The sequence below is a fragment of the Mytilus californianus genome, unplaced genomic scaffold (assembly GCF_021869535.1).
Source record: "Mytilus californianus isolate M0D057914Y unplaced genomic scaffold, xbMytCali1.0.p SCAF_4, whole genome shotgun sequence".
NCBI lineage: Eukaryota > Metazoa > Mollusca > Bivalvia > Mytilida > Mytilidae > Mytilus > Mytilus californianus.
Window position 1 is genome coordinate 65,744,075 of NW_026262690.1, and position 72,089 is coordinate 65,816,163.

Sequence of the window (72,089 nt, forward strand, 5' to 3'; positions counted from 1 at the left end):
AAATATTAACCTTTGAAATAAACATAAAAGAAAGTAGAAATTTAGTACATGAACAAAGGACCTTGAAAATATTAAGGAAACAATCACCAGCAAACATCTGTAAAAACAAACTTCTCTCGGTATATAGATAGAAAATCTTATTAGATTCTAAATGTTAAAATTTATCAAATTCTTGATGTTAAAATTTTTGAAGTTATTTCCCAAGGATTACAAAAATCGTAACACTACACATTTAAACCAAAAAACATGGTGTCTAACTCAAAAATCTTTTGTTGTACTTAGAGACTCAAATACAGATTCAACAGGATTATTATTTTGGACAATATTCCTCATCAAAGAGCCAACTGATCCTCTACCAACCATCTTTGAAATTCTGCTATATCTCTTGAAAGAGCTATTTGATGACCAACCTATATGGTCCATGGCGTCATGCGTGTTTATCCCTGATAGTGCCATTGTTATTGCACATGCCCCCACGAATCCCATGGGGGGTTTCACCCTCATACAAACAAAGCTTTGTAAGATATTTTTTCAACCTATCATTCATTGTACTTGATGAAACAGGCATATCTAACACCATAGTTCTATTTAAATTCAAAGTACGAAAAAGATAACCAGTTTCAATCGTCACCCCAAGATTTTTGGCTCCCTCAATATACCTCTCCAAAGCAAAAACAGGACATATAACCTTATCCTCCATTCTAAAGACTGAAAACTCGTTAACCTTACCATTTCCCAATGTTTTCCCAACAGTATGGGAAAATATAATACCAGAACTACCCTGAAACCTTTTAACTTCCTGAATAAGGACAAGTCCAAGGTCATTAGCACGATCACCTGAAAAATACTGCAATTTAAAGAATGCCTGGTCTCTTAAAACAACATACTTCTCAGCTAAAGATAAACTTGGATTTTGTAATCTAGCATCCAAATATTCACATACCGATTTCAACTTCCCTAGAAATAATGGCTTTGCCTGTTTTTGCTGCACATGAGATTTTGCTTGTTCTAACTGAATGGCTTTCAAATAGTTTTTCACCTCCAAACTACAAGCAGGATTTCCACCTGATGTGGCATCATACCATTTATCCCCCTTCCACTTAATTCAAAGATTGATTTCAATTGTCCTAAATATGACTTAACTGTGCCAGCAGCTAATCTACAACGGCAGTTACAAGTGAAAGTACCAAACTTCCCCAAATTTTTACAATTCAAATCATGAATCTGGGTTTTCCCTTTTCCATCCTTGAGAACAAAAAATCGTGTAACATCCCTAGGAGTGGCTGTCAGAACGCATTTTCCCAAAGATTTTAGAAACAGTTCAAATTGTTTTTCTAAAGCAGACTTTTTTCTCATGTATTCTGAACTGGAAATCATAAGATTTAAGTAATCTAAACGCTTTTCTACAATATAGTCGTCTCCATTATCTAGTCCAGTCTGTTGTCCTAGATTGTCTCGACCACATGATTGACAAAAATTAAAACCATAGTCGTTCACATGATTACATACACTACAGCGTTCAGGTGGCAGCCACATTCTAGGGATGTTTGCCTAAAAGAACAAAAATACAGCTCTTAAAAACTAAGCCTTAACACAAGTAAATCCCAAATTAAACCCTTTTTGTCAAAGGCATATCCCTTAACAGTTGGGTACAGAAGAGCCTTAGAATCCCCTTTCCTTGCTAAAGTATCCCACTTTTCAACATGTAACCAAATGATTGGAAACCAAGTTGGTTTCGGCAGAATTGAAGGCACTATCATGGTACATCTTGAAACCTTACACTGTTGTAGATGTCTAAATACCGCAAATATAAGATGAAATGGCGGAAATACATATGGGTTCATCTCTTTTGATATATCCTGTGAAAAAATATTTACCCCAGAAGAACTCTTACAGGGAAATGGCGTGAAGTGTTTAAGAGGCTGACCATTAGAATCAAGCATAACATTTGAATCAAGAGCCATTAAATCTATGGAGTGGGGACCAAACTTGTCTTCAACCAACCTCCAATATTCATCTGACAATTTTGCATCAGCTTTAGACATCCTTCTAGATTCTTTATCTGCAGGATTATCAGCAGAAGCAATAAAATGCACATGAAGACTTATGTTAAATTCATGTGTGAAATAAAAAATGTCCTTCAATACGGCATTCAGACTGGGATCCCGACCACCTTGATTCTCCCACGCCTTAACTACTGCCATATTGTCACAGAATGCATCGACTCGATGATCCATTAACTGAGATTGAACAGACTTCAATGTATTAAGTAAAGCAAAAGCCTCTTTAACATGTATAGCTTCCTCAGAATTCTGGCCCTGAATCCAGAAATCACCAAACTCTTTAGTCTTTCCTTGGTGAACCAAAAAAGATCCCCATTTATAAGGAGTTGCATCTGACGCCAAAACAACCTGAAGATGTTTCTCATCGCGCCAGGGAGCACAACCCGTCCAATTGTCGAGAAAACGCCACATGGAAATCTCCGCCCTTAATTCTTTATAAATCTTTATCGGCCGGCTGTTTTTAAATGCGATTCCAACCGCCCTATTTACTTCCCTAGAATACAGTCTTGATCCTGGGATTGCAAGTACAAATGATATACACTTCCCAGCAAACCTTTGTAAAGTTTTAAGGGCTACTTCATCATTTGCCAAAATTTTTTCCCTTAGTTCAGAAAAAGATATCTTTTCTCTTGGGGCAAAATGAAAGCCATTTTCCTGGAATCACACAACATTCCTAAAAATTTTAAACACTTTGTAGGTGTTAAAACACATTTGGTCAAATTAAGGAAATAACCAAGTCTCACTAAAACTTGACAGACTATGTATAAACCTTTAAGGGCCAAATAATAAGGGTCAGCCTTATCAGTTCTGTCCCCTTTCCACTCTGGTACCAATCTATCATCAATGTATAGCAACCCAGGAACACCTAAAGATCTACAATAGCTCATAGCTACCAGGCCAGTAGTATGGTATATAAAGGCACTAGCTTTAAACCCAAATGGAATACTATTATAAACCATAAACCAACCACCAAACTGTAAACCAAAATACATCTTACTGTGAGGATGTAGTAAAATGTGATCATAGCCAGACTTGTCATCTAAAGAAGATAAATAAGAATTCTCAGAAATAACTCTAGGCACATCCTTTAAAGTATCAAGAGTGAACGGATGATCTTTAATCCACAGATTTAAAAACCGCTCATCATGACACATTCTTGGCTTGGAAGGCCCTATAGTGATGGGCATCACAAGATAAGGGGGTTGGCACTGCCCAACCTTTCCTACCACAGAAATGGACCCATTAGCTATTCTACTCATTAAAGTTTCAGTTATAAACTCTACAAAATTCTTACAATTTGAAGCATTTGGGAAATAAGAAGTTGGTGGTATATTGGAGTTATAACTTTTCCCCTTGAAATTCCCAGCAAAATGTCTAAACATACTGTGAATGTCTACCCCATCTTTAATCCAACCTAATTGCTCAGATGGGGTATCAATTTCTTCCCATGCTGCTAAATTATTACTTAAACAACCAGCTAAAAAGTTATTTGGATCTCTAAAAACCAGTTGATCAAAATCAAAACTTTCTCCTCTTGCCACTTCTTCTGCAGATGTAATGTGTGAGGAAGGCTGGGTTTTCTCTCCGATAGCATTAACCCACGAAAATTCTGAAAAACCCCGACCCAGAGCTTTTTCAGGGTCAAAACCAGCAGATAATTCCCATTCTGGAATATCAGGATCAAACCTCAACTTTTTGTTTTCTTTTAGAAAAGACACCTCCTAGAAAAATAGAAAATTTAAAAAACTATCAGAGAGACAGATACCCAGCCTCCCTCCCACGTGAAATAAAAAATTCCACTAAGAGATTAGCACTCTTTAGGAGGAAAGTCAGGCATCAAAAATGTACATTATCATTTCTAAAATAATTATAAGTAACCTAATTTAGAAATATTGAAACGGCATAGTTATTTCCTACTTGTCATAACTCAAAATACTTGTAAGAAAATAATCGATAGTTTTCTCCCCTGAATACCCACAAAATTCTACACATCAGTACATGTATATACACACAAGTCTTCAAGAAAATCAGGTATATAAAAAATTGTTGTTTCACTTCTATGTGACAACCTCAAGTATGTTTAAAAAACCATAATAAAGTAAACAAAACAAAGTCTACACATGCTAAATCAACAAATGAACAGTTAATACTTTTTCCAGATTGTTCAGTCACTCTTTTTTTATCTTGGGACAGTTAGATACAAAATGTCCCGGCTCTTTGCAATAAAAACACACTATTCTGTCTCCTACCCCTGCCACCACGAAAAAATTGCTGCCTAGGAGAAAAATCCTGAGAAGCAGCTATAGGTGGCATATGAAATGCCGGCGGGCATGGCATCTGCATGCCAAAATTTCCATAAGGATGCATAATTCCAAAACCAGGATAGCTTGGCATCGGATATGGATTTACCGGGTTATCATTCTGCACCTTGCCCCTTGTATTTTCCTTTTCTTTATCACCACTTTCATACTTTCTAGATTTTGCCCAATCAGCAACCAAAGAAGCAATTCTTTTATCCTCCTGCGACCCAAAAAGTTTTAAAACTAAACTGCAAAACTCTTCATTATCTTCATATTTCTTACAGGTTGAGAAAGCCTTAGAAAACATAGCTGCTTCTTTGTGATTTGTCGTATGTGCAATATCCACTAAAGTCTCAATTGCGGCCAAAAGAACATGTGGTGCAGTTAATTTTGGACGACTGGCTAAAGTTCTTATATTTGCCAAAGCCTCGTCCACTTGCATATCTAATCTCTTTGTCTTAAGAGCATCTACTTCCTGCTTTAAACTACTTAAAGTTACCTGTAGATTCTGAGTATCTTTACTTCTACTGGATATATCAACATTAGCCCCAGACATGCCAGAAGCACCAGAACTCTGTGTCACTAAAATAAAAATATAACATACAAGTATAACATACAAGTACACGAAGGTTAAAGTACCTCAAATGTGGACTTTTTTACACATAAAAAAGCAAAACACCAAAGGAGACAAATTCAAAATACCAATATTATAGCTTGATCCGATATCCAAAAATCGCAGTACAACAATTACATGTTCTTGTAATAAAAAGTACATTTGAGATAAAATATATTCAAGTCACAAAGTTTACTCTTCAATTAAGACCTGCACAAAGAAAAATACTAGAATATATACATGATATATGCAAAACTGTCAATTGCAAAATAAATAATATCATTTAACACTGACCCTTGAAAACTGAAATATTTAAAAAAAAAACTTGACGGGTACATCCTCAATTTACAAAAAACATGCACGTTCAAAAAACTAAAGTAATGTTTAAAAATAAAATAAAAGGTTAAATGACCAAATTGGAAGAAAAACTGTGGTATTTACATGAACACCACCTGACAAATGAAAGTACCTGTAGTTCTGGGTGCTTGTTGATTATCAGCTCCCACCTGCAAATCGTTTTGCAATGCCTGGCCCTTCGGCATGCCAACCAAGTTGGCCTGAAGGATGGTGAGGTGCACCAACTGTCTAACTGATTTCAAATTTTCATCAATTCCCACAATGGCAAATATATCCTTCACCGACTCCCCCGCCAATCTCTCAAACTATGTGCGTAGCTGCACCAGGCTATACTCCTCCAATGGGTGCCCCTTCTTGAGTCTACACAGCTCCCCAGAATTAGCATCAGGGTCCCAGGCCTTCAATTTGGCAATAACTGGTAGCAAACTCTCCCCCAACATGGAATGTTTGTGCTTTAACACCTGCACTGACGTCTGTGGTGGATCAGCCATAATTAAATGCTAAAATAGAAAATTACCGAACATAAATAAATCAGCATTAAAATATAATTTCCAAAGAAAATACACCTGTTTTTAAAAAACTAAACGAACCTACAGTAGAACTGTAAAACAAAGTCTTATGTGTGGAGTCAAATAGCCTCTCAACTAAAATATATGAGGTGTTATAACTTACAATTTTCCCAATCATCGACAAATATTGTAGGTTACAATACACCATTAGATTTTATGGGCGTAGCCATTTTATGAGCATAACATGGTATTCAGAATTAAGAGTATAGCTAATCCTGATTGGTTGATATGTGCGCCCGTTATTTTTTGTTATTAGAGACTTCGTGCATTCTGCATTATACCAAAGGCCAAATAAATTATTTTCCTTAGCCCTAACGGAACTGAGATGTCTTTTAAACGCTAGGATGAGACACGTATTTTTATGTGCAAAATTGATAGGCATGGGAGATAAGTACAAATTACGCTAAGAAAAGCAACGCGAACCTATATTTTTTGGACCAAAAAATACTGTCCTAATAACTTTTCTTTAATTCTAGCAAGGTTTCGTTTAAAAAATCAACTTTCTAAAGTCTGTATCTCGAAAAAGGCTATCATTGTCGCCTATGGGGAAATTAATTGTTTATTTCAACCTATACAGCGTCGACATTTCTTTATCATAGTGCTCAAAAAGTGTCAAAAACAGTAATTTTACTTGATATTTGATGTGAAACCGTATTTTTTGGTGACAAATGAATTATTGATTAACTAGTTTTTAAGCTATAGTCTGTTTCATATTTGTATTGCGTTTTACCTTAGAAACAAGGGTGGGTTCGACTTTTGACTTACTGTGGAGAGAATATGTCGTTTTCTGAACTTCTGCTGATTTGTTTGAAAAAAGCACGTACACGTCTAGAGTTTGGATATACAAATCGATTTTTAAACATGACAATCTCGATCCAAATGCTGTTATCGAAATTACCAAATTCAGTGAAAATGTACAGAAATGACCCCCATTGAACATTGAAATGTTCACTCGAATGGCAGACTATAAAAATTAGAATAGGCATGACATTTTGTAGTTAACGAATAGTTTTCGATGTTTAAACACAAATATTTACACATTTTTCATATTTTGAAATGCTATAGTCTGTTTCAAAAATGTACTTTTATACGAAAATGGTTTCATTTAAAACTGTTGTTCAAAATTCACCGTAGTAGTTACATATTGGATCGGTTTTGGTATCAATATAATCAGTACTTGATGACATATAAAGAATCATTGGAGAAAGTGGACATTATCTTCAGGCCCTTTTTAGCAGTACCGCATTTACTCAAAAAATCAGAAATTTTTTTTTTCACATTTTTTGACTGGGGTCACCTCTGATAAAAAATTGTGAAAATTCAGAGAGTAATGCCAGAACGTTTTGAAGATGATTTTTGTGTGGCATATATATTTGTGCATCTAACGAACTATGAATTGCATGATTCTAGAAAGTATTAAATACCGTATAGGTTACAATACACCATTAGATTTTATGGGCGCAGCCATTTTATGAGCATAACATGGTATTCAGAATTAAGAGTATAGCTAATCCTGATTGGTTGATATGTGCGCCCGTTATTTTTTGTTATTAGAGACTTCGTGCATTCTGCATTATACCAAAGGCCAAATAAATTATTTTCCTTAGCCCTAACGGAACTGAGATGTCTTTTAAACGCTAGGATGAGACACGTATTTTTATGTGCAAAATTGATAGGCATGGGAGATAAGTACAAATTACGCTAAGAAAAGCAACGCGAACCTATATTTTTTGGACCAAAAAATACTGTCCTAATAACTTTTCTTTAATTCTAGCAAGGTTTCGTTTAAAAAATCAACTTTCTAAAGTCTGTATCTCGAAAAAGGCTATCATTGTCGCCTATGGGGAAATTAATTGTTTATTTCAACCTATACAGCGTCGACATTTCTTTATCATAGTGCTCAAAAAGTGTCAAAAACAGTAATTTTACTTGATATTTGATGTGAAACCGTATTTTTTGGTGACAAATGAATTATTGATTAACTAGTTTTTAAGCTATAGTCTGTTTCATATTTGTATTGCGTTTTACCTTAGAAACAAGGGTGGGTTCGACTTTTGACTTACTGTGGAGAGAATATGTCGTTTTCTGAACTTCTGCTGATTTGTTTGAAAAAAGCACGTACACGTCTAGAGTTTGGATATACAAATCGATTTTTAAACATGACAATCTCGATCCAAATGCTGTTATCGAAATTACCAAATTCAGTGAAAATGTACAGAAATGACCCCCATTGAACATTGAAATGTTCACTCGAATGGCAGACTATAAAAATTAGAATAGGCATGACATTTTGTAGTTAACGAATAGTTTTCGATGTTTAAACACAAATATTTACACATTTTTCATATTTTGAAATGCTATAGTCTGTTTCAAACATGTACTTTTATACGAAAATGGTTTCATTTAAAACTGTTGTTCAAAATTCACCGTAGTAGTTACATATTGGATCGGTTTTGGTATCAATATAATCAGTACTTGATGACATATAAAGAATCATTGGAGAAAGTGGACATTATCTTCAGGCCCTTTTTAGCAGTACCGCATTTACTCAAAAAATCAGAAATTTTTTTTTCACATTTTTTGACTGGGGTCACCTCTGATAAAAAATTGTGAAAATTCAGAGAGTAATGCCAGAACGTTTTGAAGATGATTTTTGTGTGGCATATATATTTGTGCATCTAACGAACTATGAATTGCATGATTCTAGAAAGTATTAAATACCGTATAGGTTACAATACACCATTAGATTTTATGGGCGCAGCCATTTTATGAGCATAACATGGTATTCAGAATTAAGAGTATAGCTAATCCTGATTGGTTGATATGTGCGCCCGTTATTTTTTGTTATTAGAGACTTCGTGCATTCTGCATTATACCAAAGGCCAAATAAATTATTTTCCTTAGCCCTAACGGAACTGAGATGTCTTTTAAACGCTAGGATGAGACACGTATTTTTATGTGCAAAATTGATAGGCATGGGAGATAAGTACAAATTACGCTAAGAAAAGCAACGCGAACCTATATTTTTTGGACCAAAAAATACTGTCCTAATAACTTTTCTTTAATTCTAGCAAGGTTTCGTTTAAAAAATCAACTTTCTAAAGTCTGTATCTCGAAAAAGGCTATCATTGTCGCCTATGGGGAAATTAATTGTTTATTTCAACCTATACAGCGTCGACATTTCTTTATCATAGTGCTCAAAAAGTGTCAAAAACAGTAATTTTACTTGATATTTGATGTGAAACCGTATTTTTTGGTGACAAATGAATTATTGATTAACTAGTTTTTAAGCTATAGTCTGTTTCATATTTGTATTGCGTTTTACCTTAGAAACAAGGGTGGGTTCGACTTTTGACTTACTGTGGAGAGAATATGTCGTTTTCTGAACTTCTGCTGATTTGTTTGAAAAAAGCACGTACACGTCTAGAGTTTGGATATACAAATCGATTTTTAAACATGACAATCTCGATCCAAATGCTGTTATCGAAATTACCAAATTCAGTGAAAATGTACAGAAATGACCCCCATTGAACATTGAAATGTTCACTCGAATGGCAGACTATAAAAATTAGAATAGGCATGACATTTTGTAGTTAACGAATAGTTTTCGATGTTTAAACACAAATATTTACACATTTTTCATATTTTGAAATGCTATAGTCTGTTTCAAACATGTACTTTTATACGAAAATGGTTTCATTTAAAACTGTTGTTCAAAATTCACCGTAGTAGTTACATATTGGATCGGTTTTGGTATCAATATAATCAGTACTTGATGACATATAAAGAATCATTGGAGAAAGTGGACATTATCTTCAGGCCCTTTTTAGCAGTACCGCATTTACTCAAAAAATCAGAAATTTTTTTTTCACATTTTTTGACTGGGGTCACCTCTGATAAAAAATTGTGAAAATTCAGAGAGTAATGCCAGAACGTTTTGAAGATGATTTTTGTGTGGCATATATATTTGTGCATCTAACGAACTATGAATTGCATGATTCTAGAAAGTATTAAATACCGTATAGGTTACAATACACCATTAGATTTTATGGGCGCAGCCATTTTATGAGCATAACATGGTATTCAGAATTAAGAGTATAGCTAATCCTGATTGGTTGATATGTGCGCCCGTTATTTTTTGTTATTAGAGACTTCGTGCATTCTGCATTATACCAAAGGCCAAATAAATTATTTTCCTTAGCCCTAACGGAACTGAGATGTCTTTTAAACGCTAGGATGAGACACGTATTTTTATGTGCAAAATTGATAGGCATGGGAGATAAGTACAAATTACGCTAAGAAAAGCAACGCGAACCTATATTTTTTGGACCAAAAAATACTGTCCTAATAACTTTTCTTTAATTCTAGCAAGGTTTCGTTTAAAAAATCAACTTTCTAAAGTCTGTATCTCGAAAAAGGCTATCATTGTCGCCTATGGGGAAATTAATTGTTTATTTCAACCTATACAGCGTCGACATTTCTTTATCATAGTGCTCAAAAAGTGTCAAAAACAGTAATTTTACTTGATATTTGATGTGAAACCGTATTTTTTGGTGACAAATGAATTATTGATTAACTAGTTTTTAAGCTATAGTCTGTTTCATATTTGTATTGCGTTTTACCTTAGAAACAAGGGTGGGTTCGACTTTTGACTTACTGTGGAGAGAATATGTCGTTTTCTGAACTTCTGCTGATTTGTTTGAAAAAAGCACGTACACGTCTAGAGTTTGGATATACAAATCGATTTTTAAACATGACAATCTCGATCCAAATGCTGTTATCGAAATTACCAAATTCAGTGAAAATGTACAGAAATGACCCCCATTGAACATTGAAATGTTCACTCGAATGGCAGACTATAAAAATTAGAATAGGCATGACATTTTGTAGTTAACGAATAGTTTTCGATGTTTAAACACAAATATTTACACATTTTTCATATTTTGAAATGCTATAGTCTGTTTCAAAAATGTACTTTTATACGAAAATGGTTTCATTTAAAACTGTTGTTCAAAATTCACCGTAGTAGTTACATATTGGATCGGTTTTGGTATCAATATAATCAGTACTTGATGACATATAAAGAATCATTGGAGAAAGTGGACATTATCTTCAGGCCCTTTTTAGCAGTACCGCATTTACTCAAAAAATCAGAAATTTTTTTTTCACATTTTTTGACTGGGGTCACCTCTGATAAAAAATTGTGAAAATTCAGAGAGTAATGCCAGAACGTTTTGAAGATGATTTTTGTGTGGCATATATATTTGTGCATCTAACGAACTATGAATTGCATGATTCTAGAAAGTATTAAATACCGTATAGGTTACAATACACCATTAGATTTTATGGGCGCAGCCATTTTATGAGCATAACATGGTATTCAGAATTAAGAGTATAGCTAATCCTGATTGGTTGATATGTGCGCCCGTTATTTTTTGTTATTAGAGACTTCGTGCATTCTGCATTATACCAAAGGCCAAATAAATTATTTTCCTTAGCCCTAACGGAACTGAGATGTCTTTTAAACGCTAGGATGAGACACGTATTTTTATGTGCAAAATTGATAGGCATGGGAGATAAGTACAAATTACGCTAAGAAAAGCAACGCGAACCTATATTTTTTGGACCAAAAAATACTGTCCTAATAACTTTTCTTTAATTCTAGCAAGGTTTCGTTTAAAAAATCAACTTTCTAAAGTCTGTATCTCGAAAAAGGCTATCATTGTCGCCTATGGGGAAATTAATTGTTTATTTCAACCTATACAGCGTCGACATTTCTTTATCATAGTGCTCAAAAAGTGTCAAAAACAGTAATTTTACTTGATATTTGATGTGAAACCGTATTTTTTGGTGACAAATGAATTATTGATTAACTAGTTTTTAAGCTATAGTCTGTTTCATATTTGTATTGCGTTTTACCTTAGAAACAAGGGTGGGTTCGACTTTTGACTTACTGTGGAGAGAATATGTCGTTTTCTGAACTTCTGCTGATTTGTTTGAAAAAAGCACGTACACGTCTAGAGTTTGGATATACAAATCGATTTTTAAACATGACAATCTCGATCCAAATGCTGTTATCGAAATTACCAAATTCAGTGAAAATGTACAGAAATGACCCCCATTGAACATTGAAATGTTCACTCGAATGGCAGACTATAAAAATTAGAATAGGCATGACATTTTGTAGTTAACGAATAGTTTTCGATGTTTAAACACAAATATTTACACATTTTTCATATTTTGAAATGCTATAGTCTGTTTCAAAAATGTACTTTTATACGAAAATGGTTTCATTTAAAACTGTTGTTCAAAATTCACCGTAGTAGTTACATATTGGATCGGTTTTGGTATCAATATAATCAGTACTTGATGACATATAAAGAATCATTGGAGAAAGTGGACATTATCTTCAGGCCCTTTTTAGCAGTACCGCATTTACTCAAAAAATCAGAAATTTTTTTTTCACATTTTTTGACTGGGGTCACCTCTGATAAAAAATTGTGAAAATTCAGAGAGTAATGCCAGAACGTTTTGAAGATGATTTTTGTGTGGCATATATATTTGTGCATCTAACGAACTATGAATTGCATGATTCTAGAAAGTATTAAATACCGTATAGGTTACAATACACCATTAGATTTTATGGGCGCAGCCATTTTATGAGCATAACATGGTATTCAGAATTAAGAGTATAGCTAATCCTGATTGGTTGATATGTGCGCCCGTTATTTTTTGTTATTAGAGACTTCGTGCATTCTGCATTATACCAAAGGCCAAATAAATTATTTTCCTTAGCCCTAACGGAACTGAGATGTCTTTTAAACGCTAGGATGAGACACGTATTTTTATGTGCAAAATTGATAGGCATGGGAGATAAGTACAAATTACGCTAAGAAAAGCAACGCGAACCTATATTTTTTGGACCAAAAAATACTGTCCTAATAACTTTTCTTTAATTCTAGCAAGGTTTCGTTTAAAAAATCAACTTTCTAAAGTCTGTATCTCGAAAAAGGCTATCATTGTCGCCTATGGGGAAATTAATTGTTTATTTCAACCTATACAGCGTCGACATTTCTTTATCATAGTGCTCAAAAAGTGTCAAAAACAGTAATTTTACTTGATATTTGATGTGAAACCGTATTTTTTGGTGACAAATGAATTATTGATTAACTAGTTTTTAAGCTATAGTCTGTTTCATATTTGTATTGCGTTTTACCTTAGAAACAAGGGTGGGTTCGACTTTTGACTTACTGTGGAGAGAATATGTCGTTTTCTGAACTTCTGCTGATTTGTTTGAAAAAAGCACGTACACGTCTAGAGTTTGGATATACAAATCGATTTTTAAACATGACAATCTCGATCCAAATGCTGTTATCGAAATTACCAAATTCAGTGAAAATGTACAGAAATGACCCCCATTGAACATTGAAATGTTCACTCGAATGGCAGACTATAAAAATTAGAATAGGCATGACATTTTGTAGTTAACGAATAGTTTTCGATGTTTAAACACAAATATTTACACATTTTTCATATTTTGAAATGCTATAGTCTGTTTCAAAAATGTACTTTTATACGAAAATGGTTTCATTTAAAACTGTTGTTCAAAATTCACCGTAGTAGTTACATATTGGATCGGTTTTGGTATCAATATAATCAGTACTTGATGACATATAAAGAATCATTGGAGAAAGTGGACATTATCTTCAGGCCCTTTTTAGCAGTACCGCATTTACTCAAAAAATCAGAAATTTTTTTTTTCACATTTTTTGACTGGGGTCACCTCTGATAAAAAATTGTGAAAATTCAGAGAGTAATGCCAGAACGTTTTGAAGATGATTTTTGTGTGGCATATATATTTGTGCATCTAACGAACTATGAATTGCATGATTCTAGAAAGTATTAAATACCGTATAGGTTACAATACACCATTAGATTTTATGGGCGCAGCCATTTTATGAGCATAACATGGTATTCAGAATTAAGAGTATAGCTAATCCTGATTGGTTGATATGTGCGCCCGTTATTTTTTGTTATTAGAGACTTCGTGCATTCTGCATTATACCAAAGGCCAAATAAATTATTTTCCTTAGCCCTAACGGAACTGAGATGTCTTTTAAACGCTAGGATGAGACACGTATTTTTATGTGCAAAATTGATAGGCATGGGAGATAAGTACAAATTACGCTAAGAAAAGCAACGCGAACCTATATTTTTTGGACCAAAAAATACTGTCCTAATAACTTTTCTTTAATTCTAGCAAGGTTTCGTTTAAAAAATCAACTTTCTAAAGTCTGTATCTCGAAAAAGGCTATCATTGTCGCCTATGGGGAAATTAATTGTTTATTTCAACCTATACAGCGTCGACATTTCTTTATCATAGTGCTCAAAAAGTGTCAAAAACAGTAATTTTACTTGATATTTGATGTGAAACCGTATTTTTTGGTGACAAATGAATTATTGATTAACTAGTTTTTAAGCTATAGTCTGTTTCATATTTGTATTGCGTTTTACCTTAGAAACAAGGGTGGGTTCGACTTTTGACTTACTGTGGAGAGAATATGTCGTTTTCTGAACTTCTGCTGATTTGTTTGAAAAAAGCACGTACACGTCTAGAGTTTGGATATACAAATCGATTTTTAAACATGACAATCTCGATCCAAATGCTGTTATCGAAATTACCAAATTCAGTGAAAATGTACAGAAATGACCCCCATTGAACATTGAAATGTTCACTCGAATGGCAGACTATAAAAATTAGAATAGGCATGACATTTTGTAGTTAACGAATAGTTTTCGATGTTTAAACACAAATATTTACACATTTTTCATATTTTGAAATGCTATAGTCTGTTTCAAAAATGTACTTTTATACGAAAATGGTTTCATTTAAAACTGTTGTTCAAAATTCACCGTAGTAGTTACATATTGGATCGGTTTTGGTATCAATATAATCAGTACTTGATGACATATAAAGAATCATTGGAGAAAGTGGACATTATCTTCAGGCCCTTTTTAGCAGTACCGCATTTACTCAAAAAATCAGAAATTTTTTTTTCACATTTTTTGACTGGGGTCACCTCTGATAAAAAATTGTGAAAATTCAGAGAGTAATGCCAGAACGTTTTGAAGATGATTTTTGTGTGGCATATATATTTGTGCATCTAACGAACTATGAATTGCATGATTCTAGAAAGTATTAAATACCGTATAGGTTACAATACACCATTAGATTTTATGGGCGCAGCCATTTTATGAGCATAACATGGTATTCAGAATTAAGAGTATAGCTAATCCTGATTGGTTGATATGTGCGCCCGTTATTTTTTGTTATTAGAGACTTCGTGCATTCTGCATTATACCAAAGGCCAAATAAATTATTTTCCTTAGCCCTAACGGAACTGAGATGTCTTTTAAACGCTAGGATGAGACACGTATTTTTATGTGCAAAATTGATAGGCATGGGAGATAAGTACAAATTACGCTAAGAAAAGCAACGCGAACCTATATTTTTTGGACCAAAAAATACTGTCCTAATAACTTTTCTTTAATTCTAGCAAGGTTTCGTTTAAAAAATCAACTTTCTAAAGTCTGTATCTCGAAAAAGGCTATCATTGTCGCCTATGGGGAAATTAATTGTTTATTTCAACCTATACAGCGTCGACATTTCTTTATCATAGTGCTCAAAAAGTGTCAAAAACAGTAATTTTACTTGATATTTGATGTGAAACCGTATTTTTTGGTGACAAATGAATTATTGATTAACTAGTTTTTAAGCTATAGTCTGTTTCATATTTGTATTGCGTTTTACCTTAGAAACAAGGGTGGGTTCGACTTTTGACTTACTGTGGAGAGAATATGTCGTTTTCTGAACTTCTGCTGATTTGTTTGAAAAAAGCACGTACACGTCTAGAGTTTGGATATACAAATCGATTTTTAAACATGACAATCTCGATCCAAATGCTGTTATCGAAATTACCAAATTCAGTGAAAATGTACAGAAATGACCCCCATTGAACATTGAAATGTTCACTCGAATGGCAGACTATAAAAATTAGAATAGGCATGACATTTTGTAGTTAACGAATAGTTTTCGATGTTTAAACACAAATATTTACACATTTTTCATATTTTGAAATGCTATAGTCTGTTTCAAAAATGTACTTTTATACGAAAATGGTTTCATTTAAAACTGTTGTTCAAAATTCACCGTAGTAGTTACATATTGGATCGGTTTTGGTATCAATATAATCAGTACTTGATGACATATAAAGAATCATTGGAGAAAGTGGACATTATCTTCAGGCCCTTTTTAGCAGTACCGCATTTACTCAAAAAATCAGAAATTTTTTTTTCACATTTTTTGACTGGGGTCACCTCTGATAAAAAATTGTGAAAATTCAGAGAGTAATGCCAGAACGTTTTGAAGATGATTTTTGTGTGGCATATATATTTGTGCATCTAACGAACTATGAATTGCATGATTCTAGAAAGTATTAAATACCGTATAGGTTACAATACACCATTAGATTTTATGGGCGCAGCCATTTTATGAGCATAACATGGTATTCAGAATTAAGAGTATAGCTAATCCTGATTGGTTGATATGTGCGCCCGTTATTTTTTGTTATTAGAGACTTCGTGCATTCTGCATTATACCAAAGGCCAAATAAATTATTTTCCTTAGCCCTAACGGAACTGAGATGTCTTTTAAACGCTAGGATGAGACACGTATTTTTATGTGCAAAATTGATAGGCATGGGAGATAAGTACAAATTACGCTAAGAAAAGCAACGCGAACCTATATTTTTTGGACCAAAAAATACTGTCCTAATAACTTTTCTTTAATTCTAGCAAGGTTTCGTTTAAAAAATCAACTTTCTAAAGTCTGTATCTCGAAAAAGGCTATCATTGTCGCCTATGGGGAAATTAATTGTTTATTTCAACCTATACAGCGTCGACATTTCTTTATCATAGTGCTCAAAAAGTGTCAAAAACAGTAATTTTACTTGATATTTGATGTGAAACCGTATTTTTTGGTGACAAATGAATTATTGATTAACTAGTTTTTAAGCTATAGTCTGTTTCATATTTGTATTGCGTTTTACCTTAGAAACAAGGGTGGGTTCGACTTTTGACTTACTGTGGAGAGAATATGTCGTTTTCTGAACTTCTGCTGATTTGTTTGAAAAAAGCACGTACACGTCTAGAGTTTGGATATACAAATCGATTTTTAAACATGACAATCTCGATCCAAATGCTGTTATCGAAATTACCAAATTCAGTGAAAATGTACAGAAATGACCCCCATTGAACATTGAAATGTTCACTCGAATGGCAGACTATAAAAATTAGAATAGGCATGACATTTTGTAGTTAACGAATAGTTTTCGATGTTTAAACACAAATATTTACACATTTTTCATATTTTGAAATGCTATAGTCTGTTTCAAAAATGTACTTTTATACGAAAATGGTTTCATTTAAAACTGTTGTTCAAAATTCACCGTAGTAGTTACATATTGGATCGGTTTTGGTATCAATATAATCAGTACTTGATGACATATAAAGAATCATTGGAGAAAGTGGACATTATCTTCAGGCCCTTTTTAGCAGTACCGCATTTACTCAAAAAATCAGAAATTTTTTTTTCACATTTTTTGACTGGGGTCACCTCTGATAAAAAATTGTGAAAATTCAGAGAGTAATGCCAGAACGTTTTGAAGATGATTTTTGTGTGGCATATATATTTGTGCATCTAACGAACTATGAATTGCATGATTCTAGAAAGTATTAAATACCGTATAGGTTACAATACACCATTAGATTTTATGGGCGCAGCCATTTTATGAGCATAACATGGTATTCAGAATTAAGAGTATAGCTAATCCTGATTGGTTGATATGTGCGCCCGTTATTTTTTGTTATTAGAGACTTCGTGCATTCTGCATTATACCAAAGGCCAAATAAATTATTTTCCTTAGCCCTAACGGAACTGAGATGTCTTTTAAACGCTAGGATGAGACACGTATTTTTATGTGCAAAATTGATAGGCATGGGAGATAAGTACAAATTACGCTAAGAAAAGCAACGCGAACCTATATTTTTTGGACCAAAAAATACTGTCCTAATAACTTTTCTTTAATTCTAGCAAGGTTTCGTTTAAAAAATCAACTTTCTAAAGTCTGTATCTCGAAAAAGGCTATCATTGTCGCCTATGGGGAAATTAATTGTTTATTTCAACCTATACAGCGTCGACATTTCTTTATCATAGTGCTCAAAAAGTGTCAAAAACAGTAATTTTACTTGATATTTGATGTGAAACCGTATTTTTTGGTGACAAATGAATTATTGATTAACTAGTTTTTAAGCTATAGTCTGTTTCATATTTGTATTGCGTTTTACCTTAGAAACAAGGGTGGGTTCGACTTTTGACTTACTGTGGAGAGAATATGTCGTTTTCTGAACTTCTGCTGATTTGTTTGAAAAAAGCACGTACACGTCTAGAGTTTGGATATACAAATCGATTTTTAAACATGACAATCTCGATCCAAATGCTGTTATCGAAATTACCAAATTCAGTGAAAATGTACAGAAATGACCCCCATTGAACATTGAAATGTTCACTCGAATGGCAGACTATAAAAATTAGAATAGGCATGACATTTTGTAGTTAACGAATAGTTTTCGATGTTTAAACACAAATATTTACACATTTTTCATATTTTGAAATGCTATAGTCTGTTTCAAAAATGTACTTTTATACGAAAATGGTTTCATTTAAAACTGTTGTTCAAAATTCACCGTAGTAGTTACATATTGGATCGGTTTTGGTATCAATATAATCAGTACTTGATGACATATAAAGAATCATTGGAGAAAGTGGACATTATCTTCAGGCCCTTTTTAGCAGTACCGCATTTACTCAAAAAATCAGAAATTTTTTTTTCACATTTTTTGACTGGGGTCACCTCTGATAAAAAATTGTGAAAATTCAGAGAGTAATGCCAGAACGTTTTGAAGATGATTTTTGTGTGGCATATATATTTGTGCATCTAACGAACTATGAATTGCATGATTCTAGAAAGTATTAAATACCGTATACAGCGTCGACATTTCTTTATCATAGTGCTCAAAAAGTGTCAAAAACAGTAATTTTACTTGATATTTGATGTGAAACCGTATTTTTTGGTGACAAATGAATTATTGATTAACTAGTTTTTAAGCTATAGTCTGTTTCATATTTGTATTGCGTTTTACCTTAGAAACAAGGGTGGGTTCGACTTTTGACTTACTGTGGAGAGAATATGTCGTTTTCTGAACTTCTGCTGATTTGTTTGAAAAAAGCACGTACACGTCTAGAGTTTGGATATACAAATCGATTTTTAAACATGACAATCTCGATCCAAATGCTGTTATCGAAATTACCAAATTCAGTGAAAATGTACAGAAATGACCCCCATTGAACATTGAAATGTTCACTCGAATGGCAGACTATAAAAATTAGAATAGGCATGACATTTTGTAGTTAACGAATAGTTTTCGATGTTTAAACACAAATATTTACACATTTTTCATATTTTGAAATGCTATAGTCTGTTTCAAAAATGTACTTTTATACGAAAATGGTTTCATTTAAAACTGTTGTTCAAAATTCACCGTAGTAGTTACATATTGGATCGGTTTTGGTATCAATATAATCAGTACTTGATGACATATAAAGAATCATTGGAGAAAGTGGACATTATCTTCAGGCCCTTTTTAGCAGTACCGCATTTACTCAAAAAATCAGAAATTTTTTTTTCACATTTTTTGACTGGGGTCACCTCTGATAAAAAATTGTGAAAATTCAGAGAGTAATGCCAGAACGTTTTGAAGATGATTTTTGTGTGGCATATATATTTGTGCATCTAACGAACTATGAATTGCATGATTCTAGAAAGTATTAAATACCGTATAGGTTACAATACACCATTAGATTTTATGGGCGCAGCCATTTTATGAGCATAACATGGTATTCAGAATTAAGAGTATAGCTAATCCTGATTGGTTGATATGTGCGCCCGTTATTTTTTGTTATTAGAGACTTCGTGCATTCTGCATTATACCAAAGGCCAAATAAATTATTTTCCTTAGCCCTAACGGAACTGAGATGTCTTTTAAACGCTAGGATGAGACACGTATTTTTATGTGCAAAATTGATAGGCATGGGAGATAAGTACAAATTACGCTAAGAAAAGCAACGCGAACCTATATTTTTTGGACCAAAAAATACTGTCCTAATAACTTTTCTTTAATTCTAGCAAGGTTTCGTTTAAAAAATCAACTTTCTAAAGTCTGTATCTCGAAAAAGGCTATCATTGTCGCCTATGGGGAAATTAATTGTTTATTTCAACCTATACAGCGTCGACATTTCTTTATCATAGTGCTCAAAAAGTGTCAAAAACAGTAATTTTACTTGATATTTGATGTGAAACCGTATTTTTTGGTGACAAATGAATTATTGATTAACTAGTTTTTAAGCTATAGTCTGTTTCATATTTGTATTGCGTTTTACCTTAGAAACAAGGGTGGGTTCGACTTTTGACTTACTGTGGAGAGAATATGTCGTTTTCTGAACTTCTGCTGATTTGTTTGAAAAAAGCACGTACACGTCTAGAGTTTGGATATACAAATCGATTTTTAAACATGACAATCTCGATCCAAATGCTGTTATCGAAATTACCAAATTCAGTGAAAATGTACAGAAATGACCCCCATTGAACATTGAAATGTTCACTCGAATGGCAGACTATAAAAATTAGAATAGGCATGACATTTTGTAGTTAACGAATAGTTTTCGATGTTTAAACACAAATATTTACACATTTTTCATATTTTGAAATGCTATAGTCTGTTTCAAAAATGTACTTTTATACGAAAATGGTTTCATTTAAAACTGTTGTTCAAAATTCACCGTAGTAGTTACATATTGGATCGGTTTTGGTATCAATATAATCAGTACTTGATGACATATAAAGAATCATTGGAGAAAGTGGACATTATCTTCAGGCCCTTTTTAGCAGTACCGCATTTACTCAAAAAATCAGAAATTTTTTTTTCACATTTTTTGACTGGGGTCACCTCTGATAAAAAATTGTGAAAATTCAGAGAGTAATGCCAGAACGTTTTGAAGATGATTTTTGTGTGGCATATATATTTGTGCATCTAACGAACTATGAATTGCATGATTCTAGAAAGTATTAAATACCGTATAGGTTACAATACACCATTAGATTTTATGGGCGCAGCCATTTTATGAGCATAGAACACTGGACACTTTTAATTTGCAAAACACTCATTTGCAAATCCGCCGCCGCCTCTCCTTAGAGCTACAGTGTCGTGTATATAACCAAAATGTGCGGAATTACATGGGATTCAATAATTTAATTGCTTTTCTGCTGTTATTATTATAGATATTTTGTAATTTGATTTAGAAAAACATGGGATTTTCAATATCCCATGGGATAGGGCAAATCCCATGGGATTGACCATTATCCCATGGGATTTTGGTTAAATCCCATAGGATTTTTTGGGGTCCCATGGGATAATTGTAGTCCCATGGGATATTTGTTGTCCCATGGGACAAAAAAAATCCCATGGGACTATAATTATCCCATGGGATTTTTAATATCCCATGGGACACATGGGATAAAATAAAATCCTATGGGATTCAAATTATAAATATACAGTAAATAAATGTGTATGTTACAATGAATTCTGTTTGGTAGTAAATTGTTTTAAGATGAATCTTTTTAGTTGAATATCTTTTTTTCTTTGGAAATTTTAATGCAATTATATTGTTCTATAACTGTTCAAAACTAAACTTTTAAACAACAAAGCAGATAATGTAAGTATCAATATATGTTTATTTATGAATTCTAGAATACTTTTTTGAAACACAATTTTTCCCATTTGAAATCAATGAAAACTCTATTAATAGGCTTAACATACTAGTAGCTTTTTACATAAATCTATTTTTTTTTCAGGATATCCCTCCACCCAAAAAATTAATAGTTTCTTATCATCCAGCATTGTGTGATCGTAATGTATAGTCCACTTTTTGGCCATTCAGCACAGAACATAGTCATTATTGTGGTTTTAATATCTTTAGATATTTAATAGAACTTCAATTCATTGACTGAGTGATGAAAATAATAACTGATCTGACTTTTGTCTTTGAATTTATTTTGGTCTTGTTTCTGTGTTTTCTCTTTTTATTCTAAGTGATGAATTTCAATCCTTCTGAAAAAGAACCAATAAAATCCGAAGTTATGGATAATAAAAAATTGTGTGCATTCATGTAGCAATAACATATGATTTTCAATAAAAATAGCTATGCGGTATGGATTTTACTGATTGTTGAAGGTTGTCCAGTGTCATCAGTTGCTAACCTCCTACATCCTTTGGTCTCTGATGGAGAGTTGTCAAATTAGCAACATACCACATCTTCCTATTCTAATATTATATAACAATCAATTTATGTATTCTTCTTTATAACATTTGGGTATTTTCCCCAGTTATATATATATATATATATATATATAGATCAATGTTAAAACTTTAGGCAATTACAATAAAATTCCATTTTTCACAAGAATTTGCAATATATTATACAGAAAACCAGCAATAGAAACAGCACTTCTTCAAGCTTCTGAAGTTCTGAAAGAGTTCCACTTGTGTTTTATTTCAATTAGAAAATACATTGAACTCTTTAGACATGTTGGAAATTATAACATTGATACAAAAATTATATTGTTTTTTTTCTTATTTTTGTGTTGTTCGGTTGCTGTCTCATTTTTATATATGGTTATACATATATCCTAAATCTTCTTTTTTTTTAAACTTAATCATTAATAGTAAAAATGGGATATTTTTTATTTTGATAATCTCAAAACATTATTATTCTATCAAATAACTTATTTCCAAGTTCACAAAACACCAATGTGTCAGATATTAAATTTAAGACATGTATAAACATGATCAACAAGCAGTTGACAGGATGTCATGCAAAAATCTCACTAATATTAAACTTTCACAAAAACTCCATCCTCAGCGAGTACTATTAACGTTCTTTATAGTACATGACATATTCCTAATACAGGACACCATGCCTGGTAAACACTAGCATGTGTCAATGTCTAGTCAATCATGTAATCAGGCTCAAAATCTTAGTTTGGCACTGAATTTAAAAATTCAACACATAATGAACATGTGTATGAAATTCAATTTTATGGTAAGCTATATACCTTAACCTAAAACTTTAACCTAAGAATGAACTATAATTTCACATTATGACATCTCTATGTTCAGTGATTCATAAAATCAGGGTAAAAACAGTAAATGTGGTGTATAATGTATAAACAAGAGTGCACACGCTGAAATGTTGCGCCTTCCTTACTGATCATTGATATCATGTTGATAGTCCTAAATATAAAGCTTTACTACAACTATCACATAAACTCAACATGATCCAAGAAAATGAATTCAAGGTCATATGAACCTGACAAGAAATATATGTACACCTTACAATCATTCAATATACTAAATACAGTTGAACTATTGCTTATAGTTTCTAACATTGTCTAAGAAGCAGACTTAACCAAGAAAACTAAACATTGACCAATGAACCATGAAAATGAGGTGAAGGGCAGATGAACCATGCCAGGCAGACATGTACAGCTTACAATGCTTCCATACAACACATATAGCTGATAACACTGAGCAATGAACCGTGAAAATGAGGTCAAGGTCAAATAAAACCTGCGAGACTGACATACATGTACATCATAAAATGTTTCCATACACCAAATATAGTTGAACTATTGCATTTAGTATTAGAAAAAAAGACCAAAACTCAAAAATTTAACTTTGACTACTGAACCATGAAAATGATAACAAGGTCTGATGACACCTGCCAGCTAGACATGTACACCTTAAAATCATTCCATACACCAAATATAGTAGACCTATTGCATACAGTATAAGAAAAACAGACCAAAACACAAAAACTTAACTATAACCACTGAACCATGAAAATGAGGTCAAGGTCAGATGACACCTGCCAGTTGGTCATGTACACCTTACAGTCCTTCCATACACCGAATATACTAGACCTATTGCTTATAGTATCTGAGATATGGACTTGACCACCAAAACTTAACCTTAAATATAAAAAAGAAGATGTGGTATGATTGCAAATGAGACAACAACTCTCCACAAGTGACCAAATGACACAGAAATTAACAACTATAGGTCACCGTACGGCCTTCAACAATGAGCAAAGCCCATACTGCAGTCAGCTATAAAAGGCCCCGAAATGACAATGTAAAACAATTCAAACGAGAAAACTAACGGCCTAATTTATGTACAAAAAATGAACGAAAAACAAATATGTAACACATAAACAAACGACAACCACTGAATTACTGGCTCCTGACTTGGGACAGGCACATACATACAGAATGTGGCGGGGTTAAACATGTTAGCGGGATCCCAACCCTTCCCCTAACCTGGGACAGTGGTGTAACAGTACAACATAAGAACGAACTATAAAAATCAGTTGAAAGAGGCTTAACTCATCAGATGGATAAAAATACAAATACTACAAATACAAGTGGACGTGGCCGGGTACTTGTACATCCAAACAACAAAAAGACATTAAGTATAGATCTGAGAGTACTTGCAGTTACTGACAGCTAGTACAAAGCCACTAACAACTAATAAAAAAAATCATGCATCTAAGACTAAGTTCTTGTTCACTGATCCATGAAATGAGGTCTAGGTCAAGTAAAAACTCTCTGACGAGCATGAGGACCTTGCAAGGTACGCACATACCAAATATAGTTATCATATTACTCATAATATGAGAGAAATTAACATTAAAAAAAATCTGAACTTTTTTTTCAAGTAGTCACTGAACCATGAAAATGAGGTCAAGGACAATGGACATGTTTCAGACAGAATTGGTATCATGACATGCATGAGGCATCTATATACAAAGTATGAAGCATCCAGGTCTTCCACCTTCTAAAATAAAAAGCTTTTAGGAAGTTAGCTAACGCCACCGCCGTAGCCGCCACCGGATCACTATCCCTATGTCGAGCTTTCTGCGACAAAAGTTGCAGGCTCGACAAAAATACATGAACATTTTAAAGTACTAAATTTTAAGTATATACATGTAAAACCACAAGTTACTAACTGAAGTTCAGTCTCATGGTGAACTGTAACCAAAAACTTTAAGTGAATACAATTTAGAGAAAGACAGATGGACGCACAAACACTATCAAAACAGAGCATAAAACTTACCAAACAAGATCTTTCAGAAGCAGGAAAATTGAAGTGTTTCTTTTCTTTCTCTGCCCTCCATGATATAAACTTCAAATTCATTCATGCAAAATATGAAAATCTGCAAAAGTAGGACCTTGTACCGCAGCTTATCCACATTTTGACTTTTGAACTGCATTGTTCTTTTCATCTTGCTGGCAACCTAAACATAAAATAAAAAATGATAAACACATAATTCTGGATTAACTTCGTGTATTTATTTTTGTTGGTACAAACAATTTTTTCCAACTTTAAACTAAATCTGCCTCTGCTTTAAAAAACAACTGGAAACCATTATTAACTGCATGTATTTATCTTAATTGAAAACAATTTCTTGAGTTTTTCTCATTTGTATCACCCTGTTATCATGGTTATTATATATAAATTTTATTTTTGTCCCTTTTTAAAAATAGGAATGCATGGTTTAAATTCCTCAATAATCATGATAATTCTAGGTCAGTCAATTAAAAATGTATGAATAAATTATTTAACCTATATACTATTAATATCAATATATTTATTTTTTGATAAAAACTAGGCTCTGTGTTAAAGACCGTACCTTGACCTATAATGGTTTACTTTTATAAATTGTGAATTGGATGGATAGTTGTCTCATTGGCACTCATACCACATCTTCCTATATCTACAAACAGATTCTATGGACGAGCAGACATTACACCCTGGAGGTGGTTTTATAAAAAGCATACGACTTAGATGTACCATAAGCATGGAAAAACAATTCAGCAGTCAGTTTCACAAAAAAACTTACAAATAATATTGATAGTAATTAAGTCATGTACAATACAGTCATGACAGTATACTTTATACGAATCACTTGTATTTTTTTTTTTTTTTTGTAAAACCGACTCAAGTATACTTATAATCAATCTTAGTTGTAAGTATTAAGTATTATTCAACTTTTGGATAATTTTATGTTGGTTTATTTTATGAATATGCAGTGGCGGATCCAGAACTTTTCATAAGAGAGGGCTGGCTATGAGTGGCCGTTCATGTCAAAATAGCGATGGTTTCATCTAGTTGGTTTTTCCATCTAGATACTTCTTGAAAGCATCTAGATATTTTCAACAAGTATCTAGATGCTTCGTATAAGTTTCTAGATGGTTGTAAGATACATCTAGATACTTTAGCGAACTATCTAGATACCTTTTTCCATCTAGATACTTCGTTCAAGTATCTAGATGCTTCGCATAAGTATCTAGATGTTTCGTAAAAGTATCTAGATGCTTCGCACAAGTAACTAGATGCTTCGCACAAGTATCTAGATGCTTCCTACAAGTATCTAGATGCTTCGCACAAGTATCTAGATGCTTCGTTCAAGTATCTAGATGCTTTGCATACGTATCTAGATGTTTCGTAAAAGTATCTAGATGCTTCGCACAAGTATATAGTTTCACTCTTAACATATGAAAATTTATAGAGAATCCGCTAATGCGTTGAATGGGATGCAATAATTTCTTGACTACTACACATTTGCAATTTACAAAGAACACAAGGACAAACAACACAATTTTACACACATATAGACAGTGATAAGTATTAGTTCTATGCTGAGCCCCGTATTAAGGAATAATTGTTTACATCTTTAGAAAAGAATAACTGAAATACTTAAACCATGCATAGCCATTAATCATATTTATGACGGAATGTTTTAGTGATAGGGGACGACAATTTTATTTTTTTCTGGTGGTGACAGAGGAGTGCTTAATTGTAAATAAAATTGCACATGACAGATTGAAAATGAAAAGGAATGAATATTCTGCAACACAAAATGCAGGAAACAACTCGTGGGGAAAAAATAGCATGAAGGAAATGAATATTCAATTCACAAAAAATCCTTTAAATCCTGAAATGAATGCACAGGTACAGTGCATAAGAATAGACAAAACCTTTTCTTATCTACTTTGACAAGACGAAAGAAAAAGTCGAATGCTAAAGCAAGAGAACAATATTTTTTATATAAAAAGAAGATGTGGTATGATTGCCAAAATGAGACGACTCTTCACAAGAGACCAAATGACACAGAAATTAACTACTGCACGGCCTTCAACAATGAGCAAAGCTCAAACTACCTAGTCAGTCATAAACAGCTGAATAAAGGCCTTGAAATGACAAATGTAAAACAATTCAAAAGAGAAAAATAACGGCGTAATTAATGTACAAATAATAAACGAAAAACAAAATATGTAACACCGGAACAAACGATAACCACTGAATTACAGGCTCCTGCGTACGGACAGGCACATACATACAGAATGTGGCGGTGTTAAACATGTAAGCGAGACTCCAATCCATACCTGCTAACTTTCGAAAATGCCCAGACACAAGAGCTGTACTCAAGCTTAGGTCTGTATGCCCTTTCTTTTATTTGTTTGGATGTAACGTTTTAGAAATTTAGAATTTTGCGATGGAATGGCAATCTTTTCGTTTATAATTTTGTGGAACATTATTAGCCTTGTTCTTAGTCAGCGTTCTTGTAATGTTTGTTTCATGGTGTCTAGCATCTCAGACACACTACTGGTCTTGTGATGTCTGTTACATGCATACCTTGTTGCTCGTCTCTGTACTTTTTATAAAGATCCTTTGTATATGGGTCCCATAAAGTACAGCAGTATTCAATTTGGGTCTTATGAGAGTTTGGTATGCTCTTTCTTTAATTTTATGTCACTGGACTTAAAGATTTCTTCTGATAAGATTTATTTGCTTTAGCAGCTGTTTGTTTGATGTAGGTGTTCCATTTTAGATCTGAAAATATTGTGATACCTAAATATTTTACATGTTTTACTGATTCTTAGATTTGCCCATACATGTTGTAGTAAGGGAGCTACCATTTGATTTTTATGGGGAAAAGAGACAGGATAGGAGTTTTGAGTAAAAAAAAGGCAGTTATCATGGGTTATCATAACTCCATCTTCCCATAAAATCCTATTTTGGACAATATGAGTGCATACAATATATATGTACCTATAAAGTATAAATGTATCATTCAGACTCAAGTCTCCTTTTACAGCTGTTTTATGATTAAACTTAGAGAGTGAAAAAAAAACAGTCTCCATCTCCTGGGACTGTTTAAGGTAGATGTCTTAATCAATGACAAGATTTGTTGAGAGTTTGTCAAAGGGAGTACAGTCTACAGATAGTGAATTTGAATATATTGTTTTTGTTTAAAACTTTTGTTAAAGTTTTGAATTTTACCTGCATTTGTCTGTGAGCTACAGGAATAACCGTGATCACATTCAACATTATAACCAACTTCATTATCACTGTAACGTGATACAGGGACAGTCTATACTAGTATAGTTAGTATAGACTGTCCCTGCTTGATATGGAAAATTCTGTAGCAGATGAATAATAGTAGTCATGGTCAACCAGAGGCAGAGCACCGGATTTTACTACCTCCGGCTACGTTTCTCCCGAAATTTATTGCTTGCAGAGGGTTTTTCTGTGTTCCCATGGCTGGACGGAACTTTTACACTACAAATGTTAGCATAAATTATGATATTGTAACTTTTAAATGAAGTACCTGTGGTTATTTAGGAAATTTGTCACTGATAAGGGAAAGATGAAGCAGACGATGAAACATGGCGTAAGATGTTGTTGTCCAAACTTCGTTTATTTCCGTTGTACAATAAAATTTAAATAAACTACACAAGTTACTAAAATTTCTAAATTCTTGTTTTTGTAAACAAATAAAAATACATGTCGTATTTAACATCGAATTTATTCCGTTTTGTCCCGTTTTTAGCTCACCTGGCCCAAAGGGCAAAGTGAGCTTTTCTCATCACTTGGCGTCCGTCGTCCGTCGTCGTTAACTTTTACAAAAATCTTCTCCTCTGAAACTACTTGGCCAAATTAAACCAAACTTGTCCACAATCATCATTAGGGTATCTAGTTTAAAAAATGTGTCCGGTGACCCGGCCAACCAACCAAGATGGCCGCTATGGCTAAAAATAGAACATTGGCGGTAAAATGTAGATTTTGGCTTATATCTCTGAAACCAAAGCATTTAGAGCAAATCTTACGGGGTAAAATTGTTTATCAGGTCAAGATCTATCTGCCCTGAAAATTTTTAGATGAATCGGACAACCCGTTGTTGGGTTGCTGCCCCTGAATTGGTAATTTTAAGGAAATTTTGCTGTTTTTGATTATTATCTTGAATATTATTATAGATAGAGATAAACTGTAAACAGCAATAATGTTCAGCAAAGTAGGATCTACAAATAAGTCAACTTGACCAAAATGATCAGTTGACCCCTTAAGGAGTTATTGCCTTTTATAGTCAATTTTTAACCATTTTTCGTAAATTTTTGTAATCTTTTACAAAAATCTTCTCCTCTGAAACTACTAAGACAAATTTAACCAAACTTGTCCAGAATCATCATTAGGGTATCTAGTTTAAAAAATGTGTCCGATGACCCGGCCCGTGAACCAAGATGGCCGACATTGCTAAAAAATAGTACATAGGGTAAAATGCAGTTTTTGGCTCATATATCTGAAACCAAAGCATTTAGAGCAAATCTGACGTGGATAACATTGTTCATTAGGTCAAGATCTATCTGCCCTGAAATTTTCAGACCAATCAGGCAACACGTTGTTGGGTTGCTGCCCCTGAATTGGTAATTTTAAGAAAATTAAATATTATTATAGATAGAGATAAACTGTAAACAGCAATAATGTACAGCAAAGTAAGATCTACAAATAAGTCAACATGACCAAAATTGCCAATTGACCCCTTAAGGAGTTATTGCCCTTTATAGTCAATTTTTTACAATTTTCATAAATTTTGTAAATTTTTGTAAATTTTTACAAAATATTTTCCATTGTAACTACTGGGCCAAGTTCATTATAGATAGAGATAATTGTAAGCAGCAAGAATGTTCAGTAAAGTAAGATCTACAAACACATCACCATCACCAAAACACAATTTTGTCATGAATCCATCTGTGTCCTTTGTTTAATATGCACATAGACCAAGGTGAGCGACACAGGCTCTTTAGAGCCTCTAGTTTCAAAAGTAAAATCACAAAAATACTGAACTCTGAGAAAATTCAAAAAGGAAAATCCCTAATCAAATGGCAAAATCAAAAGCTCAAACACATCAAACGAATGGATAACAACTGTCATATTCCTGACTTGGTACAGGCATTTTCTTATGTAGAAAATGGTGGATTGAACCTGGTTTTATAGCTAGCTAAACCTCTCACTTGTATGACAGTCGCATCAAATTCCAGTATATTGACAACGATGTGTGAACAAAACAAACACAATAGGTAAAAATGTCACAAATAGGGGTACAGCAGTCAACATTGTATTATCATCTTAATCACTATAAAAACAAACAAATGTAACGAAGAAGCACAAAAAGGCATGCATCAAATTTAACATCCTCATTTAGCTTTTTTATTATACGATTTTATTTATCTATGTAAAATCCAACCATAAAGGATGGAAGGTTTTAAGTACTGGCGTAAAAACGCGCGTTTGAAATTCGCACAGGTAGACATAAAATAATTTTGTCGTTCAAAAAATGACAGAGTCACGTAAAATGGATATCACAAAAAAACAGACTTAACAGTAAAAGTAATATTAATAAATAAAATAACTCTGTGGCCCAAAGTATGACGGGATACATAAGTACTGAGCCACGTCAAATGTATATCACAAAAAAAACAGACTCAACAGCAAAAGTAACATCAATAAATAAAATAATTTTGTCGTTCAAAGTATGACGGGATACATAAGTACAGAGTCACGTCAAATGGGTATCACAAAAAACAGACTAAATAGTAAAAGTAATATTAATAAAGACAAATAAAAGAATACTATAACACGTTATTAAGATGATAAACAACGTCAGTACGCAGAATCTATACTTCAAGACCATCGTGTATTATTTGTGAAGTTGATACGGAATATTTATCAACAAGGTCTTGGTACCTTCCGATGAACTTTTTTAGAAAAAGGATGAGACGTTCTTTGACATACCCCTGGTTCATCAACTTTCTGCTCAGACACTGGTTACGTTTTACAAAGTCTGAGTAGGAGCTACAAGCTCTTGAATACCGAATAAGTTGGGAAATGTATATCCGATATGCAGGTGAAGTTGGTATATTGCTACTAAGGTGGGGGAAATTGATAATTTCAAAATTAAAATCGTCTCGTTTGTCATAGATTCTGGTACTGAGATGACTGTATATGTCAAATTCGAGGTATAAGTCTAAAAATGAGGCGGAGGAAGCCGTGTCTGTTGTTTCTTTTATTTCTAGTTCTGGTGGATATATTAATGGAACCAAATCAGAAAAGTTCGGATTGTTAATGGAAAGAACATCATCAATATATCTGAAAATGAAATTAAATAACCTGGCTTCTTTGATCTTCTTGTTTTTGACAAGTGTCTGAAGGAACTCAGATTCATATGAAAATAAGAAGAGGTCGGCAAGGAGAGGCGCACAGTTCGTTCCCATAGGAATGCCGGCAATTTGTTGAAAAAGTCTACCTCCAAATTCAAAATTCAAGATCGCGATTAAACGAGAATCTGGCAGCCATTCAAAATATAAGGGTTAAACTAATGTCCTGACAATGTCCTGATGGATATTCCAATGCTAATTTCGTTTTCATTATTTGAAGAATTGACTTTATATTTAGAGCCAAGCAAGAATACAATATTCATTTAATAAATATAAGAAAAAAAAAAGAAAAAAAATATTTTTAAGAGTCAGATAACTTAACTTGATCAACTTCGAAATTTAAAAAAAAAAATCGTACGAGATTTAACGAGAGTGACGAAACTTTTTAGATTGATCATGTAGAGAGAGTTATCGTTCTTTATTCCAATTCGATGCTTCTACCATAAGTGCCAGCCCAGCTAAAGCTGGCATATTACTTCAACAAATAATAAGATTAATTTTAAGAGATCTACATCGAACAGAAAAGGAGAGTCTATAACACCACAACTCTGCAAACCAACACTGGACACCTCAAATATTTTTTCAGTTTTCTTCATTTTTTCCCCTTCCTTTATAAAATAGTTATACCAATATTAAGAAAATGAACAAATATCAAAATCACGAACAAATGTTATATATTTTGGGATAACTAATATCCTTCATCAGTAATAGATGTCAAAAAAAGAAAAAAAAGTAAAATCACAAAAATACTGAACTCCGAGGAAAATTCAAAACGGAAAGTCCCTAATCAAATGGCAAAATTAAAAGCTCAAACACATCAAACGAATGGATAACAACTGTCATATTCCTGACTTGGAACAGGCATTTTCTATGTAGAAAATGGTGGATTAAGGTTTTAAAGCTAGCTAAACCTCTCACTTGTATGCGGGGAATCAAGCTAACGGGTAGAGAAACTGCGTGTTTCCCTCTCTAAAGTACCGCGAAATTTGCTAATCAGTAGAGTAAGAAAACGCAAATTCCATTGGTTAAAATACGACAGAATACTAAAGATTTTAAGACTTTTTGACCATCTAGATACTTTAACGAAGCATCTAGATACTTCAACGAAGCATCTAGATACTTCAACGAAGCATCTAGATACTAACACGAACTATCTAGATACTTGTGCGAAGCATCTAGATACATGTGCGAAGCATCTAGATGGTTATGCGAAGTATCTAGATGGAAAATGCATCTAGATGGAACCATCGCTATTTTGACATGAACGGCCACTCATAGCTGGCTCCAGTCATGCTTCAGTGATCCCTATATAATCAACCAAATTTTTCCCAAGAAAGGGGTCCCGGGCCCCCCCCCCCCTATTTGAACTTTCAAATTCACAACATGCCGGTGCCTGTGACTGTGTTCAAAGTGGTGGGTTTTCACCCTCGTTGTATTGCGGAATAACGATTTAGGCAAATTGAGAAAAACATCATGTCTGTGGTTGATAATAGTGTGTATGCATTAATTTTCTATACCTTCTTATTTAATATTTTTCCAATTTTGAGTACTGACGGCAAGTGTTTTAACGTATAGTGTACCAATGTTTTGAGACCAACGTGTTTACAAGTGCGATCGAGGAATGCAGGGGAAAGAAACTTATCAATTATGTTTATTCTTAAGACAAAACTGAGCCGCCGTAAAAATGAACCGTGTCGAGAATGTTACTGACACGTAATAGGGCAGAGACATATATACACATATGTGTATATATGTCTCTGTAATAGGGTCTTCCCTCGAGAACATTAACTAACTAGTACATTGATAATTTACTATGCAGTCAGTATCCCGAAAAAAAAACAACGTATGGATGCAAAACGCTTAGTGGTTTCGGCTGACTGCTGATACGTGCACTTTGTCTCAAAATATCCCGGATAGTTGTTTCATTACCAATCATACCACATCTCCTTATTTTTATATATACGAAAGCTTTATTCATATTTTTTGGTGTATTGATGAATGTGTAAAGATACATTTTAAAATACAGCACAAGAGATGCAGATTATATAAAACTTATAGGTCGAAGACATACTGACAACGCCATGGCAAAAACTTAAAAACGACCAAATGACGTACAACAGTCTATAAAACTTAACTATAGCATACAAAACGCAAATATTTAAAACACATAAGAAGCACCCAGACAGTCAAATAGAAATTAAAAGAATAAATAATTTGTAAACTAGGCCTACAGCTATATTTTCTTATCATCTAACAGTAAACATAGGTTCTGGTATTATGTGATAAGTCATTTTTTCATGCAGACCCAGTTTCATTGATACTTTGAACTTAAAGTGGTTTTATGCATATCAGCCCAGATTATCATATGTGTGTAATTTTATTAAACAATTCACCAATACACATTCTAAACAGGTTAAATTCAATTTACAAATTCAGATCTACTGGCATTCAACACCCAATTACTTACTTGCTGTATATTGCTAACTTTGATTGTATATTGTCAATCCCTCAACATCGTGAATACGCCATGCGAGGTGTTGGCTATGTTTGATACAGGGTGGCGGCTTCGAAGCGTAGAACAAAATCCAGGTAAATGAAAGTATAAAATTTTGTTGTTGAAAATTTTAAGTACTAAATTCCTAAATTTGTACTTAACTCCGTTCTACGGGTAACATGGTTGTTTGATATGAAAATAGGATAAAAGCTTCCGAAAATTATCACATTATAAGTATTCGTAAATGGATATGAAAAAACCTAACAAGGAATAAGTATTGGTAAACGGACAGAAAGTCGCAGTACAAAAGTTTAAATTAATTATTTTACAATTGTTTAAATATATGAGAGAAAGTTCTTGACGAATTGACTTTATTTATAGATAAATGTATTTAGTTGAGGAAATGATTAATTCGCCTTCAAATAGTTTTTTTTTTTTTTATCAAAAACTTATAAAAAGGAGACATTTTTGACAGCATGAAGCCAGTTAATTACCAAACCAGTTTGGCAGATTGTTTTCTTAACAATCATTGTTCAATATTAATATTCAAAAATAAATTTTGTTTACAAGTCCGTTCCTTTTAAAAATATTTCAGAAAAATGCTGAAACGTTTATAAAATTAAGTTTATTCAAAGAAAAAAATATCCCAAAACTGAATCGTGACTTTTTACTTGTTACTTTATGTTGTACGTTCTAAGTGTCAAGCCTAGCAAACACAAATTTGAAAATAAAATCGATTACAATGTAATTTTATAGAAGAAAAAAGGGGGGTTAACGAACAAAGTATTACTATACACTCATATACTTCTAAAAAGATTTGAATTTGTAAGCTGTCTATAGATAATGTTAAATCATTTCAAGCGTTTCAATTAATTTAGGAGAAAAAAAAGATTATAAACAGTTTAGTTTTCGTCGCCTACTACTATAAAAAATAGTGATTCTTTTTGTAGATTTGGTACTTTAGTTTCGACTCAAAATTTCCTATTGAAATTGTTAGAAATATTTAGGAGAAGATTGTATTTGTAATTTATGTAATTGTGGTGATATTGGCGACGCGATTCATTATATTATAGCAAGGATTTGAACAAATCCTTGATTATAGAATGTTCGACAATAGACGAAAGTAGACAAACTCTATTTAAACGGGGTTTTGATATCCAAGGACGCCACATTTTACATCGAATAAGATCTATATTTTTTAACGTTTTCAAATGAAATAACTTGAATTGAAAATTTCCCGAGTATGTGAAGATTTCTTATATTTCGAAATGGCTTCAATTATTACATACAAAATGAAAAATGTATTAAACTTCTTTTTGTAAAAACAATATTCATGTATTTTTAGAAACATAAGTTATACAGATGTTCTCAATAAAAAACAATCATTAATATACTTTATGGTGATATTTATAATGACTGGCAGACTGCTATTTAAAAGTGCGGTCATATGCCTCAGTGTTATAGGTGACTGCAATTTAATAAAATTGAAATTAAGATTTTTATTAATATTTTGTATATAGGTATCCCTCAATGGCTTATTCTCATTTCGCCTTAGCTGTCAAAATAATTATATAAAATTAATCCCAGTTTGCCTTAGTACAAATTTTCAGGTACACAAGAATTAACTAAGGCGAAATGGGAGCTTCTGTAAACAACGTAATTAAGTTATAAATAAATATTAAAATAATAATCCAAGAGAAAAAAAAATCCCTAATTACATGTTGTTTATATTGTTATAAAACCACAGAGGTTTAATTTGTTTATTTAATTTTTTCATCTAAATTCACATTTCGCCTTAGTACAATTCCCATATCGCCTTAGTATTTATTTTACCTTTTTTACCTGGAATTTCCAGCTAAGGCGAAATGGGAACACACCCCCTCAATGATGTATAGCATGGACAGACTGTGAAGAAATGGTATTCATCCTCAATTTCTTGTCTACTGCAGGATAGGCAAATAACATAAGTTTATTTGCTACTTTTTTTCTTCTTTATTTTATATAAATGATTTTTTTTTCTTCAAATTTTAACTTTTTTCTTCGAAAAATTTGTAGTGTTGCAACAGGGAATGGACACAGATACTTAACTATATTTAACGAAAGAAATTTTGTGTAATGTCATCAATCTGTATTACACATCGACAGGATGTTCTCTAGAAAACTATGGTATTTCTAAAACGTTATACACACCCCAGGGTACACGCACTGTCGTAATGGAAAATTACTGCATGCTTTAATTACCTGTAATCAGCCATGCAACAAATCCGTTGACTGACCATGTCATTACAGTTTAATTTTTTTTTCCTTAGATCGAAACGGAATATTTATTTTAACTTTAAAATTTAAAACTTTAAAAAGTATACTTTGACATAATTATGAAGTAAAAGAATTTAACAATTTAATAATTGGATTTTTCTAAAGATTAAGATACAATTATTATATTTATTATTCTAGGACTGACAGATATATCACAGGCACTTGTCTCAGATTTTTTCCCCTATATACCTTAATTAAAGTATATAGATTATTTTTTTCTGAGACAAGTGCCTGTGAGATATATACATGCATAAGTCCCAGACATATATACTTGTAAATCAAAATGATTTACATAATTACTGGGAAATAATATAATGTTTCAGTTTTGTTGATGTCACAAATACACATGAATTATTTGATGATGCATGCTGGAATTTCTTATCTAAATGCATGACCGTGACTACAGACATATATCCATTTACAGATTCTATAATTTCTTGAGAAAAAAAATCAGGAGGGAAGTCAGAGGGAAGTGAAACAAACATTTTAAGCTTTTATTAAACATTGTTGGGAAAACAATAAAATACGACACTGAGTTTTGAAAAAAAAAGTTTATGATTGGTCTTGATTTTTTTTTAACAAAGATAGAAACAATTTTTTGTCCCAAGAAAAAAAACCAATGCCCCCTTTTTAGCCACACCGACACACGCCGATGAATGGAGAATTCCAAGTAGGGTCACAAGGTCACATTTTAAAACTTTTTCAGTCGCCCAGTCTCAAAAAGCAATTTTGACTGGCTTTGTTTTTAGTCGAATTATATTTTTGCAGGTCAGGTTGCAAAGTGGCAGGTCGGATTTGACCATGTTGACAACGGTCCTAAAAATATCCGAAAAAACGTTGAATCAAACGATATGAACCTACACAGTTTTAATTATAAGACTGACACACACCATGCAGTGTGCTAACTGTGCTGGGTGAGGTGCTGTAACTTGATATACATGTATCATTAAGTTACAGTACTGTTAGGATTTGCCTGCCTTTTTACAGGGACTTTCTATACTAACTGTTAGTATAGACTGACCCTGGCTTGAAAGTATGGTTCTCTGCTCAGCAACGGTCGCGTGATTGTAGCAGTAAAATACATCAGGCGGAGGGTGGGGAGGGGGAGGGGGCACTTCAATACTTAATTGATAGGGTGTCGCTTGGGTTCTGTTACCCCACTCTTTTCATATAATTTAGATCTTAAAAATGTATACCTTTTCATATATTGCGTCGGTAAAATTGTAACCTTTTCCCATATTGGTTGGGTTTCGTGGGGTGTGTTGGAAAAGTGGAATATTTAAGGCTAAGATTCTGTGTGTAATGTTTACTCACGGCGAGACTTTAGGCTGTGAAAAAATGACAGGGCTTTGCATATACAAGTACATTTACAAGTAATTGGAACTTTATCGACCTTATCATATATTTCTGACAGTTTTCCCTACCTATTCCCATATTTTCAAGCTGGAAAAAGTGACCTATTCCAGCGGCACGTCCTATCACCTTGTATATAGGAAGTGCCCCCCCCCCCCCCCCCGCGCGCGAGTAATATACGCAAATGTATATGAGTTAATACATTAATTCAGGAGCACATTCTGTCTTTAACGTAAATAACTTCGAGATTAATATGTAAGTTTACTTTGCTTATCGATGTTCCTGAAATTCAGATTTATATTTATTTGTGAGACCCCCGTCACTATTTATATTCACTCAAGAGTCACTCAAAGAAAGGGGTTCTCCGTTACTGGGAAAATCTTATCTGATTTAGGATCAATTTATTGGTTACACTCCCCTACCACCAGTGATTCTTTGTCGTACATGTAAGCTGACATTTTGAAAAAGGTATACTGTTGACTATCAATTTGCATGATTAGTTACAGATGTCGACTCGGACTACTGCAAAAGACAATAATTCAGTTCACTGATTTAGATTGAATAGTGGTTCGGTTAATTCTCCTTTTCCCCAAACAAGTAAGAATAAGGTTACATCTTTAGGTAGTCAAAATAATTATGACGTCTTGCAAGACTATTTTAATTTTTTTTCTGTCTATCTATCTTCATATTTCCGCACTCAGTCACAACTTTGACTATTATGTGGCCAGAAAAAAGTTAAAATAGCCTTGCAAGACGTCATAAATTTTTGGACTAATCTTTTGGTGTAATACCACCATTGATTTTCCCCTATTAGTCTTTGTTAAATTTGCACTTTTCAAAAAATTGTGCAGAATTTATCTTTGTTTCAAATAAAGAAATACTTGGCATGAGTAAAGTTTGATCCTGTCCAGTACTATAGAAAAAATTTCACATAACATTTCATTGCATATAAGAAAATAACCATCACTGGAAGTTAACCAATCAAATTTTCCCCCTTTTTTAACCTGTGTACAAGCTTTAGTAACCATGTAACCTCAAGTTTCCAAAATATTCTATAGAAACCCCAAATAAAAAAATAATGGTGCTTTGAAATACCCAAGATATATGTTTATGACCCAGAAATGTTTTACTGCAATGAAATGTAGGATCAATTACCTACAACTGTCAAATTCAAGGGAATATTTTTTTTCGACCTATTTTCGTATGCAACCGGATGTGACGTACTATGATTTGGTGGTATTACACCTAAAGAAGACTTTTTTGTTAAATAAATTGAATGGGACTTTTTTCCTTTGTAATACTGGTTATTTCTAGCATTCCTGTCAAGTTTTGTCATAATCAGTTCAATAGTTTGAGAAAAATCTAGTATAATGTAAGACGACATCTACAGCGATTCGAGCTAAATTTCTAATAATCCAAACCAAGCCGCATCATGATAGAATATAGTGTGGACCAATAAATGATCAAATATTTATCTCATCTGCCTACAAACAGTTGAATATGATACAAAAGATGACTTCAGGATGATAAATACTACTAATGGACCTCTTTGTCTTCCTTATAAGGTCTCTTTTGGTCCATTTATACCTCTCATTTCCTCAGAATTTCTACTTTATAGGCCAATAAATAAAAATTTTGGGGTAACTTTCACTCATTTATGATAGAAATGTTATAATAAATGATTAAATGAAGTTTTCAAGCTGAATGAACTATCCGTACAAAAGTTTACTGTCTCCAAGGAGGTTTCAATAAGTCCTTACGTAAAACTTAAATTTACGCCGCGTTCCAGAGAGGGACATACAAAGCTTCTCTTTTGGTGAATAATTTGTTGTTACTGCTTTAAAAATAATTTCATTTACTTAAAACTATATATTTATTAAAGTATTTCTTAGGAAAAATTTTCTAGTATAGCAGAATATAAGAAAAAAGGAGAAAAAGCTCCCCAAAACTCTAAGTATGGCTTATTCTGTCAACTAATATTCATGGTAAAGTCCTATTTCAAGGAAATTTTCTCATAAAATGTGTTTTGGAGACTCAATCCACTCAGAATATTTCATTATTAGTAATATTTCACTTAAATAGCAAGAAATTTTAACACATGAGAGTACTCACAAGGTCAAAGGTGCATGTACAGCTTCCCATATTAGGTGTAATACCACCATTGATTTTCCCCTATTAGTCTTTGTTAAATTTGCACTTTTCAAAAAATTGTGCAGAATTTATCTTTGTTTCAAATAAAGAAATACTTGGCATGAGTAAAGTTTGATCCTGTCCAGTACTATAGAAAAAATTTCACATAACATTTCATTGCATATAAGAAAATAACCATCACTGGAAGTTAACCAATCAAATTTTCCCCCTTTTTTAACCTGTGTACAAGCTTTAGTAACCATGTAACCTCAAGTTTCCAAAATATTCTATAGAAACCCCAAATAAAAAAATAATGGTGCTTTGAAATACCCAAGATATATGTTTATGACCCAGAAATGTTTTACTGCAATGAAATGTAGGATCAATTACCTACAACTGTCAAATTCAAGGGAATATTTTTTTTCGACCTATTTTCGTATGCAACCGGATGTGACGTACTATGATTTGGTGGTATTACACCTTTTGGCAAATATGGTCGTACAACAGGGGTTTAATTGTTACAATTTGCCGGATTTTCTATCCTTACGAACCCTGAAAAACTAACCAGGCCCGGTGATGAAAAATCTGTCTCCACTTTTTATCCCACCAGAAAATCAAAAGGTTGTCTCCTTATGGAGCTTCCATTTGATTTTTAGGGGGGGGGGGGGGGGGGAAGCTAGGATGAAATTTGTAAAAAAAGCAGGACAGGAGTTTTGAGTAGAAAAAACAGGCAGGATGAGCAACATGGCAAAAAAAAAAAAGGCAGGATGACAATTTATGTAAAAAAAAAGTCAGGATAAACTAATAAAAAAAAAAGGCAGGATCGAATAGAGTTAAAAATATAAAGGCAGGACAGAGATTACAACTTAAAAAAAAAAAAAAGGCAGGACAACATTTTTCATCCTACCCCCCCCCCCCCCCCCCCCCCCCCCCCCATAAAAATCAAATGGTAACTCCCTTACACCTACATGACAAAAACATATACAAATATGGTATCATTGGACATTGCCAATGTGACGGCTCTTCAACAGAAACTAAAGACGTAGAAGTTAACAACTATATAGGTCACCGTAGGCTCTTCAACAGAAACTAAAGACAGAATTTAACAACTATATAGGTCACCGTACAGATTTCAACAATGGGCTAAAAAGCCAAACTGCGTAATAAGCTACAAAAGGCCAAAATAGATAGACGATATCTGACAAGGGTAGAAATGATCAGAATGTTGAAAAATAAAATCTACTGTCTATTTTAAATGGCATCAAAACTGGCAGCTGACTCATAGGAGTTGTTGCCTTAAATACAGATTTTTACCTTTTTATTTTCTTCATATTTCTTGAATTTGCCTTTTTATCTCTAAAACTGTAATATTTAAAGAGAAACTTACATTTGTAAATCTTATTAAAAAGTTATTGCTTTTCAATGATGATTTTGATCCAGTTTTTGCAAAAACTTGGAAACTTTAAATCTTGGGTAAACTCCTTATATTATACTGCCTGGTCTCGTGGTAGCATGTTAACCTCAAGTGCAGAAGGTTGTTTATTTTGAACCCAACAGGGTAAAACCAAAGACTTTAAAGTTGGTATTTGCTGCTTCTCCCCTAAGCACGCAGTATTATTAAGGAGTAAGAGCAAATACTGGTTTGTTCAGAGTCAGAATTATGTGTCAAGGTAAGGTGACATGTCTCTCTGAGAACTAGTGTAAGAGATAAATTAGTCCTTGTAAAAATTGTCTGGTCAGACAAATATAACTAGTATAAAAAGTCCATGGAAGCAGAATTTACTAGTATATTTAGTCTGATGTCAGTAATTTATGTCCCCAGACTAATTTTCCTAGTCCAAGACATCACTATTCCTAGGTAAAAATGTCCAGTTTTTATACGGCCGCAAAAAATTTTTGCGGTCGTATATTGGTATGACATTGGCGTCTTCGTCCGAAGACGCATTGGTTTTCGCACAATAACTTTAGTTTAAGTGAATGGATCTATATGAAATTTTACCATAAGGTTCAATACCACAAAAGGAAGGTTCAGAATTTTTGGGGTTATGGTACCAACAGTTAAGGAATTAGGGGCCAAAAAGGGGCCAAAAATAAGCATTTTGTAACTTCCAGACAATAACTTGTGTTTTAGTGTATGGATCTCTCTGACATTGTACCACAAGGTTCCATATCACAAAGGGAATGCTGGGATTGATTTTGGGGGTAATTGCCTCAAAATTTTAGGAATTAGGGGCCAAAAAAGGGGCAAAAGCAAACATTTTTATACGACCGCAAAAATTGAAAATTTTTTGGTCGTATATTGGTATGACGTTGGCGTCGTCGTCAGCGTCGTCGTCGTCGTCGTCGTCGTCGTCTGGCGTCGTCCGGCGTCGTCCGAAGACACATTGGTTTTCGCACTCTAACTTTAGTTTAAGTGAATGGATCTCCATGAAATTTTACCATAAGGTTCAATACCACGAAAGGAAGGTTGGGATTGATTTTGGGGGTTATGGTACCAACAGTTAAGGAATTAGGGGCCAAAAAGGGGCCAAAAATAAGCATTTTTGTAATTCCAGACAATAACTTGTGTGTAAGTGTATGGATCTCTCTGACATTGTACCACAAGGTTCCATATCACAAAGGGAAGGCTGTAATTGATTTTGGGGGTAATTGCCTCAAAATTTTAGGAATTAGGGGCCAAAAAAGGGGCAAAAAACAAGCATTTTTCTAGTTTCATGACAATAACTTGTGTGTAAGTGTTTGGATATTTCTGAAATTGTACTACAAGGTTCCATATCACAAAGGGAAAGCTGGAATTGAGTTTGGGGGTAATTGCCTGAAACGTTTAGGAATTGGGGGCCAAAAAGGGGCCATAAATAAGCATTTTTCTAGTTTCCAGACAATAACTTGTGTTCAAGTGTATGGATCTCTCTGAAATTGTACTGCAACGTACCATACCACAAAGGGAAGGCTGGGATTGAGTTTGGGTGTGATGAATCATAAGGGGGTTCAAAAAATTTGGGGGGGGGGGGATTTTTTTTTTTTCTTTTTTTTTCTTTTTTCCTTTTTTTTTTCTTTTAAAATTTTCCATTTTAAGTTGGTTATTTCTGATTAATATTTAAAAGCAAATAATAATGATATGGTAGGAGTTACACACCAAACAGGATGTGTAAATTATTATATAATAAGTATTGTGCAATAGCAAGAAATTTTCAATTGCACAGTATTGCACAATAGCAAGAAATCTTCAATTGCACAGTATTGCGCAATAGCAAGAAATCTTCAATTGCACAGTATTGCGCAATAGCAAGAAATATCCAATAGCACAATATTGCGCAATAGCAAGAAATTGTCAATTGTACAGTATTGCACAATAGCAAGAAATATTCAATTGCACAGTATTGTGCAAAAGAAGATACTTCGTATAAATTGCTTATTTCTTGATCAATTTCAATGGGGTTTTATTCTTGAATTCTTGGGGTTCTTTAATATGCTGAATCTAACCGTGTATTAAGTTTTTGGATTTTGGGCCCCGTTTTTAAATTGGTCTACATTAAGGTCAAAAGGGTCCAAAATTAAACTTAGTTTGATTTTAACAAAAATTGAATTATTGGGGTTCTTTGATATGCCGAATCTAACCGTGTATTTAGATTCTTGATTATGGGCCCAGTTTTCAAGTTGGTCCAAATCGGGGTCCAAAATTAAACTTTGTTTGATTTCAACAAAAATTGATATATGGGGTTCTTTGATATGCTGAATCTAACCATGTATTTAGATTTTTGATTTTTGGGCCCCGTTATCAACTTTGTCCACATTGAGGTCAAAAGGGTCCAAAATTAAACTTTGTTTGATTTCATCAAAAATTGAATTCTTGGGGTTCTTTGATATGCTGAATCTAACCATGTATTTAGATATTTTACTTGTGGACCCGCTATCAAATTGGTTCATATTGAGGTCAAAAGGGTCCAAAATTAAACTTTGTTTGATTTCATCAAAAATTGAATTATTGGGGTTCTTTGATATGCCAAATCTAACCGTGTATTTAGATTTTTAATTTTGGGTCCCGTTTTTAAATTGGTCTACATTAAGGTCCAAAGGGTCCAAAATTAAACTTAGTTTGATTTTAACAAAAATTGAATTCTTGGGGTTCTTTGATATGCTGAATCTAAACATGTGTTTAGAATTTTGATTATGGGCCCAGTTTTCAAGTTGGTCCAAGTTGGGGTCCAAAATTAAACTTTGTTTGATTTCAACAAAAATTGAATATATGGGGTTCTTTGATATGCTGAATCTAAACATGTACTTAGATTTTAGATTTTTGGCCCAGTTTTCAAGTTGGTCCAAATTGGGGTCCAAAATTAAACTTTGTTTGATTTCAACAAAAATTGAATATATGGGGTTCTTTGATATGCTGAATCTTACCATGTATTTAGATTTTTTATTTGTGGGCCCGCTATCAAATTGGTTCATATTGAGGTCAAAAGGGTCCAAAATTAAACTTTGTTTGATTTCATCAAAAATTGAATTATTGGGGTTCTTTGATATGCCAAATCTAACCGTGTATTTAGATTTTTAATTTTGGGTCCCGTTTTTTAAATTGGTCTACATTAAGGTCCAAAGGGTCCAAAATTAAACTTAGTTTGATTTTAACAAAAATTGAATTTTTGGGGTTCTTTGATATGCTGAATCTAAACATGTGTTTAGATTTTTGATTATGGGACCAGTTTTCAAGTTGGTCCAAGTTGGGGTCCATAATTAAACTTTGTTTGATTTCAACAAAAATTGAATATATGGGGTTCTTTGATATGCTGAATCTAAATATGTATTTAGATTTTTGATTTTTGGCCCAGTTTTCAAGTTGGTCCAAATTGGGGTCCAAAATTAAACTTTGTTTGATTTCAACAAAAATTGAATATATGGGGTTCTTTGATATGCTGAATCTTACCATGTATTTAGATTTTTTATTTTGTAGGCCCGCTATCAAATTGGTTCATATTGTGGTCAAAAGGGTCCAAAATTAAACTTAGTTTGATTTTAATAAAAATTGAATTCTTGGGGTACTTTGATATGCTGAATCTAAACATGTGTTTAGATTTTTGATTATGGGACCAGTTTTCAAGTTTGTCCAAGTTGGGGTACAAAATTAAACTTTGTTTGATTTCAACAAAAATTGAATATATGGGGTTCTTTGATATGCTGAATCTAACCATGTATTTTGATTTTGGACATTGGACCATAATAGGTAAATTAAAAAAATTGAAGTTCTTAGACCACATTCTTTCTGTGTCAGAAACCTATGCTGTGTCAAATATTTAATCACAATCCAAATTCAGAGCTGTATCAAGCTTGAATGTTGTGTCCATACTTGCCCCAACTGTTCAGGGTTCGACCTCTGCGGTCGTATCAAGCTGCGCCCAGCGAAGCATTTTATTCTAGTTTCATGACAATTACTTGTGTGTAAGTGTATGGATCTTTCTGAAATTGTACTACCGTACAAGGTTCCATATCACAAAGGGAAAGCTGGAATTGAGATTGGGGGTAATTTCCCAAAACGTTTAGGAATAAGGGGCCAAAAAGGGGCTAAAAATAAGCATTTTTCTAGTTTCCAGACAATAACTTGTGTTCAAGTATATGGATCTCTCTGAAATTGTACTGCAAGGTACCATACCACAAAGGGAAGGCTGGGATTGATTTTGGGGGTAACTGCCTTAAAATATTAGGAATTAGGGGCCAAAAAGGGGCAAAAAACAAGCCTTTTTCTAGTTTCAGGACAATAACTTGTGTGTAAGTGTATGAATCTTTATGAAATTGTACTACAAGGTTCCATATCTCAAAGGGAAAGCTGGGTTTGAGTTTGGGGGTAATTGCCCTAAACGTTTAGGAATTTGGGGCAAAAAAGGGGCAAAAAAACAAGCATTTTTCTAGTTTCCAGACAATAACTTGTGTTCAAGTGTATGGATCTTTCTGAAATTGTTTTGCAAGGTACCATACTACCTTTTGGTCCCGTTTTCAAATTGGTCTACATTAAGGTCCAAAGGGTTCAAAATTAAACGTAGTTTGATTTTAACAAAAATTGAATTCTTGGGGTTCTTTAATATGCTGAATCTAACCGTGTATGTATTTAGATTTTGGATATTGGACCATAATAGGTAAATTAAAAAATTTTAAGTTCTTAGACCACATTCATTCTGTGTCAGAAACCTATGCTGTGTCAAATATTTAATCACAATCCAAATTCAGAGCTGTATCAAGCTTGAATGTTGTGTCCATACTTGCCCCAACTGTTCAGGGTTCTAACTCTGCGGTCGTATCAAGCTGCACCCAGCGGAGCATTTTATTCTAATACTGTATGCAACATGTCAAGTATATTTGGTGTATGAAAATTTTTAAGGATGTACATGTTAGTCTGGCATGTTTTATTCGACCTTGACCTCATTTTTATGGTTCATTGCTCAATGTTATTTTTTTGTTTTTTGGTCAGTTTTTCTATCTTCTTATTTTCAAATTAGCAATAGGTCAACTATATTTGGTGTATGGAATGATAGTAAGGTGCATATCATGATATGTTTGACTGAGAAGTTTCGTCTTACCTTGACTTTATTTTCATAGTACATTGGACAATGTTTAGTTTTTGTGGTTTGGTCTATTTTTCGGATACTGTAAGCAATAAGGCCCCTATATTTGGTGAATGGAATGATTGTAAGATGCACATGTCTGTCTGGCATGTTTTATATGACCTTGACCTCATTTTCATGGTTCATTGGTCAATGAAAAGTTTGCATTGTTTTGTCAGTTTATCATATGCTTTAAGCAACAGGTAAATTATATTTGGCGGATGTAACGATTGTAAGGTGTGCATGTCTGTCTGGCAGATTTATATAACCATGACCGTATTTTATGGTTCTTTGGTCAATGCTAAGTTTTCTTGGTTTTTTCTTTTTATCAGATATTATAAGCATATGTCTACTTGTAAGTGTATGGAATGACTGCAAGGTGTCATATAAAAATAAGAAGTTGTCTGTCTGCCAAGGTTAATATTACTGTGACCTCATTTTCATAGAATATTGATAATATTAAACAAAAAAAATGATGAGCATGACAAGATATACAAATGATCCAAAATTGTCAGTTGCCTACTAATTATGTAATAGTAGTTATTGTCATTAAATGATAATGTTTACCCTTTTATGTGTAGGGCAAGAACATTAAAGATAAAGGGAAACTATAAACAAAAGAGATTATCAACAAAAATAGATTTCAGACGTCAACAAAGCCTAAATGGTAAGTCCACTTCTATAAAAGTTATTGCCCTTGAATAATGATTATTATGAAAATAAGATGTGGTATGGTAAATGAGAAAACTATCCACCAGAGTTCAATTAAGTGGATGAAAGCAATGCAATTACTTATTAGAGGCCAATGATGACCTGTAAATAATGAGAAAACCCATAACCTATACATGATATAGTCATCTATAAAAGACACCACAAACAAAATTTGGAACAAAACATCAATTCAAACTTCAAATATACCAGACTAATTCATAAAAATGAACAAGTTATGAAAAAACAAATATGACGGACGTGAACCAACATCAACCACTGAACTATGTACAGGCTCCTGATTTCGGACAGGCAAAATATGGCAGGGTTGATATGAAAATAAGAAGCGGTATGATTGCCATTGAGACTTTTCTCCAATAAGGATAAAATGACATGAAATTTAACAAAATTAGTTCACTGTACAGCCTTCGACAATGAGCAAACCCTATACTGCATAGTAATCTATAAAAGGCCATGAAATTCAAAAAAACAAATGTAAAACAATTCAAAAAGGGCATGGCGTCATTTAAAAAGGGCATAATGTCTATCCATACTAAACATGCTTGGGGGATACACCACAAAGGCGAAAGCTAAGTGCCTGATTTTTGCACAAAACAATAAACAAAAAACAAATATGATATATAGCAACAATTGACAACCACTGAATAATAGACCCCTGACTTGGGACAGACACTTACAAAATGTGTCATGGTTTAACATGTTTGCTGGCACCAAATCCCCCTCTAATTAAGGACAGTGGTGTAAGTGTCAGTTGAATATAAAAACTATAAAATCAGTTGAAAAGGGCTTTTTTCTGCTCTTGGGTCAGGTTATTTTTATACATTCCCGTTTTCATTCTCAATTTTATTAACTCATTAGAATGCAACAAAGCAGAAAAACAGCTACCAAAAACACAGACCGGATGTGGCTGGACATTTATTCTTTCCCTGTAACAAAAAAGACTCAACATACAGATCTATTAGTACTCACAGTTACTGACAGCTAATTCATAGCAAATATCAACTAATAAAATAAACATTTTGTGAGCACCCATCCCACCCCTAACCTAGGACAGTGGTTTTAATAACAGCACAACCTTTGAACAAACTGTAAAAATTTGTTGCAATTGGGTTAACTCAAAAGACTGCAACAAGGCACAAAAGCAACTAATATGAAAACCATAGACACAAAGCACTGAAATAAGAGTACTTACAATTTTAAATATTCAAATGAAAGTTTTATCAAAATGTACATAAACATGATAAAGAAGCCATTTTATTGCTGTATTTCTCTTCATTTATAATTTTTGAGTTTTGTGTATTTGTAGGTCAGACATCTTGGTTTTCATGATCATCATTCAACAGGTCAATACTGAACAGAAAACTTAAAGTTGATATTTTTCTATATAGTGTGACTTTTTTATTAATTTGAAATGGAATGTGTTTTTTTCCTACATAAGAAAGAGGAAATTTCAACATAATGACTATAAACAAAAAGGAGTCATATTATCATGATCATAGATGCACAAGAACTAAATCATGTAAATGCAACAACGTAATTATCAATTGAAAGAAGGGAGGAATGAAAAAATATATTAGTAATTTGTTGTCCAAATGAACTTGCTTTGTCCACTCATTTAAATCACTCCATCCAATAAAGATGTACGGAGGAGGATTTTTGAAGAACAGATTGCAAAAATGTTTTGTCTAAGAATTGTAGGAATATTCTAGTGGATGAAATAATTTATTTACTTGACTCTTATGTAGTGGACTGAATAATTGTACATAGCAAGCTGAAACAAGAAAACTAAAACTTAACAGGAAAAGTGTTAATTTTATAAATTTGCAAATATAAACGTAATATTATGAACACCACAAAGGTATAAGATTCAAATTGTTTGCATATTCATGTATTGCAATGGAACTATAACAAAGAAAACTTTACCTCATTAAAAGAGTAAACTATTAACTGTGCTTTGTCAATTTATTCAGTCAGAATATGAAATATTTTTTTCAGTTCTATTTTTCATAATAAAACAAACAAGACAAAGATTTCAAATCAATATTTTTTTCTTTTATTAAGACATGTCATCATTTTATTTCAGTTAAAGGATTTGATTTTTTTAACTTTAAATATTATTATACTTTCCAAAATAATAATAATCTTTATTGTCATATAAACAAATTAAAAACATGTTTGTGACAAAATGAAAAAACCCAAAATACACTAATATTTATATTATAAACTTTTTACTACCAAACAGAATTCATTGTAACATACACATTACTGTATATTAATAATTTGAATTCCATAGGATTTTATTTTGTCCCATGGGATATTAAAAATCCCATGGGATAATTATAGTCCCATGGGATTTTTTTGGTCCCATGGGACAACAAATATCCCATGGGAGTACAATTATCCCATGGGACCCAAAAAAATCCTATGGGATTTAACCAAAATCCCATGGGATAATGGTATATCCCATGGGATTTGCCGTATCCCATGGGATATTGAAAATCCCATGTTTTTCTAAATCAAATTACAAAATATATATAATAATAACAGCAGAAAAGCAATGAAATTATTGAATCCCATGTAATTCTGCACATTTTGGTTATATACACGACACTGTAGGTGTAAGGAGAGGCGGCAGTGGATTTGCAAATGAGTGTTTTGCAAATTAAAAGTGTCCAGTGTTATAACATGGTATTCAGAATTAAGAGTATAGCTAATCCTGATTGGTTGATATGTGCGCCCGTTATTTTTTGTTATTAGAGACTTCGTGCATTCTGCATTATACCAAAGGCCAAATAAATTATTTTCCTTAGCCCTAACGGAACTGAGATGTCTTTTAAACGCTAGGATGAGACACGTATTTTTATGTGCAAAATTGATAGGCATGGGAGATAAGTACAAATTACGCTAAGAAAAGCAACGCGAACCTATATTTTTTGGACCAAAAAATACTGTCCTAATAACTTTTCTTTAATTCTAGCAAGGTTTCGTTTAAAAAATCAACTTTCTAAAGTCTGTATCTCGAAAAAGGCTATCATTGTCGCCTATGGGGAAATTAATTGTTTATTTCAACCTATACAGCGTCGACATTTCTTTATCATAGTGCTCAAAAAGTGTCAAAAACAGTAATTTTACTTGATATTTGATGTGAAACCGTATTTTTTGGTGACAAATGAATTATTGATTAACTAGTTTTTAAGCTATAGTCTGTTTCATATTTGTATTGCGTTTTACCTTAGAAACAAGGGTGGGTTCGACTTTTGACTTACTGTGGAGAGAATATGTCGTTTTCTGAACTTCTGCTGATTTGTTTGAAAAAAGCACGTACACGTCTAGAGTTTGGATATACAAATCGATTTTTAAACATGACAATCTCGATCCAAATGCTGTTATCGAAATTACCAAATTCAGTGAAAATGTACAGAAATGACCCCCATTGAACATTGAAATGTTCACTCGAATGGCAGACTATAAAAATTAGAATAGGCATGACATTTTGTAGTTAACGAATAGTTTTCGATGTTTAAACACAAATATTTACACATTTTTCATATTTTGAAATGCTATAGTCTGTTTCAAAAATGTACTTTTATACGAAAATGGTTTCATTTAAAACTGTTGTTCAAAATTCACCGTAGTAGTTACATATTGGATCGGTTTTGGTATCAATATAATCAGTACTTGATGACATATAAAGAATCATTGGAGAAAGTGGACATTATCTTCAGGCCCTTTTTAGCAGTACCGCATTTACTCAAAAAATCAGAAATTTTTTTTTCACATTTTTTGACTGGGGTCACCTCTGATAAAAAATTGTGAAAATTCAGAGAGTAATGCCAGAACGTTTTGAAGATGATTTTTGTGTGGCATATATATTTGTGCATCTAACGAACTATGAATTGCATGATTCTAGAAAGTATTAAATACCGTATAGGTTACAATACACCATTAGATTTTATGGGCGCAGCCATTTTATGAGCATAACATGGTATTCAGAATTAAGAGTATAGCTAATCCTGATTGGTTGATATGTGCGCCCGTTATTTTTTGTTATTAGAGACTTCGTGCATTCTGCATTATACCAAAGGCCAAATAAATTATTTTCCTTAGCCCTAACGGAACTGAGATGTCTTTTAAACGCTAGGATGAGACACGTATTTTTATGTGCAAAATTGATAGGCATGGGAGATAAGTACAAATTACGCTAAGAAAAGCAACGCGAACCTATATTTTTTGGACCAAAAAATACTGTCCTAATAACTTTTCTTTAATTCTAGCAAGGTTTCGTTTAAAAAATCAACTTTCTAAAGTCTGTATCTCGAAAAAGGCTATCATTGTCGCCTATGGGGAAATTAATTGTTTATTTCAACCTATACAGCGTCGACATTTCTTTATCATAGTGCTCAAAAAGTGTCAAAAACAGTAATTTTACTTGATATTTGATGTGAAACCGTATTTTTTTGTGACAAATGAATTATTGATTAACTAGTTTTTAAGCTATAGTCTGTTTCATATTTGTATTGCGTTTTACCTTAGAAACAAGGGTGGGTTCGACTTTTGACTTACTGTGGAGAGAATATGTCGTTTTCTGAACTTCTGCTGATTTGTTTGAAAAAAGCACGTACACGTCTAGAGTTTGGATATACAAATCGATTTTTAAACATGACAATCTCGATCCAAATGCTGTTATCGAAATTACCAAATTCAGTGAAAATGTACAGAAATGACCCCCATTGAACATTGAAATGTTCACTCGAATGGCAGACTATAAAAATTAGAATAGGCATGACATTTTGTAGTTAACGAATAGTTTTCGATGTTTAAACACAAATATTTACACATTTTTCATATTTTGAAATGCTATAGTCTGTTTCAAAAATGTACTTTTATACGAAAATGGTTTCATTTAAAACTGTTGTTCAAAATTCACCGTAGTAGTTACATATTGGATCGGTTTTGGTATCAATATAATCAGTACTTGATGACATATAAAGAATCATTGGAGAAAGTGGACATTATCTTCAGGCCCTTTTTAGCAGTACCGCATTTACTCAAAAAATCAGAAATTTTTTTTTCACATTTTTTGACTGGGGTCACCTCTGATAAAAAATTGTGAAAATTCAGAGAGTAATGCCAGAACGTTTTGAAGATGATTTTTGTGTGGCATATATATTTGTGCATCTAACGAACTATGAATTGCATGATTCTAGAAAGTATTAAATACCGTATAGGTTACAATACACCATTAGATTTTATGGGCGCAGCCATTTTATGAGCATAACATGGTATTCAGAATTAAGAGTATAGCTAATCCTGATTGGTTGATATGTGCGCCCGTTATTTTTTGTTATTAGAGACTTCGTGCATTCTGCATTATACCAAAGGCCAAATAAATTATTTTCCTTAGCCCTAACGGAACTGAGATGTCTTTTAAACGCTAGGATGAGACACGTATTTTTATGTGCAAAATTGATAGGCATGGGAGATAAGTACAAATTACGCTAAGAAAAGCAACGCGAACCTATATTTTTTGGACCAAAAAATACTGTCCTAATAACTTTTCTTTAATTCTAGCAAGGTTTCGTTTAAAAAATCAACTTTCTAAAGTCTGTATCTCGAAAAAGGCTATCATTGTCGCCTATGGGGAAATTAATTGTTTATTTCAACCTATACAGCGTCGACATTTCTTTATCATAGTGCTCAAAAAGTGTCAAAAACAGTAATTTTACTTGATATTTGATGTGAAACCGTATTTTTTTGTGACAAATGAATTATTGATTAACTAGTTTTTAAGCTATAGTCTGTTTCATATTTGTATTGCGTTTTACCTTAGAAACAAGGGTGGGTTCGACTTTTGACTTACTGTGGAGAGAATATGTCGTTTTCTGAACTTCTGCTGATTTGTTTGAAAAAAGCACGTACACGTCTAGAGTTTGGATATACAAATCGATTTTTAAACATGACAATCTCGATCCAAATGCTGTTATCGAAATTACCAAATTCAGTGAAAATGTACAGAAATGACCCCCATTGAACATTGAAATGTTCACTCGAATGGCAGACTATAAAAATTAGAATAGGCATGACATTTTGTAGTTAACGAATAGTTTTCGATGTTTAAACACAAATATTTACACATTTTTCATATTTTGAAATGCTATAGTCTGTTTCAAAAATGTACTTTTATACGAAAATGGTTTCATTTAAAACTGTTGTTCAAAATTCACCGTAGTAGTTACATATTGGATCGGTTTTGGTATCAATATAATCAGTACTTGATGACATATAAAGAATCATTGGAGAAAGTGGACATTATCTTCAGGCCCTTTTTAGCAGTACCGCATTTACTCAAAAAATCAGAAATTTTTTTTTCACATTTTTTGACTGGGGTCACCTCTGATAAAAAATTGTGAAAATTCAGAGAGTAATGCCAGAACGTTTTGAAGATGATTTTTGTGTGGCATATATATTTGTGCATCTAACGAACTATGAATTGCATGATTCTAGAAAGTATTAAATACCGTATAGGTTACAATACACCATTAGATTTTATGGGCGCAGCCATTTTATGAGCATAACATGGTATTCAGAATTAAGAGTATAGCTAATCCTGATTGGTTGATATGTGCGCCCGTTATTTTTTGTTATTAGAGACTTCGTGCATTCTGCATTATACCAAAGGCCAAATAAATTATTTTCCTTAGCCCTAACGGAACTGAGATGTCTTTTAAACGCTAGGATGAGACACGTATTTTTATGTGCAAAATTGATAGGCATGGGAGATAAGTACAAATTACGCTAAGAAAAGCAACGCGAACCTATATTTTTTGGACCAAAAAATACTGTCCTAATAACTTTTCTTTAATTCTAGCAAGGTTTCGTTTAAAAAATCAACTTTCTAAAGTCTGTATCTCGAAAAAGGCTATCATTGTCGCCTATGGGGAAATTAATTGTTTATTTCAACCTATACAGCGTCGACATTTCTTTATCATAGTGCTCAAAAAGTGTCAAAAACAGTAATTTTACTTGATATTTGATGTGAAACCGTATTTTTTTGTGACAAATGAATTATTGATTAACTAGTTTTTAAGCTATAGTCTGTTTCATATTTGTATTGCGTTTTACCTTAGAAACAAGGGTGGGTTCGACTTTTGACTTACTGTGGAGAGAATATGTCGTTTTCTGAACTTCTGCTGATTTGTTTGAAAAAAGCACGTACACGTCTAGAGTTTGGATATACAAATCGATTTTTAAACATGACAATCTCGATCCAAATGCTGTTATCGAAATTACCAAATTCAGTGAAAATGTACAGAAATGACCCCCATTGAACATTGAAATGTTCACTCGAATGGCAGACTATAAAAATTAGAATAGGCATGACATTTTGTAGTTAACGAATAGTTTTCGATGTTTAAACACAAATATTTACACATTTTTCATATTTTGAAATGCTATAGTCTGTTTCAAAAATGTACTTTTATACGAAAATGGTTTCATTTAAAACTGTTGTTCAAAATTCACCGTAGTAGTTACATATTGGATCGGTTTTGGTATCAATATAATCAGTACTTGATGACATATAAAGAATCATTGGAGAAAGTGGACATTATCTTCAGGCCCTTTTTAGCAGTACCGCATTTACTCAAAAAATCAGAAATTTTTTTTTCACATTTTTTGACTGGGGTCACCTCTGATAAAAAATTGTGAAAATTCAGAGAGTAATGCCAGAACGTTTTGAAGATGATTTTTGTGTGGCATATATATTTGTGCATCTAACGAACTATGAATTGCATGATTCTAGAAAGTATTAAATACCGTATAGGTTACAATACACCATTAGATTTTATGGGCGCAGCCATTTTATGAGCATAACATGGTATTCAGAATTAAGAGTATAGCTAATCCTGATTGGTTGATATGTGCGCCCGTTATTTTTTGTTATTAGAGACTTCGTGCATTCTGCATTATACCAAAGGCCAAATAAATTATTTTCCTTAGCCCTAACGGAACTGAGATGTCTTTTAAACGCTAGGATGAGACACGTATTTTTATGTGCAAAATTGATAGGCATGGGAGATAAGTACAAATTACGCTAAGAAAAGCAACGCGAACCTATATTTTTTGGACCAAAAAATACTGTCCTAATAACTTTTCTTTAATTCTAGCAAGGTTTCGTTTAAAAAATCAACTTTCTAAAGTCTGTATCTCGAAAAAGGCTATCATTGTCGCCTATGGGGAAATTAATTGTTTATTTCAACCTATACAGCGTCGACATTTCTTTATCATAGTGCTCAAAAAGTGTCAAAAACAGTAATTTTACTTGATATTTGATGTGAAACCGTATTTTTTGGTGACAAATGAATTATTGATTAACTAGTTTTTAAGCTATAGTCTGTTTCATATTTGTATTGCGTTTTACCTTAGAAACAAGGGTGGGTTCGACTTTTGACTTACTGTGGAGAGAATATGTCGTTTTCTGAACTTCTGCTGATTTGTTTGAAAAAAGCACGTACACGTCTAGAGTTTGGATATACAAATCGATTTTTAAACATGACAATCTCGATCCAAATGCTGTTATCGAAATTACCAAATTCAGTGAAAATGTACAGAAATGACCCCCATTGAACATTGAAATGTTCACTCGAATGGCAGACTATAAAAATTAGAATAGGCATGACATTTTGTAGTTAACGAATAGTTTTCGATGTTTAAACACAAATATTTACACATTTTTCATATTTTGAAATGCTATAGTCTGTTTCAAAAATGTACTTTTATACGAAAATGGTTTCATTTAAAACTGTTGTTCAAAATTCACCGTAGTAGTTACATATTGGATCGGTTTTGGTATCAATATAATCAGTACTTGATGACATATAAAGAATCATTGGAGAAAGTGGACATTATCTTCAGGCCCTTTTTAGCAGTACCGCATTTACTCAAAAAATCAGAAATTTTTTTTTCACATTTTTTGACTGGGGTCACCTCTGATAAAAAATTGTGAAAATTCAGAGAGTAATGCCAGAACGTTTTGAAGATGATTTTTGTGTGGCATATATATTTGTGCATCTAACGAACTATGAATTGCATGATTCTAGAAAGTATTAAATACCGTATAGGTTACAATACACCATTAGATTTTATGGGCGCAGCCATTTTATGAGCATAACATGGTATTCAGAATTAAGAGTATAGCTAATCCTGATTGGTTGATATGTGCGCCCGTTATTTTTTGTTATTAGAGACTTCGTGCATTCTGCATTATACCAAAGGCCAAATAAATTATTTTCCTTAGCCCTAACGGAACTGAGATGTCTTTTAAACGCTAGGATGAGACACGTATTTTTATGTGCAAAATTGATAGGCATGGGAGATAAGTACAAGTTACGCTAAGAAAAGCAACGCGAACCTATATTTTTTGGACCAAAAAATACTGTCCTAATAACTTTTCTTTAATTCTAGCAAGGTTTCGTTTAAAAAATCAACTTTCTAAAGTCTGTATCTCGAAAAAGGCTATCATTGTCGCCTATGGGGAAATTAATTGTTTATTTCAACCTATACAGCGTCGACATTTCTTTATCATAGTGCTCAAAAAGTGTCAAAAACAGTAATTTTACTTGATATTTGATGTGAAACCGTATTTTTTTGTGACAAATGAATTATTGATTAACTAGTTTTTAAGCTATAGTCTGTTTCATATTTGTATTGCGTTTTACCTTAGAAACAAGGGTGGGTTCGACTTTTGACTTACTGTGGAGAGAATATGTCGTTTTCTGAACTTCTGCTGATTTGTTTGAAAAAAGCACGTACACGTCTAGAGTTTGGATATACAAATCGATTTTTAAACATGACAATCTCGATCCAAATGCTGTTATCGAAATTACCAAATTCAGTGAAAATGTACAGAAATGACCCCCATTGAACATTGAAATGTTCACTCGAATGGCAGACTATAAAAATTAGAATAGGCATGACATTTTGTAGTTAACGAATAGTTTTCGATGTTTAAACACAAATATTTACACATTTTTCATATTTTGAAATGCTATAGTCTGTTTCAAAAATGTACTTTTATACGAAAATGGTTTCATTTAAAACTGTTGTTCAAAATTCACCGTAGTAGTTACATATTGGATCGGTTTTGGTATCAATATAATCAGTACTTGATGACATATAAAGAATCATTGGAGAAAGTGGACATTATCTTCAGGCCCTTTTTAGCAGTACCGCATTTACTCAAAAAATCAGAAATTTTTTTTTCACATTTTTTGACTGGGGTCACCTCTGATAAAAAATTGTGAAAATTCAGAGAGTAATGCCAGAACGTTTTGAAGATGATTTTTGTGTGGCATATATATTTGTGCATCTAACGAACTATGAATTGCATGATTCTAGAAAGTATTAAATACCGTATAGGTTACAATACACCATTAGATTTTATGGGCGCAGCCATTTTATGAGCATAACATGGTATTCAGAATTAAGAGTATAGCTAATCCTGATTGGTTGATATGTGCGCCCGTTATTTTTTGTTATTAGAGACTTCGTGCATTCTGCATTATACCAAAGGCCAAATAAATTATTTTCCTTAGCCCTAACGGAACTGAGATGTCTTTTAAACGCTAGGATGAGACACGTATTTTTATGTGCAAAATTGATAGGCATGGGAGATAAGTACAAATTACGCTAAGAAAAGCAACGCGAACCTATATTTTTTGGACCAAAAAATACTGTCCTAATAACTTTTCTTTAATTCTAGCAAGGTTTCGTTTAAAAAATCAACTTTCTAAAGTCTGTATCTCGAAAAAGGCTATCATTGTCGCCTATGGGGAAATTAATTGTTTATTTCAACCTATACAGCGTCGACATTTCTTTATCATAGTGCTCAAAAAGTGTCAAAAACAGTAATTTTACTTGATATTTGATGTGAAACCGTATTTTTTGGTGACAAATGAATTATTGATTAACTAGTTTTTAAGCTATAGTCTGTTTCATATTTGTATTGCGTTTTACCTTAGAAACAAGGGTGGGTTCGACTTTTGACTTACTGTGGAGAGAATATGTCGTTTTCTGAACTTCTGCTGATTTGTTTGAAAAAAGCACGTACACGTCTAGAGTTTGGATATACAAATCGATTTTTAAACATGACAATCTCGATCCAAATGCTGTTATCGAAATTACCAAATTCAGTGAAAATGTACAGAAATGACCCCCATTGAACATTGAAATGTTCACTCGAATGGCAGACTATAAAAATTAGAATAGGCATGACATTTTGTAGTTAACGAATAGTTTTCGATGTTTAAACACAAATATTTACACATTTTTCATATTTTGAAATGCTATAGTCTGTTTCAAAAATGTACTTTTATACGAAAATGGTTTCATTTAAAACTGTTGTTCAAAATTCACCGTAGTAGTTACATATTGGATCGGTTTTGGTATCAATATAATCAGTACTTGATGACATATAAAGAATCATTGGAGAAAGTGGACATTATCTTCAGGCCCTTTTTAGCAGTACCGCATTTACTCAAAAAATCAGAAATTTTTTTTTCACATTTTTTGACTGGGGTCACCTCTGATAAAAAATTGTGAAAATTCAGAGAGTAATGCCAGAACGTTTTGAAGATGATTTTTGTGTGGCATATATATTTGTGCATCTAACGAACTATGAATTGCATGATTCTAGAAAGTATTAAATACCGTATAGGTTACAATACACCATTAGATTTTATGGGCGCAGCCATTTTATGAGCATAACATGGTATTCAGAATTAAGAGTATAGCTAATCCTGATTGGTTGATATGTGCGCCCGTTATTTTTTGTTATTAGAGACTTCGTGCATTCTGCATTATACCAAAGGCCAAATAAATTATTTTCCTTAGCCCTAACGGAACTGAGATGTCTTTTAAACGCTAGGATGAGACACGTATTTTTATGTGCAAAATTGATAGGCATGGGAGATAAGTACAAATTACGCTAAGAAAAGCAACGCGAACCTATATTTTTTGGACCAAAAAATACTGTCCTAATAACTTTTCTTTAATTCTAGCAAGGTTTCGTTTAAAAAATCAACTTTCTAAAGTCTGTATCTCGAAAAAGGCTATCATTGTCGCCTATGGGGAAATTAATTGTTTATTTCAACCTATACAGCGTCGACATTTCTTTATCATAGTGCTCAAAAAGTGTCAAAAACAGTAATTTTACTTGATATTTGATGTGAAACCGTATTTTTTGGTGACAAATGAATTATTGATTAACTAGTTTTTAAGCTATAGTCTGTTTCATATTTGTATTGCGTTTTACCTTAGAAACAAGGGTGGGTTCGACTTTTGACTTACTGTGGAGAGAATATGTCGTTTTCTGAACTTCTGCTGATTTGTTTGAAAAAAGCACGTACACGTCTAGAGTTTGGATATACAAATCGATTTTTAAACATGACAATCTCGATCCAAATGCTGTTATCGAAATTACCAAATTCAGTGAAAATGTACAGAAATGACCCCCATTGAACATTGAAATGTTCACTCGAATGGCAGACTATAAAAATTAGAATAGGCATGACATTTTGTAGTTAACGAATAGTTTTCGATGTTTAAACACAAATATTTACACATTTTTCATATTTTGAAATGCTATAGTCTGTTTCAAAAATGTACTTTTATACGAAAATGGTTTCATTTAAAACTGTTGTTCAAAATTCACCGTAGTAGTTACATATTGGATCGGTTTTGGTATCAATATAATCAGTACTTGATGACATATAAAGAATCATTGGAGAAAGTGGACATTATCTTCAGGCCCTTTTTAGCAGTACCGCATTTACTCAAAAAATCAGAAATTTTTTTTTCACATTTTTTGACTGGGGTCACCTCTGATAAAAAATTGTGAAAATTCAGAGAGTAATGCCAGAACGTTTTGAAGATGATTTTTGTGTGGCATATATATTTGTGCATCTAACGAACTATGAATTGCATGATTCTAGAAAGTATTAAATACCGTATAGGTTACAATACACCATTAGATTTTATGGGCGCAGCCATTTTATGAGCATAACATGGTATTCAGAATTAAGAGTATAGCTAATCCTGATTGGTTGATATGTGCGCCCGTTATTTTTTGTTATTAGAGACTTCGTGCATTCTGCATTATACCAAAGGCCAAATAAATTATTTTCCTTAGCCCTAACGGAACTGAGATGTCTTTTAAACGCTAGGATGAGACACGTATTTTTATGTGCAAAATTGATAGGCATGGGAGATAAGTACAAATTACGCTAAGAAAAGCAACGCGAACCTATATTTTTTGGACCAAAAAATACTGTCCTAATAACTTTTCTTTAATTCTAGCAAGGTTTCGTTTAAAAAATCAACTTTCTAAAGTCTGTATCTCGAAAAAGGCTATCATTGTCGCCTATGGGGAAATTAATTGTTTATTTCAACCTATACAGCGTCGACATTTCTTTATCATAGTGCTCAAAAAGTGTCAAAAACAGTAATTTTACTTGATATTTGATGTGAAACCGTATTTTTTGGTGACAAATGAATTATTGATTAACTAGTTTTTAAGCTATAGTCTGTTTCATATTTGTATTGCGTTTTACCTTAGAAACAAGGGTGGGTTCGACTTTTGACTTACTGTGGAGAGAATATGTCGTTTTCTGAACTTCTGCTGATTTGTTTGAAAAAAGCACGTACACGTCTAGAGTTTGGATATACAAATCGATTTTTAAACATGACAATCTCGATCCAAATGCTGTTATCGAAATTACCAAATTCAGTGAAAATGTACAGAAATGACCCCCATTGAACATTGAAATGTTCACTCGAATGGCAGACTATAAAAATTAGAATAGGCATGACATTTTGTAGTTAACGAATAGTTTTCGATGTTTAAACACAAATATTTACACATTTTTCATATTTTGAAATGCTATAGTCTGTTTCAAAAATGTACTTTTTTACGAAAATGGTTTCATTCAAAACTGTTGTTCAAAATTCACCGTAGTAGTTACATATTGGATCGGTTTTGGTATCAATATAATCAGTACTTGATGACATATAAAGAATCATTGGAGAAAGTGGACATTATCTTCAGGCCCTTTTTAGCAGTACCGCATTTACTCAAAAAATCAGAAATTTTTTTTTCACATTTTTTGACTGGGGTCACCTCTGATAAAAAATTGTGAAAATTCAGAGAGTAATGCCAGAACGTTTTGAAGATGATTTTTGTGTGGCATATATATTTGTGCATCTAACGAACTATGAATTGCATGATTCTAGAAAGTATTAAATACCGTATAGGTTACAATACACCATTAGATTTTATGGGCGCAGCCATTTTATGAGCATAACATGGTATTCAGAATTAAGAGTATAGCTAATCCTGATTGGTTGATATGTGCGCCCGTTATTTTTTGTTATTAGAGACTTCGTGCATTCTGCATTATACCAAAGGCCAAATAAATTATTTTCCTTAGCCCTAACGGAACTGAGATGTCTTTTAAACGCTAGGATGAGACACGTATTTTTATGTGCAAAATTGATAGGCATGGGAGATAAGTACAAATTACGCTAAGAAAAGCAACGCGAACCTATATTTTTTGGACCAAAAAATACTGTCCTAATAACTTTTCTTTAATTCTAGCAAGGTTTCGTTTAAAAAATCAACTTTCTAAAGTCTGTATCTCGAAAAAGGCTATCATTGTCGCCTATGGGGAAATTAATTGTTTATTTCAACCTATACAGCGTCGACATTTCTTTATCATAGTGCTCAAAAAGTGTCAAAAACAGTAATTTTACTTGATATTTGATGTGAAACCGTATTTTTTGGTGACAAATGAATTATTGATTAACTAGTTTTTAAGCTATAGTCTGTTTCATATTTGTATTGCGTTTTACCTTAGAAACAAGGGTGGGTTCGACTTTTGACTTACTGTGGAGAGAATATGTCGTTTTCTGAACTTCTGCTGATTTGTTTGAAAAAAGCACGTACACGTCTAGAGTTTGGATATACAAATCGATTTTTAAACATGACAATCTCGATCCAAATGCTGTTATCGAAATTACCAAATTCAGTGAAAATGTACAGAAATGACCCCCATTGAACATTGAAATGTTCACTCGAATGGCAGACTATAAAAATTAGAATAGGCATGACATTTTGTAGTTAACGAATAGTTTTCGATGTTTAAACACAAATATTTACACATTTTTCATATTTTGAAATGCTATAGTCTGTTTCAAAAATGTACTTTTATACGAAAATGGTTTCATTTAAAACTGTTGTTCAAAATTCACCGTAGTAGTTACATATTGGATCGGTTTTGGTATCAATATAATCAGTACTTGATGACATATAAAGAATCATTGGAGAAAGTGGACATTATCTTCAGGCCCTTTTTAGCAGTACCGCATTTACTCAAAAAATCAGAAATTTTTTTTTCACATTTTTTGACTGGGGTCACCTCTGATAAAAAATTGTGAAAATTCAGAGAGTAATGCCAGAACGTTTTGAAGATGATTTTTGTGTGGCATATATATTTGTGCATCTAACGAACTATGAATTGCATGATTCTAGAAAGTATTAAATACCGTATAGGTTACAATACACCATTAGATTTTATGGGCGCAGCCATTTTATGAGCATAACATGGTATTCAGAATTAAGAGTATAGCTAATCCTGATTGGTTGATATGTGCGCCCGTTATTTTTTGTTATTAGAGACTTCGTGCATTCTGCATTATACCAAAGGCCAAATAAATTATTTTCCTTAGCCCTAACGGAACTGAGATGTCTTTTAAACGCTAGGATGAGACACGTATTTTTATGTGCAAAATTGATAGGCATGGGAGATAAGTACAAATTACGCTAAGAAAAGCAACGCGAACCTATATTTTTTGGACCAAAAAATACTGTCCTAATAACTTTTCTTTAATTCTAGCAAGGTTTCGTTTAAAAAATCAACTTTCTAAAGTCTGTATCTCGAAAAAGGCTATCATTGTCGCCTATGGGGAAATTAATTGTTTATTTCAACCTATACAGCGTCGACATTTCTTTATCATAGTGCTCAAAAAGTGTCAAAAACAGTAATTTTACTTGATATTTGATGTGAAACCGTATTTTTTGGTGACAAATGAATTATTGATTAACTAGTTTTTAAGCTATAGTCTGTTTCATATTTGTATTGCGTTTTACCTTAGAAACAAGGGTGGGTTCGACTTTTGACTTACTGTGGAGAGAATATGTCGTTTTCTGAACTTCTGCTGATTTGTTTGAAAAAAGCACGTACACGTCTAGAGTTTGGATATACAAATCGATTTTTAAACATGACAATCTCGATCCAAATGCTGTTATCGAAATTACCAAATTCAGTGAAAATGTACAGAAATGACCCCCATTGAACATTGAAATGTTCACTCGAATGGCAGACTATAAAAATTAGAATAGGCATGACATTTTGTAGTTAACGAATAGTTTTCGATGTTTAAACACAAATATTTACACATTTTTCATATTTTGAAATGCTATAGTCTGTTTCAAAAATGTACTTTTATACGAAAATGGTTTCATTTAAAACTGTTGTTCAAAATTCACCGTAGTAGTTACATATTGGATCGGTTTTGGTATCAATATAATCAGTACTTGATGACATATAAAGAATCATTGGAGAAAGTGGACATTATCTTCAGGCCCTTTTTAGCAGTACCGCATTTACTCAAAAAATCAGAAATTTTTTTTTCACATTTTTTGACTGGGGTCACCTCTGATAAAAAATTGTGAAAATTCAGAGAGTAATGCCAGAACGTTTTGAAGATGATTTTTGTGTGGCATATATATTTGTGCATCTAACGAACTATGAATTGCATGATTCTAGAAAGTATTAAATACCGTATAGGTTACAATACACCATTAGATTTTATGGGCGCAGCCATTTTATGAGCATAACATGGTATTCAGAATTAAGAGTATAGCTAATCCTGATTGGTTGATATGTGCGCCCGTTATTTTTTGTTATTAGAGACTTCGTGCATTCTGCATTATACCAAAGGCCAAATAAATTATTTTCCTTAGCCCTAACGGAACTGAGATGTCTTTTAAACGCTAGGATGAGACACGTATTTTTATGTGCAAAATTGATAGGCATGGGAGATAAGTACAAATTACGCTAAGAAAAGCAACGCGAACCTATATTTTTTGGACCAAAAAATACTGTCCTAATAACTTTTCTTTAATTCTAGCAAGGTTTCGTTTAAAAAATCAACTTTCTAAAGTCTGTATCTCGAAAAAGGCTATCATTGTCGCCTATGGGGAAATTAATTGTTTATTTCAACCTATACAGCGTCGACATTTCTTTATCATAGTGCTCAAAAAGTGTCAAAAACAGTAATTTTACTTGATATTTGATGTGAAACCGTATTTTTTGGTGACAAATGAATTATTGATTAACTAGTTTTTAAGCTATAGTCTGTTTCATATTTGTATTGCGTTTTACCTTAGAAACAAGGGTGGGTTCGACTTTTGACTTACTGTGGAGAGAATATGTCGTTTTCTGAACTTCTGCTGATTTGTTTGAAAAAAGCACGTACACGTCTAGAGTTTGGATATACAAATCGATTTTTAAACATGACAATCTCGATCCAAATGCTGTTATCGAAATTACCAAATTCAGTGAAAATGTACAGAAATGACCCCCATTGAACATTGAAATGTTCACTCGAATGGCAGACTATAAAAATTAGAATAGGCATGACATTTTGTAGTTAACGAATAGTTTTCGATGTTTAAACACAAATATTTACACATTTTTCATATTTTGAAATGCTATAGTCTGTTTCAAAAATGTACTTTTTTACGAAAATGGTTTCATTTAAAACTGTTGTTCAAAATTCACCGTAGTAGTTACATATTGGATCGGTTTTGGTATCAATATAATCAGTACTTGATGACATATAAAGAATCATTGGAGAAAGTGGACATTATCTTCAGGCCCTTTTTAGCAGTACCGCATTTACTCAAAAAATCAGAAATTTTTTTTTCACATTTTTTGACTGGGGTCACCTCTGATAAAAAATTGTGAAAATTCAGAGAGTAATGCCAGAACGTTTTGAAGATGATTTTTGTGTGGCATATATATTTGTGCATCTAACGAACTATGAATTGCATGATTCTAGAAAGTATTAAATACCGTATAGGTTACAATACACCATTAGATTTTATGGGCGCAGCCATTTTATGAGCATAACATGGTATTCAGAATTAAGAGTATAGCTAATCCTGATTGGTTGATATGTGCGCCCGTTATTTTTTGTTATTAGAGACTTCGTGCATTCTGCATTATACCAAAGGCCAAATAAATTATTTTCCTTAGCCCTAACGGAACTGAGATGTCTTTTAAACGCTAGGATGAGACACGTATTTTTATGTGCAAAATTGATAGGCATGGGAGATAAGTACAAATTACGCTAAGAAAAGCAACGCGAACCTATATTTTTTGGACCAAAAAATACTGTCCTAATAACTTTTCTTTAATTCTAGCAAGGTTTCGTTTAAAAAATCAACTTTCTAAAGTCTGTATCTCGAAAAAGGCTATCATTGTCGCCTATGGGGAAATTAATTGTTTATTTCAACCTATACAGCGTCGACATTTCTTTATCATAGTGCTCAAAAAGTGTCAAAAACAGTAATTTTACTTGATATTTGATGTGAAACCGTATTTTTTGGTGACAAATGAATTATTGATTAACTAGTTTTTAAGCTATAGTCTGTTTCATATTTGTATTGCGTTTTACCTTAGAAACAAGGGTGGGTTCGACTTTTGACTTACTGTGGAGAGAATATGTCGTTTTCTGAACTTCTGCTGATTTGTTTGAAAAAAGCACGTACACGTCTAGAGTTTGGATATACAAATCGATTTTTAAACATGACAATCTCGATCCAAATGCTGTTATCGAAATTACCAAATTCAGTGAAAATGTACAGAAATGACCCCCATTGAACATTGAAATGTTCACTCGAATGGCAGACTATAAAAATTAGAATAGGCATGACATTTTGTAGTTAACGAATAGTTTTCGATGTTTAAACACAAATATTTACACATTTTTCATATTTTGAAATGCTATAGTCTGTTTCAAAAATGTACTTTTATACGAAAATGGTTTCATTTAAAACTGTTGTTCAAAATTCACCGTAGTAGTTACATATTGGATCGGTTTTGGTATCAATATAATCAGTACTTGATGACATATAAAGAATCATTGGAGAAAGTGGACATTATCTTCAGGCCCTTTTTAGCAGTACCGCATTTACTCAAAAAATCAGAAATTTTTTTTTCACATTTTTTGACTGGGGTCACCTCTGATAAAAAATTGTGAAAATTCAGAGAGTAATGCCAGAACGTTTTGAAGATGATTTTTGTGTGGCATATATATTTGTGCATCTAACGAACTATGAATTGCATGATTCTAGAAAGTATTAAATACCGTATAGGTTACAATACACCATTAGATTTTATGGGCGCAGCCATTTTATGAGCATAACATGGTATTCAGAATTAAGAGTATAGCTAATCCTGATTGGTTGATATGTGCGCCCGTTATTTTTTGTTATTAGAGACTTCGTGCATTCTGCATTATACCAAAGGCCAAATAAATTATTTTCCTTAGCCCTAACGGAACTGAGATGTCTTTTAAACGCTAGGATGAGACACGTATTTTTATGTGCAAAATTGATAGGCATGGGAGATAAGTACAAATTACGCTAAGAAAAGCAACGCGAACCTATATTTTTTGGACCAAAAAATACTGTCCTAATAACTTTTCTTTAATTCTAGCAAGGTTTCGTTTAAAAAATCAACTTTCTAAAGTCTGTATCTCGAAAAAGGCTATCATTGTCGCCTATGGGGAAATTAATTGTTTATTTCAACCTATACAGCGTCGACATTTCTTTATCATAGTGCTCAAAAAGTGTCAAAAACAGTAATTTTACTTGATATTTGATGTGAAACCGTATTTTTTGGTGACAAATGAATTATTGATTAACTAGTTTTTAAGCTATAGTCTGTTTCATATTTGTATTGCGTTTTACCTTAGAAACAAGGGTGGGTTCGACTTTTGACTTACTGTGGAGAGAATATGTCGTTTTCTGAACTTCTGCTGATTTGTTTGAAAAAAGCACGTACACGTCTAGAGTTTGGATATACAAATCGATTTTTAAACATGACAATCTCGATCCAAATGCTGTTATCGAAATTACCAAATTCAGTGAAAATGTACAGAAATGACCCCCATTGAACATTGAAATGTTCACTCGAATGGCAGACTATAAAAATTAGAATAGGCATGACATTTTGTAGTTAACGAATAGTTTTCGATGTTTAAACACAAATATTTACACATTTTTCATATTTTGAAATGCTATAGTCTGTTTCAAAAATGTACTTTTATACGAAAATGGTTTCATTTAAAACTGTTGTTCAAAATTCACCGTAGTAGTTACATATTGGATCGGTTTTGGTATCAATATAATCAGTACTTGATGACATATAAAGAATCATTGGAGAAAGTGGACATTATCTTCAGGCCCTTTTTAGCAGTACCGCATTTACTCAAAAAATCAGAAATTTTTTTTTCACATTTTTTGACTGGGGTCACCTCTGATAAAAAATTGTGAAAATTCAGAGAGTAATGCCAGAACGTTTTGAAGATGATTTTTGTGTGGCATATATATTTGTGCATCTAACGAACTATGAATTGCATGATTCTAGAAAGTATTAAATACCGTATAGGTTACAATACACCATTAGATTTTATGGGCGCAGCCATTTTATGAGCATAACATGGTATTCAGAATTAAGAGTATAGCTAATCCTGATTGGTTGATATGTGCGCCCGTTATTTTTTGTTATTAGAGACTTCGTGCATTCTGCATTATACCAAAGGCCAAATAAATTATTTTCCTTAGCCCTAACGGAACTGAGATGTCTTTTAAACGCTAGGATGAGACACGTATTTTTATGTGCAAAATTGATAGGCATGGGAGATAAGTACAAATTACGCTAAGAAAAGCAACGCGAACCTATATTTTTTGGACCAAAAAATACTGTCCTAATAACTTTTCTTTAATTCTAGCAAGGTTTCGTTTAAAAAATCAACTTTCTAAAGTCTGTATCTCGAAAAAGGCTATCATTGTCGCCTATGGGGAAATTAATTGTTTATTTCAACCTATACAGCGTCGACATTTCTTTATCATAGTGCTCAAAAAGTGTCAAAAACAGTAATTTTACTTGATATTTGATGTGAAACCGTATTTTTTGGTGACAAATGAATTATTGATTAACTAGTTTTTAAGCTATAGTCTGTTTCATATTTGTATTGCGTTTTACCTTAGAAACAAGGGTGGGTTCGACTTTTGACTTACTGTGGAGAGAATATGTCGTTTTCTGAACTTCTGCTGATTTGTTTGAAAAAAGCACGTACACGTCTAGAGTTTGGATATACAAATCGATTTTTAAACATGACAATCTCGATCCAAATGCTGTTATCGAAATTACCAAATTCAGTGAAAATGTACAGAAATGACCCCCATTGAACATTGAAATGTTCACTCGAATGGCAGACTATAAAAATTAGAATAGGCATGACATTTTGTAGTTAACGAATAGTTTTCGATGTTTAAACACAAATATTTACACATTTTTCATATTTTGAAATGCTATAGTCTGTTTCAAAAATGTACTTTTATACGAAAATGGTTTCATTTAAAACTGTTGTTCAAAATTCACCGTAGTAGTTACATATTGGATCGGTTTTGGTATCAATATAATCAGTACTTGATGACATATAAAGAATCATTGGAGAAAGTGGACATTATCTTCAGGCCCTTTTTAGCAGTACCGCATTTACTCAAAAAATCAGAAATTTTTTTTTCACATTTTTTGACTGGGGTCACCTCTGATAAAAAATTGTGAAAATTCAGAGAGTAATGCCAGAACGTTTTGAAGATGATTTTTGTGTGGCATATATATTTGTGCATCTAACGAACTATGAATTGCATGATTCTAGAAAGTATTAAATACCGTATAGGTTACAATACACCATTAGATTTTATGGGCGCAGCCATTTTATGAGCATAACATGGTATTCAGAATTAAGAGTATAGCTAATCCTGATTGGTTGATATGTGCGCCCGTTATTTTTTGTTATTAGAGACTTCGTGCATTCTGCATTATACCAAAGGCCAAATAAATTATTTTCCTTAGCCCTAACGGAACTGAGATGTCTTTTAAACGCTAGGATGAGACACGTATTTTTATGTGCAAAATTGATAGGCATGGGAGATAAGTACAAATTACGCTAAGAAAAGCAACGCGAACCTATATTTTTTGGACCAAAAAATACTGTCCTAATAACTTTTCTTTAATTCTAGCAAGGTTTCGTTTAAAAAATCAACTTTCTAAAGTCTGTATCTCGAAAAAGGCTATCATTGTCGCCTATGGGGAAATTAATTGTTTATTTCAACCTATACAGCGTCGACATTTCTTTATCATAGTGCTCAAAAAGTGTCAAAAACAGTAATTTTACTTGATATTTGATGTGAAACCGTATTTTTTGGTGACAAATGAATTATTGATTAACTAGTTTTTAAGCTATAGTCTGTTTCATATTTGTATTGCGTTTTACCTTAGAAACAAGGGTGGGTTCGACTTTTGACTTACTGTGGAGAGAATATGTCGTTTTCTGAACTTCTGCTGATTTGTTTGAAAAAAGCACGTACACGTCTAGAGTTTGGATATACAAATCGATTTTTAAACATGACAATCTCGATCCAAATGCTGTTATCGAAATTACCAAATTCAGTGAAAATGTACAGAAATGACCCCCATTGAACATTGAAATGTTCACTCGAATGGCAGACTATAAAAATTAGAATAGGCATGACATTTTGTAGTTAACGAATAGTTTTCGATGTTTAAACACAAATATTTACACATTTTTCATATTTTGAAATGCTATAGTCTGTTTCAAAAATGTACTTTTATACGAAAATGGTTTCATTTAAAACTGTTGTTCAAAATTCACCGTAGTAGTTACATATTGGATCGGTTTTGGTATCAATATAATCAGTACTTGATGACATATAAAGAATCATTGGAGAAAGTGGACATTATCTTCAGGCCCTTTTTAGCAGTACCGCATTTACTCAAAAAATCAGAAATTTTTTTTTCACATTTTTTGACTGGGGTCACCTCTGATAAAAAATTGTGAAAATTCAGAGAGTAATGCCAGAACGTTTTGAAGATGATTTTTGTGTGGCATATATATTTGTGCATCTAACGAACTATGAATTGCATGATTCTAGAAAGTATTAAATACCGTATAGGTTACAATACACCATTAGATTTTATGGGCGCAGCCATTTTATGAGCATAACATGGTATTCAGAATTAAGAGTATAGCTAATCCTGATTGGTTGATATGTGCGCCCGTTATTTTTTGTTATTAGAGACTTCGTGCATTCTGCATTATACCAAAGGCCAAATAAATTATTTTCCTTAGCCCTAACGGAACTGAGATGTCTTTTAAACGCTAGGATGAGACACGTATTTTTATGTGCAAAATTGATAGGCATGGGAGATAAGTACAAATTACGCTAAGAAAAGCAACGCGAACCTATATTTTTTGGACCAAAAAATACTGTCCTAATAACTTTTCTTTAATTCTAGCAAGGTTTCGTTTAAAAAATCAACTTTCTAAAGTCTGTATCTCGAAAAAGGCTATCATTGTCGCCTATGGGGAAATTAATTGTTTATTTCAACCTATACAGCGTCGACATTTCTTTATCATAGTGCTCAAAAAGTGTCAAAAACAGTAATTTTACTTGATATTTGATGTGAAACCGTATTTTTTGGTGACAAATGAATTATTGATTAACTAGTTTTTAAGCTATAGTCTGTTTCATATTTGTATTGCGTTTTACCTTAGAAACAAGGGTGGGTTCGACTTTTGACTTACTGTGGAGAGAATATGTCGTTTTCTGAACTTCTGCTGATTTGTTTGAAAAAAGCACGTACACGTCTAGAGTTTGGATATACAAATCGATTTTTAAACATGACAATCTCGATCCAAATGCTGTTATCGAAATTACCAAATTCAGTGAAAATGTACAGAAATGACCCCCATTGAACATTGAAATGTTCACTCGAATGGCAGACTATAAAAATTAGAATAGGCATGACATTTTGTAGTTAACGAATAGTTTTCGATGTTTAAACACAAATATTTACACATTTTTCATATTTTGAAATGCTATAGTCTGTTTCAAAAATGTACTTTTTTACGAAAATGGTTTCATTTAAAACTGTTGTTCAAAATTCACCGTAGTAGTTACATATTGGATCGGTTTTGGTATCAATATAATCAGTACTTGATGACATATAAAGAATCATTGGAGAAAGTGGACATTATCTTCAGGCCCTTTTTAGCAGTACCGCATTTACTCAAAAAATCAGAAATTTTTTTTTCACATTTTTTGACTGGGGTCACCTCTGATAAAAAATTGTGAAAATTCAGAGAGTAATGCCAGAACGTTTTGAAGATGATTTTTGTGTGGCATATATATTTGTGCATCTAACGAACTATGAATTGCATGATTCTAGAAAGTATTAAATACCGTATACAGCGTCGACATTTCTTTATCATAGTGCTCAAAAAGTGTCAAAAACAGTAATTTTACTTGATATTTGATGTGAAACCGTATTTTTTGGTGACAAATGAAT

General features: G+C 32.8%; 1 protein-coding gene and 2 long non-coding RNA genes across 4 annotated transcripts in view; 1 reads left to right on the top strand and 2 right to left on the bottom strand.

Moving 5' to 3' along the window:
* LOC127738359 (uncharacterized) overlaps positions 1–6,029 on the bottom strand; it is a 6,298-nt gene extending 269 nt beyond the window's left edge. The window contains exons 1-3 of the mRNA XM_052249566.1: positions 5,446–6,029; positions 4,863–4,945; positions 1–1,551 (exon numbers count right to left, since the gene is read on the bottom strand). The exon at positions 1–1,551 is cut by the window's left edge and continues 269 nt beyond it. Coding sequence (XP_052105526.1) covers positions 1,036–1,551; positions 4,863–4,945; positions 5,446–5,518 — 672 coding nt within the window. The 5' untranslated portion in view covers positions 5,519–6,029 and the 3' untranslated portion in view covers positions 1–1,035. The remainder of the gene's footprint in view (positions 1,552–4,862; positions 4,946–5,445) is intronic.
* Positions 6,030–21,787: 15,758 nt separating this feature from the next.
* Positions 21,788–34,677, bottom strand: LOC127738362 (uncharacterized). 2 transcript variants are annotated; one of them, XR_008000022.1, is made up of 3 exons: positions 34,160–34,677; positions 25,250–25,430; positions 21,788–22,186 (listed from the first exon to the last, which is right to left on the bottom strand). It is a non-coding gene; the product is annotated as an uncharacterized LOC127738362 (long non-coding RNA). The 2 variants fall into 2 exon arrangements; XR_008000021.1 differs by lacking the exon at positions 34,160–34,677 and adding an exon at positions 33,210–33,244.
* Positions 34,678–38,304: 3,627 nt separating this feature from the next.
* On the top strand, positions 38,305–49,254 carry LOC127738363 (uncharacterized). Its single transcript, XR_008000023.1, has 3 exons — positions 38,305–38,452; positions 47,160–47,245; positions 48,614–49,254. It is a non-coding gene; the product is annotated as an uncharacterized LOC127738363 (long non-coding RNA).
* The last annotated feature ends 22,835 nt before the right edge of the window (positions 49,255–72,089 follow it).